We start from the raw sequence: 65,349 nt of genomic DNA, 5'->3' as shown, positions 1-65,349 counted from the left end.
CAGCGCTATAAGGCTCAGGCCGCCGCCGAGCGCGCTGGAGCTTTGCTGCCGCCGCCACCTTTACCGACTTCCCCGACTCCAGGAGTGAGTTCCCCGTTGCCTGGGGCTCCCAGGGATTCCGAGGGGGGCGCCCAGGGTGTTTGGGGGGGCAGGTGGGGCTCTCGAGGGGGCGGGCTAGAGCGCCCAGAGCCGGGGATGGAACCCCCGGGGAGGACGGGCCGGTGTCGTCTTCCCCGGAACAGGCCTCTCCCGCCGCTAACTGGCTTCTTTGTGCATCCTGCAGTGCCTCCCTACACCATCGTCTACTTCCCGGTTCAAGGTAGGGACCTGGGACGGTGGGGGTGGGGCGGGAGGGGAGCCAGAAGTTGAGGGCTGCAGCCCACACCCCCGTTTTTTTCCCTGGCATCACGTGGCTACTAACTCGAGCCTCCTTCCTGGGCCCCGGAGCTGCCCGGGCTAGCGTACTTCTAGCCTCCCGGCCTTGGCCCGCCCCTCCGCCGTGTGCTGTGAGGTCTTCCGAGCAGTCCCCAGCCCCCTTGGCCCCTGCCCAGGGCACTGCCCACCCTCATTGCCCCGTCCTCCCCTCCCTCAGGGCGCTGCGAGGCCATGCGCATGCTGCTGGCCGACCAGGGCCAGAGCTGGAAGGAGGAGGTCGTAGCCATGCAGAGCTGGCTGCAGGGCCCACTCAAGGCCTCCTGCGTGAGTACTTTTGTCCCGTCCCCGGCTCAGGGGATGGACCTTGTGGGGGCGGGTGGGGGGCGCAACACTGGGGTGAGGGGCAGCCGAGCTCAGTGTCTCTGACAGAGCTGTGCGTCCCCCCAGCTGTACGGGCAGCTCCCCAAGTTCCAGGACGGAGACCTCACGCTGTACCAGTCCAATGCCATCCTGCGGCACCTGGGCCGCACCCTCGGTGAGTCCTGGCACTGCAAGTGGCTCAGCCCAGGCTGGGGCGGCAGGCATCAGCCAGCCTTCCTGAGCACTTGCTGAGCCTCCTCCATGTCAATCAAATCGCCCAGCCACCCTGTGGAATGGAGGCGTGTGGAGATTATCTAGGGCTTCCCGGGTAGCTCAGTTGGTAAAGAATCTACCTGCAATGCAGGAGACCCCGGTTCCATTCCTGGGTCAGGAAGATACCCTGGCGAAGGGATAGGCTACCCACTCTAGTATTCTTGGGCTTCCCTTGTGGCTCAGCTGGTAAAGAATCCACCTGCAGTGCTGGAGACCTGGGTTCGATCCCTGGGTTGGGAAGATCCCTGCCTTAGAGTGGGGCCACCTGCCCTGAATTCCGGGCGCGGACTCAGCCCCTTTCTTCCTGCGCATCCTCCTCCCTCCTGCCTGGCCCAGGGGCACGGGCAGCCACATGGCCTGGCTGCAGGGCGCTGGGGGGTCATGTTGCCGTGGCTTTCAGGCTCCCACTCATGCCCTCTGCTCTCCCGCCACCCCAGGGCTGTATGGGAAGGACCAGCAGGAGGCGGCCCTGGTGGACATGGTGAATGACGGTGTAGAGGACCTTCGCTGCAAATACGTCTCCCTCATTTACACCAACTACGTAAGCGCAGGTGTCGGGGTGGACACGGAGGACAAAGAAAGAAAGGGGCTTTTTCCTTCTCACCCTATACTGCCCCCCTCTTGTGGCTCTGGCTGATCCCCGCCTGGGGCTGCTTCTGGTTCTGGGTGGGGGGGTGGGAATCAAGAGCCACTGTAGACCAGACACACCTTTCTGCCTCCCTGCCTGGGGGAGGGACTGGTCAGGTAGCAGTGCACTGCAGAGCGGTGCTAGGACAGGAGACGACCAGCCAGAGGCGGTTCCCTGATCCTCAGCCCGGGGAGGTCAGGAGGGCTTCCTGGAGCAGGTGCAGAAGGAGGAGCTTCTGGAAGGGATGCTGGTACTTTCGGATGCACGAAGTGTGCAGGCGCAGGGCACATCTGGGCACTTGGGAGCAGTTTCGCAGAGGCAGGGTGTGCCTCTGTGTGCGAGCAAATGAGAGTGTCAGGAGATGAATGGAGCTGGAGGGACAGCAGGCCCGCTCCTGAAGGCCTCGGCCAGCTGGCTTGGAGATGCGCTTTGGGGGGTCTAAGCAGGGCGGTGTCTGTGCGATCTGGAAAGATCCTGTGAGGCTTTTGCAAGGCTGGGGAGCGATCATGACAAGACTGGACAAGAGGAGACTCAGCCTCTGAAATGGACAGGATGTGGCAATAGCCTGGGGGGGAGGTGAGGAGAGCAGGGCAGGGCTGGGCGAGTGGCCATCCTCTCATCCCCAGGGGCGGGGACGGGACGCGACGGGATGGCAGCATGCCAGGGCCAGGAGGATGATACCCAGCGGCCTCTCTCTGGCAGGAGGCGGGCAAGGAGGACTATGTGAAGGCGCTGCCCCAGCACCTGAAGCCTTTCGAGACCCTGCTGTCCCAGAACAAGGGTGGCCAGGCCTTCATCGTGGGCGACCAGGTGAGCTGGCCCCACCCCGCCCCTTCTGCACCCCGCTCTGTCCAGATGGCACAGCCGTGCAGAGACAGCACGGGAGTCATGGGTTCAGCAAAGCTGGGGACTGCCTTGGGCGCCCTGCCCCCCAACTTCCACGCCCCCTGAGTCCCATCCTGCTCTGCCCTGCAGATCTCCTTTGCGGACTACAACCTGCTGGACCTGCTTCGGATTCACCAGGTCCTGGCCCCCAGCTGTCTGGACTCCTTCCCCCTGCTCTCAGCCTACGTGGCCCGTCTCAACTCCCGGCCCAAGCTCAAGGCCTTCCTGGCCTCCCTGGAGCACATGAACCGGCCCATCAACGGCAATGGGAAACAGTGAGGGCTTGTGGCACTCTCTGCGTGAGGCAGGGGGCTGCCTGCTCTTCCTTTCCCCAGGACCAATAAAACTTCCAAGAGAGAAGCAGTGAGCCTTGAGTTTTCTTGGCAGGGACCTCCCTGATCCTCTCGGGCTCTCAGGTTTGGGGAGGGCCGGGGCAACTGGCTGGGATGCTGCTGCTACGTTGCTTCAGTCGTGTCCAACTCTGTGCGACCCCACAGCCCATCAGGCTCCCCCGTCCCTGGGATTCTCCAGGCAAGAACACTGGAGTGGGTTGCCATTTCCTTCTTCAATGCATGAAAGTGAAAAGTGAAAGTGAAGTCGCTCAGTCGTGTCCAACTCTTAGCGACCCCATGGACTGCGGCCTACCAGGCTCCTCCGTCCATGGGATTTTCCAGGCAAGAGTACTGGAGTGGGGTGCCATTGCCTTCTCCGGGATACTTGGATCCTAAAACACAATCAGGCTTCCCTGGTGGCTCAAACAGGAAAGAATCTGCCTCATATGTGGGAGACCCAGGTTTGATCCCTGGGTAGGGATGATCCCCTGAAAGAGGGAATGGCAACCCACTCCACTATTCTTGCCTGGAGAATTCTATGGACAGAGGAGGCTGGTGAGCTACAGTCCCTGGGATTGAAAAGAGTCCGTGCAACTGAGCAGCTAACACTTTCGCTTTCAAAACATAATCGGTGTCTTCCTGAAGCCCTTGGGTTGGTCTGCGTTTACTGAACTCCAAAAACAAAGAGGGGAAAGAAAAAAAAAAAAAACAGGAAGAGAAATTAACTATGGTCCCTGCCCTGGATGTCCACACAGTCTAGAGAGACAGGCTCACTTAAATAAACATGTTTTCTGATCTCAGCCAGCCACCTGCCAGAGGGCCCCTGTGCAGGACAGCAGGAGCTCAGGGGCCCTTGGCCGAGAGGAGGGATGTGGAGAGGAGCTGAGTGGCTCAGAGCAGCCCTGGCTGGGGCGGTGGGAGGGTCAGCCGTGTGCTCAGGTGGGGCTCTCCTTGCTTCCCTGTGCATCCCAGGCATGGGAGCAGCACAGTGATCCAGGTGGCTTGCCTGCTGCCTTCTCTTCCCATCCTTGTTAGCTGGGCAGAGAGAACAGCCCAGCCTGGGTGAGCTGGCTGTGGGGTGTCCACAGTGGGGAGGCATTGGGGTGCAAATAGCTTGGGGCTCTCGGGGCTCCCAGGAATGGCTGGAGGGAAGGGGCCATGGGCAGCCCTCTGTAGTTCAGCCTGGAGGAGAAGACCCTTCTCCGGGAAGCCTTGCCCAGCATCAGAGCTTCCTGCTCAAAGTAGGAAATCTGACCTCTCAGGAAGTCTACCTCTCATTTCTTTTTTAAATTAATTTTTTTTTAAACCTTGGCTGTGCTGGATCTTCCGTGTGGCGCACGTTTTCTCAAGTTGCGGGCTCAGTTGCCCTGCAGCATGTGGGTTCTTATTCCCAGGCCGGGGATGGAACCCTCATCTCCTGTTTTGGAAGGTAGATTTTTAACCACTGGACCACCAGGAAGTCCCAGCTTCTCGTTTCTTATGAGAGGACTCATAACAGGTTGAGACATCCAGGAAATGTCACCTGAGGGCCCAGGGGGAGGCCTCTGTGTGGTGACTAAGGTGACCTGCCTGCATGCTGCAGGGATGGTGGTTTGACAGAGAAATACCTGCATGCACCCATCCCACACCCAGAGGCCCTACTTAGGGGCCATTAGTGGTGTCAGAGCAGGTGTGGCTCCAGCATCAGGACGGAATGCCTTGGGGAGGCCTGGGAGCACAGAATGGCTGAGAGCAGTGCCATTGGGTGGGTGGCTGGGGAAACTGACTAGAGGCCTGAATGGGCACTGCCAGCTGGGGACTTTGGGTTCAGGGAGTGTGGATCAAAACTGAAGAGGCATTCGTCCCCCAGCCCTCTATAGCTGCCCTTGCAAATAATGATAATAATTGTTAAAGCTTATCGAGTCCCTTGGATGCCAGGCATCATACTAAATGCTTCAGTATATATGACCTTTAATTCTTACCACCCTTGATTAGGTACGCTTATCCCTATTTATGGATGAGAAACTGAATCACAGAAAGTTTAAGTAACTTGTTGATGTGTGAACAAAGGCGCAAGCAAGATTATCCATTTTATTGCTTGTGATCACACGCAGGTTGAAAACACCAGGTGTCCATCAACAGGAGACTGGCTGAGCACACTCAGCGCACACACAATGGCTCTTGCTGGTGTGCCGTGGATTTTACTGCTATGAAAAAGAGAAAGGAGGTCAGGATTAGACTCTTACGGAGTACAGGAGGCTGGGCCAACAATGAAGCCCTCTTTGTGAGACTTTTTCTATTGCACATCCATAACATGGGAAAATCAAACTTCCCTGTCCCCTCTGCAGTGGGGAGGGGCCAGATAACAGGTTCTGATGCTGGACTGTGGGTAGAGTGGGTAATTCACTTCCAAGGACAGCATAGAGCAAGGCATGTGGAGTGGCTGAGCAGAGGCCTTGTGGTTTTACACTGCTGGCATTTTAATTTTTTATATTTATGACTGCATCAGGTTTTAGTTGGAGTGTGCAGGCTTCTCTCTGGTTGAAGAGCATGGGCTCAGTTGCTCTGAGACTTGTGGGATCCTAGTTCTCTGACCAGGCATCGAACCCACGTCCCCTGCATCGTAGGGTGGATTCTTAACCACAGGACCACCAGGCAAGTCCCACTACTGGCATTTTCGAGTTGCCTGTTACTGCAGCATAATTGACCCAACCTGTCTGATCTACCCTTTACTCTCAGCTCAGGCAAAGGGAATCCAGTCACCTCCCACCTTTGTCCTGCCTCTGAAAGTGATCAGGGGAGGAGAGAGGGCTGTGACCCTGAGGTATTCTCCCTAGCCCAGGACTAGGTCTCTCAGGCTCTCTCAGATCAGGCCCTGAGAGCTGTCAGTGATGGGGAAATGTCTGAGAAAATGTCTATCTGGAGGGCGGTTGGGAGGAAGACACCAAGCTGATCAGAGCGACTAAAGGGCACAGCCCTCTCCTTGGCATGGACATTCGGCTACAGGGCCAAAGTGGGATAGAGTTTGGCCTCTGGGGAGAGCAGAGGATGGTTTCAGAGCTGGGCTGGGCTGCTCCCTCTGCCCGGGAGCTCACTGCACTTGCACACCTAGTCCACTCCCGGTGGATGGACAGAGACTGTAGGTGCTCCAGCAACCCCTGACCGCAGCACCTCCGTCATCTCTCTTTCGGAAACCCCACTTTCCTCCTAGCTGGTTCTAGCAGCCCTCTGGGAAAGTGAAGACCAGCAACTGAGAACAAGTGGTGGGTGTCCTCAGGGCAGGGAGTGCTCCAGCAAGGGAGTCAGCCACAGCCACTTGATTGGCAGAGCTCAAAGGCAGGCAGAGGAGTGGGAAAGCCTATGGGGTTGAAAAGGGGAGACTCAGGTGTACCCTGAATGGAGGCTGTCGGCCTGGGGTGCTCTGGGAGGGCTGACCGGAAGTGGAACATCCTATGTCACTGCTTAGGGGAGCAGATTTGGCTTCCTCTGGTTGGTCCTAAGTTGGAAGGTGATGGTTAAGTTGCTCCATCATGTCCCCGACTCTTGTGATCCCATGGACTGTAGCCCACCAGGCTCCTCTGTCCATGGGATTCTCCAGGCAAGAATGCTGGAGTTGGTTGCCACTTCCTTTTCCAGGGGATATTCTTGACCCGGGGATCGAACCCAGGTCTCCTACACTGCAGGCAGGTTCTTTACCCACTGAGCTACAAGGGAAGCCCCCTAAGTTGGAAGAGGGGATGAAAATTAAGGAAGCAGTCACTTATTGGGGCAATTATTACAAGGGTTATCCTAAATCATCCTAGAGATAGTCATCAGGCTTCCTACAAGTCTGACCTATTGTGGGGTGGCTTCCTGTCTGGTTATTGTAAATAAGAGGTTGGTTTTCAGGCAGGTTGCTGCAGGCGTGGGTCAGATTCTACTTCCATATATAGTCTGGCCATTGTCTGTTGTGTTTTCAATCTCCTCTGCAGAGAGGTGACCCAGCCATAGCAACTGGAAGCCTTTTCCTCTGTCATCTTCCTCCTCGAGTGGAGAAAACCTGTTGGGAGAAAGCAGGAGCCCACACAATCTCTTTCCAGGAACAGTTCTTGGCTCATTTCTGGGCCCTGGAGGAGACTGAATACTCGGGGCACCAGAGGATCAGTCTGACTTGCCCCTGCGAACACCAAGACAGAGATGGTGTGCTAAAGGGCACTGCTTCCATTGCACGTGGTTACTGAGGGACCCGGGAAGCTGCAAGAGTTGGTGATTCACGTTGCCAACATGCCTATACCTGCCCCACTCTGCCTGGAGGGCCCTGGGGGCTAAGAAAGAGCTGGGCTTCTGGCTGGGGTGGGCTGCCCTGAAGGACCCTGGAGAAGGATGCTCTCCAAGGAAGAACTTTGAGTGGCACCTCTCACTGCCCACTTCGCCAGGAAAAGAGAGAAGGCCAAGGTCAGTGTCCAGAGTCCAGGGCAGAGGCCAGTGATCAGGAACTTGGAGTGAGCAAGATTGGGGGGTGGGGGTGAGCAAGACTGAGGGTTGAGGGGTGGGTAAGATTGAGGGGGTGGGGGGATGGTGGCGTTGAGGCTGTTGGCATAAAGGGTTAAGGGAGGACCTTAGGGTGGCTGGTGGGATCACCCTGCTGCAGGAAAAGAGCTCCGAACTATCGGAGGCGCTGACCTCTAGAAGGTTCTTGGCTTCCTCCCTCCCCAGCTGACTCAGTCCCAGTGGGTTTCGAGGCACCTACTGCAGCAGTGCAAACTTGGCGGCATCACCCTCTATCAGGAATCCAGGCCTGGTGGAGATCTGGGTTGGCCTCCTGCGCTTGGCGATAGGCAGTGGGCGAGGCTGGCAGCCTGCGAGCCCTAGCACCGGCCCCCAAGCTCCACCTGCATCACCAGGCTGGCTCCAGCCGGAGCATGTGCAGAGGGGGCATCCGTGAGAAATGGAAATTGAGCCGATGGCTGCAGTCCTGCCACGCAGATCACAGTCCCCTCGATCACCTGGTTGCTGTTGCTAAGTCGTGACTCTGCGACCCCTTGGACTGTAGGAGGCAGATCTGCTTCCCTGCCCTTCACTATCTCCCGGAGTTTACTCAAACTCCTGAACTTCTGAACTTCCGTCGAACTTCCTGCTCAATCCTAATACCGCAAATCAACAGACAACAATGGCCAGATATTTGAGAGAAATCTCTAGCATAAAAAAGATAACAATGAATAGGAGGGAGGAAGGAACTCTGAGAAGGCAGAGACTGTGCATGAGAAAACTTGAGTTAAAAATAAACTTTAATGATTATCTTCAGGGAGATAAGAAAAGTTATTAACTCAGAAGATTGATGATGGTGGTGGTGTTCAGTTGCTCAGTCTTGTATGCCTCTTTCTGATCCCGTGAACTGCAGCACTCCAGGCTTCCCTGTTCTTCACTGTCTCCCAGTTTGCTCAAGCTCATATCCATTGAGTCCATGATGCCATCCAACCACCTTGTCATCTGTCACTTTTTCTCTTCCTGCCTTCAATCTTTCCCAGCATCAGGGTCTCTTCCAGTGAGTCAGCTCGTCACATCAAGTGGCCAAAGTATTGGAGTTTCAGCTTCCGCCTCAGTCCTTCTCATGAATATTCAGGGTTGGTTTCCTTTAGGATTGACTGGTTTTATCTCCTTGCAGTCCAAGGGACCCGGAAGATAAACTGAGGCTATTAAAAAAGAACATTCACTGGGACTTCTCTGGAGGTCCAGTGGTTAAAACTGGATCAGCTTTCATTGCGGGGAGTGTGGGTTCAATCCCTGGTCAGGAGATGCACAAGCCACATGGTGTGACCAAAACGAAACAAACAAAAGAGTTCTCAAAAAGGAAAGTACTTTTTAAAAAAACCTAAAATATGATAACAGAAATGAAAAATCTCAGAAAATAAAGTTGAAAAAAGAAGACTCTTAAGAGTCCTTTAGACTGCAAGGAAATCCAACCAGTCCATCCTAAAGGAAATTAGTCCTGAATATTCATTGGAAGGACTGAAGCTGAAACTCCAATACTTTGGCCACCTGATGCGAAGAAACGACCCATTGGAAAAGACCCCGATGCTGGGAAAGATTGAAGGCAGGAGAAGGAGATGACAGAGGATGAGATGGTTGGATGACATCACCTACTCAATGGACACGAGTTTGAGTAAACTCTGGGAGTTGGTGATGGACAGGGAGGCTGGAGTGCTACAGTCCATGGGGTTGCAAAGAGTCGGACACGACTGAGCAGCTGAACTGAACTGGTGCTTTATATCTAGTCAGTCATTTCCTCTTCCTTGGCACAGAGCCCCCTTGTATCTGGACGCAGCGGAAGTGACGAGTGTTGCTCCAGGGCTGGGCAGTGGGAGCAGGTGTTTCTTCATCCCTGCTCCCTCCTTCCCCTCCCTCTCTCTCCAGCTCTGCTCTCTCCACCTGCGCTTTCTCTGTGGCAGCCTCAGGACCTTTGACACAATGACTGGAGTGAGTGTCTCCAGAGACACCACAAAGCTGTGTGACCTTCTTGAACTTAGCCTGGGAAGCCCCACTGTGTGGCATCCTCTGTCTTCACTGAGGCAACAGCAAGGACCTGCCCAGCTTCATGGGAGGGCACGGAGATGCCTAAGTGTCAAAGCACTTGTTTCGTCATCACCACAAGATAAGGTGCAGTTTCAAGTTTTTTATGCCTTGTGTGTGGTGTTCCTCTCTCTTCGCAAGGTTGCATTTGCCTCCTGGGGGCCCTGGAATTTCACGGTTGCCTCGTGTATCAGTCTTGGGTCCATTTTCATTCAATGTGCGGGGTACTTATTATGCTTTTCAACGTGACAGCTCATCTTCTTCAGGCCTGAGAATATGTATTATTCATCTGATAAGTGAAAGTGGCTCAGTCGTGTCAAACTCTTTGCGACCCCATGGACTATACAGTCCATAGAATTCTCCAGGCCAGAATACTGGAGTGGGTAGCCCTTCCCTTCTCTGGGGATCTTCCCAACCAAGGGATCGAACCCAGGTCTCCCGCACTGCAGGCAGATTCCTTACCAGCTGAGCCACAAGAGAAGCGCATTCATCTGATAATCTGTCCCCTACTATTTTTTCCCTTGTCTCTCTCCCTCTCCAGATTTCCTCGACTAATACTCTGTTTTTCTCATTTTTCCATGCTTTTATCTTTTCTATTTTTATGCATATTTTTCAACTTTCAGTTCAGTTCAGTTCGGTCGCTCAGTCATGTCTGACTCTTTGCAACCCCATGGACTGCAGCACATCAGGCCTCCCTGTCCATTACCAACACCCAGCGCTGGCTCTTCCCATCAGGGGGCCAAAGCATTGCAGCTTCAGCTTTAGCATCAGTCTTTCCAATGAATATTCAGGACTGATTTCCTTTAGGATGGACTGGTTTGATCTTGCTTAAGATCTCTGCATATACAGGAACCTAGTGTGTAATAGTAGTAGCATCACAAATGTCTGAAGAGTTGCTTAGTAAAACTGATTGACTGTATTGAGAAAAATGAGTGGCTTCTTACCTCATGCCATTTACAACAATAAACTCCAGATAGATCAGTGGTTCTTAATTGGGGGTGATTTTGTCCCCCAGATTATGCTTGACCATGTCTAGAGATATTTTTGTATCCTGCCATTCAACTCTGATGTATTTAACCAAGAGAAATGGAATTATGTGTCCACAAAAGACCTGTGAATGTTCATAGAGGCTTTACTCATCACAGCCAAGAACTGGAAACAACCCAAACAGCCATCAACTGACGAGTGGGGCTTTTTAATTGTGTAGAGATATTTTTGGTGCCACAACTTATGGTGCGCTGCTGGCACTTAGGGATGCTGCCAAACATCTTATAATGCACAGGAAAGCCACCCACAACAAAAAATTGTACAGCCCCAGATGTCCATAGTATCAAGGTTCAAAAACACTGCCATAGGGCTCACTTATGTGTGAACAAGAAACATAAAATACCAACAAAAAATATATAAGATTTTTCATTGTGACCTTGGAATGGGGATGAATTCCTTAAATGAGGCCCTCAAATGAATGAACTTGACTAGATCAAGACTCAGGATTTCTCAGGGACTTCCCTGGTCGTCCAGTGGTTAAGACCCCAGGCTTCCACTGCAGGGAGCATGGGCTCAGTCCCCGGGCAGATAACGAAGATCCTGCATGCTATGTGGTGCAGCCAAAAAAAAACAAAACAACTCAGGATTTCTCTTGTATGAGGATAGCTACTATTATCAGTTATTAGAGACATGATAAGGGAGATATATTTGGACCATCTGACGGCCAGAGGGGGCCCAGTGGTTTATGATGTTGCAGATGGTGTTCCCACAAATCTTTCAGAATCCCCTCAAAGCCACAAAAAGCATAAAAAGCAAATACACACTCCATCTCTCATGTTGGCAGGAAACATCTGAAGTGTTTATAGTTATGAGCTTCTATGCACCAAATCACATACCCTGACTTTCATAAAGAGAAAGCTGATGGGAAGATAGAGACTGAGACATCTGGAAACAACAAATGTCAAACTCTGAAATAAGGAAACAGAGAAGGCACCGTCCTTTCAACTGTTCTTGGGATATTTGCTTCAATAACTATATATCATGGCTCAGAGAAAGTTTTACAACATTCCATAGGGAGAGAAAGAAACAGTAAGACAACAGTCTCTCCTTATAAGTGATAAAATGAAAAAAAAACACAAAAACTCAGGAAACACAAAGACCCTAATGTTTATAGATATAATATTTATATTTATAAGTATATTTATAAATCTCTCTTAAAATGACATGTCAAGAAAGAAACCGAGGGCTCGCCTGGTGGCTCAGTGGTAAAGAATCCTCCTATCAATGCAGGAGACATGGGTTTGATCCTTGGTCTGGAAAGATCCTACATGGCACAGGAGCTGAGAGAAAATCCCGCAGCCTGGGAGCCACAGCTATGGAGCCCACGTGCTGCCAGCACTGAAGCGCCCACGCCCTAGAGCCCGAGCTCCACAGTAAGAGAAGCCACCACAATGGGAAGCCTGCATGCTGCAATGAAGACCAAGCACAGCCGAAAATAAATACAAATAACTTTATTCTATAAGTAAAATTTCAAAAAAAAAAAAGGAATAGAAATCAAAGTGGCAGAACTTCTAGAAAATGCTGATGAAGAAGCACAATACTTCGGAAGCCTGGTCTCCTTGTCTTGATCACTCTAGCTTTATAATTAATCTTACTCTCTGGCAGATCTCCCCTCAATTCTTTTGTTCATCTTCAAGATGAGGCTGGCCATCCTAGGCCCTTTGTTCTTCTATATCCATTTTATTTATTAAAAAAAAAAATTTATTTATTTGGCTGCGCTGGATCTTTAGTTACAGCCTGCAAACCCGGGCCCCCTGCATTGGGAACATGGAGTCTTAGTCCCTGGACCACCAGGGAAGACCCTGTATCCATTTTGGAACCAGTTTTCCCAGCTCCATGAAAAGCCTTGATGGGATTTTGATCAGAATTGCAATGAGTTTGTAGATTAACTTGGAAAGATGTGACATCTTTATGATATTAAGTCAACCCACCTGGTAAAGTCTCCTGAGCAGCTGCAGTACTGGCTGGAGGCAGAGGGAACGTGGGATTCAGGAAGGAGGAAGGAAGCCATAAATACTGGCTATGGCGTCATGACCGTTGCAACAGCGGCGCCCCCGACCATGTGTCCTTCATGGCTCTGAGTTCTGTATATTGCGAGGAAATTGTCTTTGGAAGGTGCAAAGTGGTCATGGGAGGAAGAACATGTAACAGAAGATGAACGGCTCAATCTGTTTCTAATAAACACTCAACAGGTTTTGCTTTTTGCTGATTTATAAGGTAGGTCCTGGCATTTCTAAAAACTGAAACTTGAGTCTCGTATTTCTAAAGGCTTGGGATTAGTCGAGGGGTGTGTAAGCTCTTCCTGGTGTCTGTCATCCCAAATAGCAGTCAAGGGCTACATGGGGCAAAAAAGAGACTAGAGCTCTTGTGTTAAGGGCCAAAGGGGGTGTAGGCAGAATGCCAAGGGGCAACATGAAGACAGGAAAGGGGCTGACACCCTGCAGATACCTCGACCTGATCCACCAGGTGTCTGAGTATGCATCTGCCACCAAGGAGGTGCCAGGGTGGGTGGGCTGAGGGGACTGTATTGATCCCTGGGACTGAGACTTCACGGAGCTCCCTGATGGAGGCTGCAGACGGTGCCCAGGGCTTCAGGACCAGTATAAGCCAAAGAGGGACCCTGGGACCCTGGCAGGCCAACAGGTTCTCACGCCAGGACCAGACGGTCTGCAGGGCATGTGTGGGCGCTCTGCCCTGGAGAGCAGGGAGGGAGGCTGGGCCACGTGAGCCGTTAATTCCGCTGCTCGCGCTCACCTTGTCCCGTGTGTGCCTCACCAGCGAAGGCTGACTGACTTTCTCAAGTTCAAATTAGTGGGGGAAAAATAGGGAGCTATCCAGTTGAAGGTATTAGAGTAGAACCGAACATGCACCGTTTCCCTCTCAAAGAAACAGAGAAGGGGAAAAAAGCGTTAGTAATGACATGCCAATCACATAGAAATGAACAAGGGAATTCTGTGTAGACTTGAAATAAGGCTCTCTTTGAAGGAAAGAAATAGGAAGAAACCCCCAGCCTGGGGTGGGAGCTGAAGCCTTGTGACTTAGCCAGGAAGTGGGAACACGGCCAAGCTGAACGCACAGGGCCTGGGGCCAAGTCTTCAGTCTGTAACCCGTGCTGGTGAACAAGGCTGAGAGGCTTCAGTGATGGAGGCCAGGTCTCCACCAAGAGCATGAAGCATGGTGCCAGAAATGCCCTCCCTGCCAGGTCATAAACAGGGCCAACCCAGAAAACAGGGATGCAGAACTTGTGATAGAGGTAAGTACAGAGAGATGCAGGACCACCTGTTTTTGTTTCAATTCAGCAGGAGGATAGACGTATGGATTAGCTTTTGCTGGAAAAGGAAATTTCCATCAGTGTTAAAAATGTAAGGGAAACCACTAAAAATGTAAATAAAATGTATAACTTTGAAACCAGTACTGGGGAAGAAGGGAATAGCACAAAGAAAACTCAATTAATTCAATAGAAATTCAGAAAACAGAAGAAAAAGTAATCAAGAGAAAGAATGCTAAGTAGAAAACATAATATAATATGGCAGATATATGTTCCAGTGGAAATACCAATAAATGTAAATAGGTCAGACTCTTTTTAAAAGACAGTGACATTGGGTTAAAGTAAAACAAAATGAAAATTTAAATAAAAATTTAAAAATTTTTAAAGTCATCCCTAAAACAAGAGAAAGATGGAAAATAAAAAGAAAAGATCCCTGGGGTTTGCCTAGTGTTCCAGTGGCTAAGACTGTATTCCCAATGCAGGGCTAACAGGTTCTATCGCTGGTCAGGGAACTAGGATCCCTTATGCCACATAGCACAGCCAAAAACAGAAAGAAAGAAAGAAAAGAAAAACCCAAATACTAATAAAAAGAAAGCTTAGGTAGCAATAGTAATATCAGAGACCCTAGACCTCAAGGCAAAATCGTTAAAAGCAGAGAAATATTTTATATTAGAAAAAGGGACAATCCATGAAGAAAACATTCTTTAAAATATAGGTGTTCAAAAATGACTCAAGGAAATAAACAAATGGCCATAAAAGAAATGGAAACAGTGGTCAGCTCACCCATAAGCAGAGGCCCCAGCTCCAGATGGCCTTACGGTGAGTCCTAGTGATGCTTCAGGAAACGATGACTTTTACCCTCAGAAAACTCGTGCAAATGGGAAAAGGGGGAAAGGGGCATGCCACAGCTGTCAATCCAGTGAGAAAATATGACAGCATGACCAAAAGCCTTGTCCCTGGAATAATAAAAAACGAGGACAGCAAACACAGAGCACTTACAACGTTCGGGGCCCCGTTGTAAGGACCTCACGGAGATTAAAGCAGGTCACCACTGAAACTAGTCATGAAGCACAGAGAGGTCAAGAAACTTGTCGGATGCCAGGCAGCTGGTAGGTGACAGAACCCAAGATCCAACTGTTCCCTTAGTGACCTCACTCTGCCACCCCTTTAGGTCAAAAATAACTCAGTAGATTAGGAAAAAGACTGATGTAATTAAGAAGAAAGAAGAAACACAATAGGATCATCTCAGACACAGAAGAAGCATTCGGTGAAACTGAGCCTTAATACAATCAAGATCTCTATCAAAAGCCTCAGCAAACTGCATACTAATAGGCTGTCTTGACAGTTGTCACACTTAGCTTTTTTTGCCTTTTGACCACACCACATGCTTGTTTTTAAAATGGGCCAAAGTCTTCAGGACATTTACAATCCTGCCTGGTGCCCTGGGGCAACTAATAAAACCACGCCCAGATCTGGTGAAAGTGAAAGTGAAGTTGCTCAGTCATGTCCGACTCTTTGCAATCTCATGGGCAGTAGCCTGCACCAGGCTCCTCCATCCATGGGATTTTCTAGGCGAAAGTACTGGAGTGGGTTCCATTTCCTTCTCCAGGGAATCTTCTCGTCCCAAGGATCGAACCCAGGTCTCCCACATTGTAGACAGATGCTTTACCATCTGAGTCACCAGGGAAGTCCTGGTAGGGTAATCCAAATATTATTGCTCAGATCCACCCTCCTCCCACCCACTGCATGGTTTGGAAGCAAGCCATTGGGAGGTTCAAGGTCACACCTCTGATTGACTAGGGAAGAAGCCGATCTGATTATCGCTATTGATTGTTTAGTCACTAAATCGAATCCGACTCCTTAGTGACCCCATGGACTGTAGCACGACGGGTTCCTCTGTCTTTGGGATTTCCCAGGCAAGAATCCTGGAGTGGGTTGCCATTTCCTCCTCCAGGGGATCTTCCTGACTCGCATTTCCTGCATCGCAGGTGGGGTCTTTACCACTGAGCCACCAGGGAAGCATCCAGGTCTGTGACAGAACAAGGCAATAAAGGATGTTGGAGAAAAGACTAGGACTGATGCTCTTGTGGGTATTTCCAGACTCCAACTTTATCTAGAAAGGTTTTTAGGTGTTGTTGCTTAGAATTCCATCTCCTTTTGCACCTGCATTGGTGGCTCTTTTCTGCAGTCACTCTGCTTTCATTTTCACGAGTAGCTATTACTAATTAGGAGGGAAATAGACACTTACGGCAGGAATTCTGTTTCTGAGCTGCCAGTTAAAATGTGCTGGTCTAAGGAAATCTAAAGGCACATGAAGTGAAAAGGAGAAACAAAAATCCTAACAAATGGAATTGGAGATTTCAATATTAAGTTTTTACCACTCCCATTAAAGTTACACCCCATATAAGGAAGCTCTGTTGTTCAGTCGATAAGTTGTGTCTGACTCTTTGCAACCCCAGTGGACTGCAGCACATCAGGCTTCCCTGTCCTTCATATCTCCCTGAGCTTGCTCAAACTCATGTCCGTTGAGTCAGTGATGCCATCCAACCATCTCATCCTCGGTCGTCCCCTTCTCCTCCTGCCCTTAGTCTTTCCCAGCATCAGGGTCTTTTCCAGCGAGTTGACTCTTCGCATCAGGTAGCCTACTACACTATTCAATCTTATTCTGAAGCTCTTAGTTGATGAAATAAGAAAATAAACTAGAACCTGGCATTAGAAAGAAACATGCTAGGCTCATCATTTCTCAACAATACAGTCATCAGCACAGAAAATAGAAAAGCTTCAACGGACAAACTTTCTCACGGGGAATTCCATTAAGGGTTCCAGATGTAAAATCAACTAAGACAAAATAACAGTGTACTAAACACAAACATCCATGGCTCAATGGTAAGGAATCTGCCTGTGATGCAGGAGACACCAGTTCAATCCCTGGGTCAGGAAGATCCCCTGGAGGAAGGCATGGCTACCCATTCCAGGATTCTTGCTTGAAAAATCCCATGGACAGAGGAGCCTGGCAGGCTACAGTCCATGGGGTCACAAAGAGTTGGACACGACTGAAGTGACTGAGCATGACATTCACAAACAACAGTCAATTAGAAAACGTTATCAGAACAGAGATCACAAAAACATCCCATAAAATTCCTATATTTTAAAATGTGTACAATTTTTTAAAATTTTAAATGCTTAGTGAAGGACCTAGTAGATCTGAAAAAAATAAAATCATATCACATGGCTGGATGGGAAGACTCAATAATGTAAAGATGCAGATTTTCTGAATTAATCTATTTAATCTAATCCAGTGCATTTAGCTGAACATTCTTAGGGCATTGTGTCAGACACTGCTCATTTACTTTCCTCAACCCTAACAGTGCTCTTTTGGGATGTATGTGATCCTAATTTCCTAATAGAGGCATGGGTCATAAAATTACACAGGAAGTAAGTGGTGGAAAGCAGGATTTTGAATCCAGGTCTTTAACCTTGATGCTCTGGTGTAACCTGTAGATAACTAGGTTTCTAAATCTATTTGTAAAATGGACTACTCTCAGACACAGTTTTGATTGAAAAAGCAGGGTGAAAGATCGTGTTATAGTTAGACACTGTTTCTACAAATTAAAAGCACTAAACACTCATTTTTCTGCAGGTAAGTGATGTACAAACAAAGTTGCTTTTTTTTTTTTTTTAAAGGATTTAATATAAAATTGGATTACACAGTATTTGGCTCTGGAGTGGAGGCACTTTAGTTTTTTCTATTAAAGTCTAAATTTTTAAGGGTTAGTATATTCATATGCTGGGAAGATTCCCTGGAGGAAGGCATGGAAATCCACTCCAGTGTTCTTGCCTGGAGAATCCCACAGACAGAGGAGCCTCGTGGGCTATAGTCTGTGGGGTCACAGAGTCGGACACGACTGAAGTGACTTAGCACATATTCATATGCTACTGTGAAATGTTTTTTAACCATCTAGAAAACAGTGGAAAGAAGCAAAAATAATACTGGGGGGATTTCCCTGGTGGTCCGGAGGTAAAGACCCCACACTCCCACTGCAGTGGGTACAGGTTCCATCTCTGGAATTACGATTCTGCATGCTCCGCAGCACAGCCAGAATAACAACAGTACTAACAGGGACTAAGTCAGGGCAGTGAAAACATGTGGCATGCATGCCAAGTCACTTCAATCGTGTCTGACTGTTGGCGACTCTACAGACCATAGCCCACCAGGCTCCTGTGTCCATGGGATTCTCCAGGCATGAATACTAGAGTGGGTTGCCATGCCCTTTTCCAGGGGATCTTCCCGACCAGGAAGGCAGGTTCTTTACCACTAGCGCCACCTGGGAAGCCCCTGAAAACATGTTACAACTTTCTCTTGTTACTACTCTCTTTTTGCTAGTTTGTATTTCTTAAATTTCCAACAAGGGAAAAGCATCTAGTTTTTTCATTTTCCAAATATAAAATTAGATTACAATATTGAGTAAGCCCCTCCCGGGAGAAGCTCTGTCCTGGGGGTTGGAGAAGACGGAAGATCAGATCAAGCTGAAGTCACGCTGGTCCCATGGCAGTAGTTATGCAAAAGTTGTATGAAGTGGAGGAAAAAAGCTTCCTGGGAGGTGACAGCCAAAGGGATCCTCTGGGGAGGAGGAGGCGGAGGAGGAAGGGGAGGAAGATGGGTTCCCCGGTGCAAAGCCAGCTGGCGTGGGCAGAGCCAGCTGAGCTAAGTTGGTCTCTGAGTGCCACGCCAGGAAGCCTGGGTTTCTTCCTGAGGACATGGGGAACCACGAGGGATCTCAGGCAGGGGAGGAGCAAGGCAGATCCCAGGTTTACAACAGTCCTGCTCGTTCCATGGTGCGAAGATGCGATTACAGGGCAAAGATTTGAGGCTGGGAGACCTCAAGGAGGCTTTGCAAAATTGCAGATGAAAGCTGATGGGTCATGGCCGCGGGGTGGGGCCTGAAGGCACGGGAACAGGAGCGCGCAGAAGGCAGGGCTGGCAGGATGCAATGGATCTGGGGACAACGAGGCATCCCGGATGCCTCCCAGTTTCTGGCCTGGGGGCTGGCAGGGGAGACAGTGGCGCAGGATGAGACAGCCGAGAGCCAGGGTCTGGGATGCCTTAGAAGAGGGCTTCCTGGAAGAGGTGATACCCAGTGGAGCCTGGCAAGCGTGGGTGGGGACTGCAGGTCAGGAGACCTCAGGCCGAGTTCTGGCTGCTATGCTGTCCTAGGCAGGCCACTCCGCATGGCTAATACTCTCTGTCCTCTTCCGAAAACAGGGGCCCATCATTCCTATGCTCTGGGTTGAGGGAGGATTAAGGAGATAACACATAGCAAGTGCTTGGCACTGAGCCTGGCACGGGATGATCTGGGGGCCCTGCCCCTTGTTCTTACTTTCCCATCACCCCATGCCCAGCATCTCCCATCCGCAGCATCCCCGGGCTGCCTTCTCCCCATGGCTTTGTGTTCCCCTGACCCAGTTAGGCAGGGATGAGGAGAGAATCCACCCTCCGGCTCCATCCTGCCTCGCTTCTGCCACCCCAGAGGGAGGGATCCACGTACTCAGGTCTGAGCCCCGGATTAGCAGTGTAATCCCCAGCTCTGACTGGACAATCTCTTTTCCTGCCCGGGAGAGGGGGCCTGGGGGTGGGAGTCAGGACTGCTGGGCCCTGGGCCTGGGGCTGCCCCACCCCTCTGGGAGCCCTCAGACAAGGTGCCCCGGCTCTTGCCTCTTCTTTTGGAAACGCCACTGACTCCCTGAAAGGATTGTCACGTGTGCACCAGTTGCTCTGTGCGTCTGCTGTGTCTGGGGCGCTCTGAAAAGCAAGAAAGGCCTGGGTCGCTTTCCAGATCTACACGCAGCAGCTTCACGCCCCTGGACAAGAGATGAAACCATCGTGGCCCTCCCTTTTCTTCGTGGGGAAAAAGAATTAACAGTACCCGGGGCTACTATGGGAAATATATGAGAAATTAAGGGCCTATTACTTTATAAATGGCACATTTCTTGAGAGATAAGAAAGGATGGGTCTTCCTTAGCGGTCCAGTGGTTCCGAATCCGCCTTCCAATGCAGGGGACCCTGGTCCAGGAAGATCCCACGTGCATGGGGCAACTAAGCCACCCATGAGCCGCAGCTACTGAAGCCCGAGTGCCCTAGAGCCCCTGCTCCAAAACAAGAGAAGCCACCACAAGGGGAAGTCTGAGCACTCAACTAGAGAACAGCCCTGCCCCCTGCAACTACAGGAAGCCTGTGCACAGCAAGGAAGACCCAGTGCAGCCAAAATAAATTAATTAATTAATTTAATTTTTTAAAAAGGATGACCACAGGATAAGAGAATAGAGGAGCTGGGGAGAGAAGACCCAAACAGACATCTTGGGACTCAGAGCCACAGCGATCCAGAGAACTGACAAACTGATTAAAAAGTTAATCAAGCTTCGGAGACTTCAGGGGCAGGCGAAGATCAGAAGACCTTCTCAGGTCACTGGAGCCTGGTGGTGGTGGGGGTGGGGGTGTTGGGGACAGAAAGGCCCTAAAGTCCCAAGCGGAAGAGGTCCTGGAGAGAACGGGGCGTGACGTGGCCTGGGCCAGAAGACCCTGCGCGGGAGAGGCAGAGTCCGTCCATTCAGGCCAGGGCCAGGTTGCCAAGGCAGCGGGGACCACGCCAGGATCTTGAGCAGCAGCGCCAAATGCCAAACTCTCCTGACCCGCACCGCGGGAGGGATGGTGCGGAGAGTGCAGCAGCACCGGGGAGAGGCTGGGCCGCCCGATGACCAGCTCCACCCTCTTGGCCTCACCCCAACCTAGAACACTAGACGTCCCTCCTCTGGGAAACTCTGTCCCAGAGCCCCCGCCTGCCCCGCCTCCCGGCTTCCCTGAGCCCAGGGGTGCCCGAGGTGGGTGGGGGTAAAGTCACAGTCTGGCAGGGCTGGGACAGGGCCAGAGCAGTACAAGGCAGGCAGGAGGGTCCAGCTGCATAGTGGGCTCAAAGGCTGAGAGTCCGGAGGCAAATGCGAAAGAACAGAGCCGGCGAGCAAGACAGTAAATAAATGCCAGCCTCGCGACAGGAGAAAGGCGGTCCGGAGGCCCACGGGACTACATCTCCCAGCAGCCTCAGCGCCAGACAGGGCACTTCCGGCCTCTCCGCGCTCCCTCGAGGAGGCAGGGCCAAGGGCGGGGCGGGAGCGGCGCGGGGAAGTTGGGGCGCGCCCTGTGAGGGCGCGTGTGACGTTCTTCCTGTGCGCCGCCTAGCGTCTCGGTCGTGCCGGGTCCTGAGCCTCAGAGCTGTGAAGGTGACAGCGGGCGGTCACCGGCTTGCCTTTCCCCGCCCCTCCCCGCGATGCTGGCGGCACGGCGGCTGCTCGGCGGGTCGCTCCCCGCGCGGGTGTCTGTGCGATTCAGCGGCGACACGGTGAGGCCCGACCTGGCTCGTTCCAGGGGCGCTCGCGGGCCGGGTCTCGCTGTCGCGTCTGCGCGCGCCATACCTGGGTCCGTAGTGCCTTCTGGAGAAGCCTCTCATCTCCCCCGTCTGACAGGAAGGTTGCAGATGTAGGAGGGGACGGGTTCCAAACGGGAGGCTGATTCTCCCCGGCCCCCTAGCCCTCCGGCTCCTTGGCTTCCCCTTATTTAACAACTGCGCGACCTAACGGAGAATTTTGCAGGTGGCAAAGCGTCCTTGTCTCATTCCTTCCTCGCTACAACCTTGTAGCGCGTGAAGGGTTGACTGCCCCATTTTACAGATGCAGAAACAGCTTTGGAGAGGGCCGTTCATTCCTCGTCCAAAGTTCTGCTCCCTGTATTGGCCCTTAAGGGGTTGGGTGTCTGGAAGCGAGGTCCCCTTAGCCCTCAGCTGGGGTTCTCTCTATGTCTCATGGGATTCCAGAGCCATCTCTCCTCAACAGCTTTATCCCGAGCGGGTCTCCCGCCATCATCTTGTGTCCCAGCCTCAGTGAAGCATTCCTCTTCCTTCAGAAAACACGTTTTGTCTCCAGCAGAGTTTAGTCATATAAACAAGACTTTGGCCAAATTAAGTTTTGGTCCAGCAGAGCCATATAAGTAAATAAATGGACGTGACATCACGCTGGGTTCAGGGCTGTAGTCTGTTCTGTGGATCCTGTGTGGGCTTTGGCCACAGACAGACCTGTGCTTAGATTCCATCTGCTCCTTCAGGCTGTGTGCCTTTTGTAAGCTCATTTTGTTCTGAGTCTTGTTTCCTCTTCTGTGAAATGGAGGAAATCATTCCTATCTCAGGGTTAGGAGAATGAAATGAGATCTTGGATATAAAAAGCTTAGCCTAGTGCCTGCTAACAGAAAGTGCTTACTAAGTGGTAATGGTAGTTGTGACCGTACGAAGGGTTCTGAAGCTTTGGCCCCTGCCCTCCTCCCAGTCCAACCCTCCTTAACTAGGGGACCCAAAAATCTGTAGCTCCTGGCCTGGCCCCTCATAATCCCAGAGCTCTCCTGGGCATACTGACTCTCTGTGTCCCCAGACAGCGCCCAAGAAAACCTCATTTGGCTCGCTGAAGGACGAAGACCGGATCTTCACCAACCTGTATGGCCGCCATGACTGGAGGTGAGATGGTGCCCTTAGGCTGGTGGGTCCCCAGGTAGGGCCTCCTCCTCACTGCCTTCCCCACCCTGCTGCTGCTGCTGCTGCTAAGTTGCTTCAGTCCTGTCCGACTGTGCGACCCCATAGACGGCAGCCCACCAGGCTCCCCCATCCCTGGGATTCTCCAGGCAAGAACACTGGAGTGGGGTGCCATTTCCTTCTCCAATGCATGAAAGTGAAAAGTGAAAGTGAAGTCGCTCAGTCGTGTCCGACTCTTAGTGACCCCATGGAATGCAGCCTACCAGACTCCTCCATCCATGGGATTTTCCAGGCAAGAGTACTGGAGTGGGGTGCCATCGCCTTCTCCTTCTATCCAGGCTTAAAGGTGCCCAGAGTCGAGGTGACTGGTACAAGACGAAGGAGATTCTGCTGAAGGGGCCTGACTGGATCCTGGGTGAGGTCAAGACGTCGGGCTTGCGGGGCCGTGGAGGTGCTGGCTTCCCCACTGGCCTTAAATGGAGCTTCATGAATAAGCCCTCAGATGGCAGGTGTGTGTAGGCAGGCAGAAATGGGGTTGCACCTCTGGATGGCTGGGGCTTATCTGGGCCTTGGGGCTGTTTCCTTGGAAACCAAGAGTGAATGGAGTAGGAAAACCTTACCAGAGCTCCAGTAGCAGGGACTCGGTTCCATCGTCTTCCTCAGGAGTCTTGAGGGGCAGCAGAGTCTACCCAAGATTTTAACCCAGCAGACTTAATTGATCAGTTCCTGGCTCTGCCATTTAATCATATAGCTTTGGGCAGTATTTCTGAACCTCAGTATTCTGTTCTGTAAATGTGTATTGTATTGTGCAGGGATTAGAGAGATACTGTGCCTTCCAGCTTTTGGCCTGCCCTTTGGTCTGCGTGTAGAAAGTAAATGATGAATGTCAGCTCTGCCTCCTTTTGGCTCCAGAGATATGATGGAGGTTCACGGAATGCTCATCGTGACCAAAAGCAGATGTGGGCTCTTGAGAAAGCACTGGGAGAAGCATTTGGGCTGAGTAGAACCAAGACCTTGCCTGTGCTCGTAGCTGCCCCAGTGTGGACTAGGCAGTGAGCTCCCCGTCGTTGGTGGTGAGCAAGCAGAGCCCTGGGGACTTGTTGCGGGGACAGAGAAGGATTGGCTGTCAGATAAAACCTGTTTGAGGTTTCCTGGTAGACTGGGGTGGCATACGGTTGAAGGCCTGACCCTGGTGGCCCTGTGGCCCAACTGCCCTGCTGGCCCCTGCAGGCCCAAGTATCTGGTGGTGAACGCGGATGAGGGGGAGCCAGGCACGTGCAAGGACCGAGAGATCATCCGCCACGACCCCCACAAGCTGGTGGAAGGCTGCCTAGTAGGGGGCCGGGCCATGGGCGCTCGTGCCGCCTACATCTACATCCGCGGGGAGTTCTACAACGAGGCCTCCAATCTGCAGGTGGGCAGGGGGAGGGCCAGGTGCTGAGTGGGCACTCTCATACCCCAACCCAGGCAGAGTTCTTCTTAGGTTCTCACGTGGGATCTATCTGGAGTTGTGCTGGGAGGGTGGGGATCTCTCGAGCTGGCCTGTGTCCTGAGTGGGACGTGCACCCCAAAGCCTCTGTCTCGCTCTGTGTCCCAGAGCCTCAGCCTGGGAGGTCTTCCAGGGCTCCAGGGCTCCTGGGGTGGGGGTAGGCTGGAGAACTCACACGTGGGCATTTTTCTTGAAGGGTCAAGAGGTCACGTCAGTAATTCTCAGCCCAGTGACGCCTATAGTAATTGGTCTAGGGCCGAAGCCTCACTTTTCTATTAGGTTCATAACCTGGCACATGGTAGCATTATGTGTGTTTTTACATATTTAAAAATCAGCCTCCAGGGTCCTTTCCTCTACTCAGAAGCAGTACTCACTCATTGTAAAGACAGGAATCCACACACACCAAAGAAAAATCTCCCATAGACTACCTAGAGAAACTACTTGCTGAAATTTTCATTATTTCCGTAAAGTCTTTAAAAAATACATATAGTTAGAGATTTTGTTAAATGTTATCACACAAGCAGCACACACATTGTAAAAATCCCTACCCTTCTCCCAGCACGTCTTCTGCCTGTGTCCAGAGGGAGCTTTGGCCCTGGACTATGGTGATGAGCTCCCTGGGCCTGTACCCTGCCCTCCCACACGAAGTGTTCCTGGGCACGTGGGGACTGTGTCTGTACACCCTTGTCCCACAGGTAGCCATCCGAGAGGCCTACGAGGCTGGTCTGATTGGCAAGAATGCCTGCGGCTCCGGCTACGATTTCGACGTGTTTGTGGTGCGTGGGGCCGGGGCCTACATCTGCGGGGAGGAGACGGCGCTCATCGAGTCCATCGAGGGCAAACAGGGCAAGCCCCGCCTGAAGCCGCCTTTCCCTGCAGACGTGGGTACGACCTGGCGCCTGGCCTCGTCCCGGGCCTTGTCCTGTGGAACCTGGGATCTGGCTTCAGGTCGCCACTTATCATTCTTGGGGAATTTCTGAGTCCCTTCTGCACTGGGGGGCCTGACACCAAGTAGGTGGGAACAACATAGAGGCTGCACCAGTGCCCCCAGGAGTCTCATCCTGCCCCAGGCCACAGGCCACACACCCGGGTGCGCTCCTACCCCCCGGGAACTTGGGGCAGGGTGGCGGAGATGCAGCACAGCTGGAATCAGGCTCCCGGGGGACAAGAGTTAACATGGGTGGAAGCAGGGCTCTCTGCCGCAGAAGCAGATCCTGGACAGATGCCACCTCCAGGAGACCCACCCCAACTGTCCCCAACCTCCAGCAGCCACTGGTTTGTTTTCTTTTTTAAAAAAAAAAATGTGTTTTTGGCTGTGCCAGGTCTTCGTTGCTGGGCAGGTTTTTCTCTCCTTGTGGCAAACGGGGCCACTCTAGTTCTGGTACACGGGCTTCTCATCACGATGGCCTCTTGCTGCCGAGCAAAAGCTCCAGGGCGCGTGGGCTTCAGTGGTGGAGCTCCCGGGCCCTGGGGGCAGGCTCAGTAGCTGTGGCGCACAGGCCTAGTTGCCCCTCAGCACGTGGGATTGAACCCACGTCTCCTGCATTGGCAGGTGGATTCTTTGCCACCGAGCCACCAGGGATGTGACATCCACCAGGTTCTTACCCTCCCCCCCGCAGGAGTGTTTGGCTGCCCTACAACTGTGGCCAATGTGGAGACTGTGGCCGTGTCCCCTACCATCTGCCGCCGTGGGGGTGCCTGGTTTGCCAGCTTCGGCCGAGAGCGCAACTCAGGCACCAAACTGTTCAACATCTCTGGCCACGTCAACAACCCCTGCACCGTGGAGGAGGAGATGTCTGTGCCGCTGAAGGAGCTGATTGAGAAGCACGCCGGTGAGGCCTGGGGCCACCCAGCGGGGTGGGCGGGCCTCGGGGGCCTGGGCTGGGGTGGGGGCTGACAGGCATGCCGGCCCCCGCCCTGACCATCCATCCTCTCGGGGACTGGCTGGGGCCCCAGGGGGTGTCACGGGTGGCTGGGACAACCTCCTTGCTGTGATCCCTGGCGGCTCGTCCACCCCGCTGATCCCCAAGTCCGTGTGTGAGACGGTGCTGATGGACTTCGACGCGCTGATCCAGGCGCAGACGGGGCTGGGCACGGCTGCCGTGATCGTCATGGACCGCTCGGTAAGGAAGGGCTGCCCACGCTCCCACCCAGTGCCTGCCTTAGGCCAGCCTGGCTAGTAACCCAGCCCGAGCTTCTCAGAGACACCCGCCAGTTCTTGGGTCCCGATTCCTGTCACCCAAGATACAGGGAGGTGGGAGAGGCTGGGGGGCAAGGCTTCTCTATGGGGAACGGCCATGGAGCCTGGCAGCGCAGGATGCCTGGGGTGAGTGGAGGTGGCCAGAGCACTGCTGGAATCGGGCGGGTGTGCCGCCAGGGGCTGAGGCTCAGGCTCGGGCACCTCCTCACTGCCCCTTGTCTCCGCAGACGGACATTGTGAAAGCCATCGCCCGCCTCATCGAGTTCTACAAGCATGAGAGCTGTGGCCAGTGTACCCCGTGCCGCGAGGGTAGGCATGCTGGGCAGGCTGAGGGTTTCTCTGTGGCTCATGCCGGGCCTGGGTGGGGCACGCGGCACAGGTGGCGTGGGTGGGGCACGGGGCACAGGTGGCGTGGGCTCCGGACCCTGAATGCACTGCTGCAGGCGCCCAGCTTGCTGTGGCTTCTCTCAGACCCCCGACCCTTGAACTGCACCCCTTGGGTTCCATCCCCTGCACCCCGGCCCGGGGGGTCAGCAGGCCGTCTCTTGCTGCCCCGGCACAGGTGTGGACTGGATGAACAAGGTGATGGCCCGCTTTGTGAGGGGAGATGCCCGGCCGGCAGAGATCGACTCCCTGTGGGAGATCAGCAAGCAGATCGAGGGCCACACCATCTGCGCCCTGGGCGATGGGGCTGCGTGGCCCGTGCAGGTATGCTGCCCCACGAGGGGCACGGGGGGTGAGTGCCCAGGCATTGGGGGGGCAGCGGGGCTTTCACACCCTGCTTCACACAGCGCTCCCTGCATCCCCACCCCCACCCCAGGGCCTGATCCGACACTTCCGGCCGGAGCTCGAGGAGCGGATGCAGCAGTTTGCCCAGCAGCACCAGGCCAGGCAAGCAGCTTTCTGAGCCCACGGGGCTGGTGTCCGTCTGTCTGGACGGCTGGACAATAAAGCTAGCGATACCCACTCTCTCGTTGCATCTTCTCTGTGGCCTTGCTTGCCTGCATGCTGCTGCTGCAGCCCGTGACTCACAGAGGCTTGTTTCTCAGACGGTGGGGGATAGGTCAGGACAAGGTCATGTTGAGAGTTGACACCTTGACTCCTGTGTGTCAACCTGTCGCAGACTGGGCGTGCTCAGTCATGTCCGACTCTTTGGGACCCTTTGGGCTGAAGCCCGCCAGGCTCCTCTGTCCAGGGGATTCTTTCCAGGCAAGAATACTGGAGTGGGTTGCCATTTCTTTCTCCAGGGGATCTTCCTGGCCCAGGAATTGAATCCTTGTCTCCTGCATTGCAGGCGGATTCTTTATGCGCTGAGCCACTAGGGAAGCCCCTGTCATAGACCTCCCTGAGCGTTTATCCCTCAGTGCAGCAATCAAGAGTGGGGAGGGGAAAACTGGCCTGGGGTCCAGACCTGGTCCTGGCCCTGTGCAGGCCTCTGGAGGGTGGGAGCAAGGAGAGCAGCGCCCATTCTGCCCTGTGAGGCGATGGCAGGGAAAAAACGGACTGTCTGGTCTGGTTGGGAGGAGAGGTTTATTCTTGCTTCGTGATTTGACGGTGGGGTGAATTTGGAAGTGGGGAAGGAAGGAAACAACGGACCAGGGGCTGGATAGCGGGAGTGAAGCAGCCCAGCGCCTTCCAGCTCTGCAGAGAGGCTGTGGGTCAGCCTGGGGAAGGGGCACTGAGCCGGCCAGGCTGGGGGCCCCACTAGTCGCTGAGCTGGAGGGGCGCGCCGTCCAGCGGGTGCCACAGCTCCAGCCTGCGGTCACTGTGGCCCAGGCATTCGCGCCAGTGTTGCTGGCGCTCCCCGCCAGCCCGGCTGCTCAGCTGCACTCCACCTGGGTTTGGGGACAGGTCAGGAGCCAGGTGGGAGTCCCAACCCCCGACTTAGCTCCCCCTCATTCCCGCTCACCAATGAAGTCGTCAGCCGTGCCCAGGTCGTAATCCCATACAGACACCAGCAGCGTCTTCTGGGCCAGCTCCTCCCGTGGGCCTGCGTAGAAGAACTCCTGCAGGGGACGCGGTGAAAAGGAGGCGGCCTTAGTCCTTCACAGCTTCAGGGACAGACTCAGGCGAGTGGCCCAGGGTGGCTGGGGCCTGTACTGTGAGACAGGATGCCGACCCCTCCCCCAGCAGCCGGGACTGCCTTCTCTCGGGCCGGCCTACCTCATTGAACTCGGGGTTCAGGGTCTTCTTCCGAACGCTGGTCTTGTATTTCGATTTCCTCCCTGTGTTGGGATGCAGGAAACTGGGAGAGATGAGGTTGGTTTCGGTGTGGCCCCAGAGAGGTGAGCCACGGGGGCACTCTGAGGAACCCCCACTGCCCACCCGGCCACCTGCTTCACACTCACAGGCGGACGAAGGGGTCCGAGTAGCCGTTGGCGTCCATGGGGGCGAGGTGGGCGCAGCGCAGCACGCCCACCAGCAGGCCCCCCTGCTGAGAGCTGTAGCACAGCGACAGCAGGACACGCCCGCGCTCCTCCGAGGCCAGCTCTGCCTCCACCTCCTGCTGCAGGGGTAGGCCGGGTCAGCCCCGCGGGAGAACTCAGACTGGCCTCAAAGAAATCAGGGGCCAGTGTCCGATGTCGTGGTCCAGTTTCCCGATACTGTCACTGACTTAGTGCCCTGGAATGAGACTTCCAGGTCCACTCTACCCTCTGGGGCCTGAGAAGGGGAGGGGGCTTGTCCGGGTCTCGTGATCGGCCACTTGCGGCTCTGTTTGTCGTGGAAGGGGAGGGAACTGATGTCTCTGAGGGTCACAACGCGTAGGAGCTTCCTAGGTGGCCTTCCATTAGGGGCCTGTCTCTTCCCTCTTGGGGAAGCCTCTCGGGGAAGCCTGGAAGCAGCTCCCAGAGGGTTGTCCCTCCTCAAAGTGCACACAGGCCTCGTCAGCTGCAAGACCCTCCCCCCTCACACCCCACACCCCGGGAGTCAGATGCTGAATGCCCTTTGCCCCCCCCCCCACCCACCCCCCCACCCCAGCCCCTGGTGCTTCCAGAAGGACTCAGAGGATACCATGGAAAGAATGTGGTTCTCCCACCCTAATGTGATTTGCAGAAAGCCCATCTGCCTTGCGTTCAGTTCTCAGTATGGGGTGGGGGGGTTGTGAGTGCCAGCCAGGCGCCAGGGGGCTGCTGTCAGGTGGGGGTGGGGGGTCTGGGACGGGAAGGGCTTGTAGTAGGGCTGCTTCCCCGGGAGGGCTCCCCAGCCTGGACTTGACTAACCGACAGTCGCAGGCTCCACTAGGGGGCAGGGCAGTAGCGCTTGGCCCTTAGGTCCTGGGGAAGCTGGGGCGGGGAGGGCCCTGCCCCAGCTCTGCGGGTCCCTGGGGCCCGTGGGCTATAGTGGCTCTGGCCAGGTCTCTGGTTTCATTCTGCCAATCCCTTGTGGTCACCTTCACCCCTCCTGACAAGGGCCAGTCCAGAGCGCCCAGCCCAGGAGCGTTGCCTGCACTGCCCCAGGGGCAGGCCTAGCAGCTGTGGGCCCAGCAGCCCACGCAGCCCAGAGGGAGCCTGCGACTGTCGGTTAGTCAAGTCCAGGCTAGGGAGCCCTCCCAGGAGAGCAGCCCTACTACAAGCCCTTCCCGTCCCAGGACGCCCCCCCAACCCCCGACAGCAGCCCCCTGGCCCCTGGCTGGCACTCACAACCCCCCCACCCCATACTGAGAACTGAACCGCCCATGAAGGCCACTGACCAACTGCCCAGCTCCAGCCTCTGTCTCAAGCTGGCCTATGCCCCTGAGACTATGAGTATTCATGGGCCCTGAGAGAGAAAAGGCCTCAGTTTCTCTGAGCTCCCCTGGGCCCAGAGCCCTGCCCAGCACCCACCTCCGGGTCCCACGTCTCACTGACCTCATACAGAGACATGCCGCGTGCTGTGTCCAGGCTCTTGGGCCTCTTGGTCTGAAACAGCAGAGAGCCCGGTCACCTGGGCCAGACGACGCCTGGGTCTCCCTCCCTGTCACCCCCACCCAGCCCCACTCACCAGCCTCCGCCTCTCCAGACACACGTCGAAGCTCCGGGCCCGGTTGGGCACCAGCTTCCTCAGGGGCACCCGCAGCTCTCCCAGGGGAGGCGCCCGCCTCCGTCGCCGCAGCCACGGGTCTTCACACACACACAGCCTGGGGGCCACCTGGGTCAGCCTGGCCAGGCCAGCCCCCCATCCCCACCCCCACCCCAGCCCCCCCTCGTGGCCCAGGCCCCGTCCTCACCGCAGGGTCTTGCGCCGGGCGTCCTGGAGAGTGAACCCATGATAGGTGAGCGTCTCCTCCCAGACAGGACCCCTCATGCCCCGAACCGTGCGTGTCCGCAGCTGGCTGGCCTGAGGGCCAAGCAGGGAGTGTCAGAGCCCTCCTCGGGCCCCGGTGCCCCACCTGGGTCCCCCCCGTCCCAGCGATGGGGGGCCCCTGCCTGAGGGGGAGGCCTTGGGGAGGAGGGGCATGGCAGACCAGGTGGGCGCTCCAGGCTGGATACCTGGCCGAGGGGAAGCTGTGGGGGCCTGCATCTCGCCCTCACCTTGCTGGCTCCGGGCAGCAGGTTGGCTTTGACGAAGGTATCCATGGAGCCAGAGGCTGGTGGCTTGAGGCCCTGGGAAGGGAGAGTGGCTGTGGGAGAGGCCCGGGGCGCAGGCCCGAGCCCCGGGGACGCCGCCCGCCCCCTCCTCACCTTGGCACGGTGAGCTGTGCAGTGCAGGGTGCTGTTGTCCGTGTCAAAAAGGAGCGTGAACTCGAGGGTGCCGAGGGCGGCTAGGGGCAGGTGGCAGGCAGGTCAGCGTCTGCGTCAACCCCCGCCGGGCACCACGCCTCATGGTCCTCCCTGGTCTGAAGCCTGGCCGGCCTGCCTGCCCTAGACCCCCTTCCTGGATGGGCGGAGCCCAGAGTGTCCCTCCCCCAACCCGCCCCCACTCACTGCTGTCGTCTGAGTCTCCCTCTGGCTCTGGGTCCAGCTGGGGCTGGGGTGCAGAGTGGACCGGGGTCACTGGAGGGCGTGGGTCTGGGGGATGCAAGGCGGGCTCAGCGGTGGGGTAGAAGTGCGGGAAGTAGTGGGAGATGAGGCGGATGGGCCGGATGGGGCCCGGGCTCACGTCGATAGCCATGTGCTCCTGCATGCTCACCCGCCCCCGGCCCGCCATGGGGGCGCAGGCATGGGCAGGGACTCAGAGGAGCCCCCGAGGACCGCAGATGAGGGGGCGGCACTGACCCACCCAGACAGGGCCAACGGGCATCACTGAGGGCGTCGTGGAGGGTCCTAGGAGGCAGTCGGGACCTGAGGACAGAGCACAGTGTCAAGGCTGGTGGGGTGGGGGCCTCCAGCCTAGGGGGGGGGCACCCCGTGTGCCAGCGGCTAGGCCGGCGGGGCCACTTACTGCTCTGAGAGCCCCTGCACCTGCCTGGGTGGCTGCTGGGCGCTGACTGAGGTGACCCGTGAGAGCCAGCGGGTGGCCGTGGGGGAGGCAGAAGGGGCGGGACTCGGGGCCCCCCCAGAGCCCAGGAGCCCGCAGCTCCCTGCCCTCCACCCCAAGGGTCCCTTCCCCCGACAGTTCGCACTCTGTTGGAGAGTTATTTTCACCACCATCATGTGGCTCTGCTCCCAGGGGAGGAGGCTGGAGGGCCAGAGGTGACACAAGAGGTGTGAGGGCAACAGGAGGCAGGGTGGGGGGAAAGGGGGGGTGAGAGAGGGGGCTGAGGGGGGGGAAGGAGGGGTGAGAGAGGGGGCTGGGGGAGGCGGGGGGAAGGAGGGGTGAGAGAGGGGGCTGGGGGAGCGAGGGTGGGGGGAAAGGAGGGGTGAGAGGGGGCTGGGGGAGCGAGGGTGGGGGGAAAGGGGGGGTGAGAGAGGGGGCTGGGGGGAGGCAGGGTGGGGGGAAAGGGGTGAGAGAGAGGGCTGGGGGAGGCAGGGTGGGGGGAAAGGGGTGAGAGAGAGGGCTGGGGGGGGAGTCATGCGGGGAGGAGGAGGGGCGGGGAGTGGGGAGGCGAGATGGGAGTGCTCCATGGAGACAGGAGGGGTAAGGCAACCTGGTCCCCTTGCCACTCAAGCCTTTAAAACATCAACCCATCACTTCGGCTCCTCTCCCCCTTCTCCCAGCTTGGAATAAAATCCTAACCCACCACTGAGGCTTCGCCCCTCGCTACGGCCCCCTGAACGGTGGGCCCCTTTGCCCCCACGTTTCCTTGAACACGCCAAGCTTTGCACAGTGTTGCTTCTTCTGATTGTTGTTCTGTAGCTCAGTCGTGTTTGACTCTTTGCGACCCCATGGACTGCAGCATACCAGGCTTCCCTGTCCTTCACTATCTCTGGAGATTGTTCCAATTCAGGTCCGTTGAGTCAATGACCCTCCTTCTAAGAGGGATAGACTAAGGATAGTTACACAAGCAGTTGCAGAGGTCCCAGTAGGGGACTAGAGACAGAGGGAACCCAGGGAACTCTGGGGGACTGCTGCAAGTTAGTGAGCACGCAAGAAAGCTATCAGAACATCATGGGACGAAGCAGGCTTGCTTAACTATAAAGCCATAAATGGAAGCATGAGATATGCCTCAGGTCATTAAGTGAAAGAAAAAAATTATTCTGCTGGTTTAAGTAAGCACTGAGACAGTCCTAGTTTGACCTTCTAGGGTCAGATACTCTCCTGTCCGATGTGAAGGAGGAGCTAGTGATGAAAAGTGAAAGTTGCTCAGTCGTATCCAACTTTTTGGGACCCCATGGACTATACAGTCCATGGAATTTTCCATGACAGAATACTGGAGTGGGTAGCATATCCCCCCTCCAGTGGATCTTCCCAACCCAAGAATCGAACTGGGGTCTCCTGCATTGCAGGTGGATTCTTTACCAACTGAGCTATCAGGGAAGACCACCTAGTGAGGAAAGCCTGAGGTCTACTCGAAGAATGAGAAGGCAGTCTTTCCCCTCTCCCCAACTTTCCTTCGATTATAAAAATGTAACCCACTTAATCCTTGGGGCAGTCTCCTCTCTCACAAGCGTTCTATATTAATAAATCTACTTCTTGCCTAGCACTTTGTCTCTCACTGAATTCCTTCTGTGCTGAAACACGAGACCCTGAGCCTCAGTACGTTGAGACACCAGGTAAGTGACTCCAATTATAAGACTGTGGGCTCAAGTCCTAATCTGGGTTGCACTTTTGCCCCAACTTCCCTCCCTTGCCCTTTGACCTGCCCTGCTCCTGTTTATCTATGGTCTCAAGGTCACTCTCTGCAGGGGAATGTGGCTGCCTTTTGCCTGCTCACCTTCCCTTTCTCTTTCCAGGGGTCCTTTGGGGGGCCACCCCTTCCCTACTCTCATTCTAGGAGGTTCACCCTGTTCCCCAGGCCTGTGCCCCAGACCCGGCTGATCAATGAATTCCAAGTCCAGCAGCCAAGTGACAGGCTCAGGGAAGGTCTTGTGGACCAAAGTCAGCCAAGAAAGTGTAACTCTGGGATAGACTGGCCCAGAAAGAGAAGCTGTTTTCTGTTGATGGGATGCTGACGCTGGTACTGTTCTGTCCTACAGCTGTCGTCTTCTCCTCGCCTCTCAGCTCTGGGGAGTGGAGAATACTCCCGAGGGTGAGGCTGATACAGTGGAAAGCAAGGAAAGAAGAGCACCTGGAGCTCCTGGATCCAGCTATACCTGAAGCTAGTCTGTCTGTGGAGTTTGCAATCACTATTCCTCCAGATGGTGACTGCAGCCATGAAATTAAAAGACGTTTACTCCTTGGGAGATAAGTTATGACCAACTTAGCATACTGAAAAGCAGAAACATTACTTTGCCAACAAAGGTCTGTCTAGTCAAAGCTATGGTTTTTCCAGTAGTCATGTATGAATGTGAGAGTTGAACTATAAAGAAAGCTGAGCGCCAAAGAATTGATGGTTTTGAACTGTGGTGTTGGAGAAGACTCTTGAGAGTCCCTTGGACTGCAAGGAGATCCAACCAGTCCATCCTAAAGGAAATCAGTCCTGAATATTCGTTGGAAGGACTGATGCTGAAGCTGAAACTCCAATACTTTGGCCACCTGATGGGAACAGCCAACTCATTGGAATAGGCCCTGATGTGGGAAAGACTGAAGGCGGGAGGAGAAGGGGACAACAGAGGATGAGATGGTTGGAGGACATCACTGATTCAACGAACATGAGTTTAAGTAAACTCCGGGAGTTGGTGATGGCCAGGGAGGTCTGGCGTGCTGCAGTCCCTGGGGTCGCAAAGAGTCCAACACGACTGACTGAATTGAACTGAAGTCCTCCTTTGGCAAACTCAGCCACTGAGTGGCGTTTTCTATCTCTTGTTCTACCTGATACTGCCCAGTCCACCATCTCCAGGTCAGACTGCCCACCTCTTCAACTCACAGAGATTTACAAGATGGATATGTAATTCCATTACACATCTGTGAGTAATTAATGTGTAATCACATGATTATCTATGTGGCCTGGTCTAAGGTTGCCCCGAGACTGAGCACCCCTAGAGGGCAGGATAGCATCTGGCTGCTGCACAGATGTGGCCCCAGCACAGCTCCTGGCACAGGGAGAGCCTGGCACGTCACAGGTTTGCAGTAACATGCAGGGCTCCTCTCTGGATGGCTGCTGCCCGGCACAGCATCAGCCAGGCTCGGAAGACAGTTCTGCGGTGGCTGTAGTGGCTAGGAGTTTGGGCTCTGGTGCCAGACAGGGCCTGGTTCAAATCCCAAACTGGGGTGACCTTGGGCAAGGTGTCTGCCCTCCCTGATCCCGTCTCACTACCCAGGGACAGCGTGGTCTCACCTCACAGGGCCATGGCGAGGGTGAAATGAGAGAAAAGATGCCAGACACACAGTATGTGCGATAGCAGGTGACAGCGTGATTATCCCAAAGTGCCCCAGCCAGCAGGCCAGCTGTCCCATGGACTCTGCCCAAGGTCAGGGCTCCAGTGCAGAAGATGCAGTTGCCACGGTGTTGGGAAAGGCTTTATTCAGTCCTGGAGAGGAGCCGGCCTGGCCGGGCAGAGGCAGGGCCCGCTCGGGGCCAGGCCTTCAGCCCCGGGGCAGCTCCGGGCCAGCCAGGCGGGGCTGGTAGACGCCAGGGGCCAGCAGCTTCAGGGTGAACTCAGTGATGACGGCTGTGAGCCCCCAGACCCGGTGTGGCCCGTGCAGGAATACGGGCAGCGTGTACTGGAAGTGGCCACCACGGCAGAAGTGGGTGTAACCTTGGTTCTGCTCCTGCAGCAGATGGGCCAGGGGCAGGGCAAACACTTCATCCACCTGTGGGCAGGGGGCAGTGAGAGGGCAGACAGAGCGCTGGCCACTGCAGCCTCCCCCATCAGGACAACCCACCCTCCCCCTTCCTCCAGATGCCCCCACTCACCTCCTCGGGGTTGGGCCTAAGGCTCTGGGGATCCACCGGGCCCACGCCAGCCAGCACTGGCACCACTGTGGCCTTTTCCTGTGGTGGGAGGGGAGCAGGCTGTCAGGGCAGGGCTGGGCTGGGCTTGGCGGGGCTTTGGGCCAGGGGAGCCTGAGGGGAGGCCTCTGGGGCCTATAGCTGTGCAGGCTGGGTCCACCCGGCCCTGCTCATGGACTTGCTCCAGCCATGCTGACTGGCTCAGGCCTCCTCAACACACTAGACCCACTCGGGCCTCTGGGCCGTTGCTCTCCCTTACTTTTACCACCCTCAGATCTCCCCTGCCTAGCCTTCAACACCCTCCCCAACCTCTGTCCACCAAGCTGAGTGGAGCTGGTTCACCTGGAGCCACCTCCATCCCAGGACTGAGCCTCAGGATCCCCTGTGAAAGGGGAATCAAATACCCCTGGCCCCGTCCCGATGGGTGTGGGAGGTTGGAACACAACGGCTGGGCAGGTTGTCTGGGACCCCACCGCCCTCGGTGACTACCACAGTCCCCACAGCCACCCTCCTGGTCCCTGAGCGCCCTGCTCCTAGCCCGGGGCAAGCAGAGAGGCCGAGCCGGGTGAGGGCCTGAAGGGCTTACCCGGTCGTGCACTGGCCGCAGGACTCCCCACACCTGCTCCTCGGGCACAGCCATGCCCAGCTCCTCCTGCGTCTCCCTCAGGGCCGTGTGCACCACGTCCCGGTCAGCGGGGTCACACTTGCCGCCTGGGAAACTGAACAGGTAGAGGGAGCCTGCTTCTTGGGCCACTGGGGCCATGAAGGGCTGGGGGTGGCCGCTGCGGCAGGGACTCGCTTTAAAAAAAAACGTCCCTGCCCCTAGTTTGCAGAGAGGGCTGGGTAAGCCCCACGGCCTCTGCAGGCTCGGTTTACCTCCCTGAACAACAGGAGTAAGGGGGAGAAGCCCCGGGGCTTAGACACGCTAACTGGGCTTATCGTGGGTCGCCCCAGAGGTGCTGACAGCGACCCTAGGGTGTTCCCCGTTTCCGCCGGGGGAGGGGGGTCGCGGCCTGTGCGGGAAGCCAGATAGCCCCGCCCCGCGCTCCCCCTTGGCTCCCGGAGGGGAATCCTCCTGCAGTCGCAGGCAAGAGGCGAAGTTCTGCCTTTTCAGTGTGTGTGCTTGGTCGCTCAGTCGTGTCCGGCTCTTTGTGACCCCGTGGACTGCAGCCCGTCAGGCTCCTCTGTGCATGGGGATTCTCTAGGCAAGAAGACTGGAGTGGGTTGCCATGCCCTCCTCCAGAAGGATCTTCCCCACCCTGGAATCGAACCCCAGGTCTCCTGCATTGCAGGCGGATTCTTTACCGTCTGAGCCACCAGGGAAGCCCAAGAATACTGGAGTGGGTAGCCTGTCCCTTCTTCAGGGGATCTTCCCGACCCAGGAATCGAACCGAGGTCTCCTGCATTGCAGGCGGAGTCTTTATCAGCTGAGCTACCGTATGTCCCGCGCCCGCGCTTCGAGCGATCCGCGCGGCGGCGCCGGGGCAGGAGTACCTGCGGCGCCAGGTTCCGGGCGGAGGGATGTGAATAGTTGACTGCCTCCACAGCCGGCTGGCTGACGGGCTCTACTTAGACCCATTCTGCAGAGGCGGAAACCAAGGCTCGGGGAGGCTAAGTGCCTTGCCCACGACCCGGCGGTCTCCGGGGTTTAGCGGCGCCCTCCTAGAAGGGAGAGGAGGTCCCGGCAGGTGTACCTGACGTCACCCTTGTGCCTCCCGGCCAGGCGGCTGGACCGCAGCGTGTAGAGTAGCGCCGGGACCCCGCGCACCGAGCACAGCGGCACAAGGACCGCGGCCGCCGCAGGCCGCGCGCGCAGCCGAGCCGTGGCTCCCGCCAGCAACCGCCGGCAGCGCTGTTCGCCCTCCGCCGACAGGCAGTCGGGCAGCATGTCCGGTCCAGCGCGGCGGGGACACCGAGGGCACCGGGCGGCGCGAGGGAAGAAGTTCGGGCGAGCACACTCAGGGCGGTCTCTCGGGAACTTGGCCGGCGGGCCGTGGGAGGAGTCTGACCGCCTTGGTGGGGAGAGGTAACGGCACAGGCCACGCCTACGAGGGCGGGGCCCGACCAAGGGGCGGACTCAGGCAGGGGAGGGGCCCCTCTGAGAATTGTGGGGCGGGGCGGGAAGGGGCGGGGCTCGATAGCCTGGGCTTCCGGCAGGGGCAGGCTTGGGCTTCCGGTAGGAGAGGGCCTGGGGCGGGGCGGGCCTGGCCTGGGGCGGGGCGGGAAGGGGCGTGACTCGATAGTCTGGGCTTCCGGTAGGGGCGAGCCTGGGCTTCCGGTAGGGGCGGGTCTGGGGCAGGTAGGGGCGGGGCTGGGGCGGGGCTGGCCCGACGGGTCTGGAGAGTGTCCCCTGCCTAGTGCAACTAGACTCGTGTCTGGCCGGCGCCCGGGGTAGGCCTTACTGACCGCGGGGTTTGGGAGTTGGGGTGTCTGATTGTTGAGGCCCCGCATTTCTCTGCGCCCGCAAGTGCTGCAGGATGTTTGGAGTCGGCGTTTAGCGGGTAGAGATGCCTCCCCACCCTCCGGGCCCTATCTCCTGGCTCCGCTGGGTGGCATGAGCTGAGCCCTCTCGCTCCAGGGGACCCACTCCAGCCCCAGACCTTTCCCCTGCTTTTCCCACCTCCAGGAGCTGGCCTCTTCTCCTCTCCCGTCTCCTCCACAACTTCTACTCTTACAGGTGCTGGTCATTTTCTCTAGAAGCTCTCCTGCCTGGAATTTTGATTGAATTCTCAAACTCATCGCGCCACCCCCACCTTGACCCCTGTGGTCACTGCCAGTGGCGTGCTGCACCCCTCTGCCAGACTGTGGCAACCCCCCCTCCCCCCGCCAAGGACCAGACACCCTGGTTTTGCACACAGCACTTAAACGTGAAATGGCAGGTGTCCCATGCTTTGCTTCGACTTTGAGCAGTGCCTCCCTGAGCTGCAGATTTGGTCCTCATCTGGGCGGCGAGGCAGAGGACAGGATTACAACCTCCCTCACAGCCCTGCCACTCAGGTTGTGTTGCCAGCTTTACCATGACTCTGCTCCCTGGGATGCCAACAGCACGGAGCAGAGCTTTGTGATGTCTGCAGCCCAGACTCTGAGGTGTGGGCTTTCCTGAGGCCCTCCACCCTGACCTCCGAGGACAGAAGTGCTCTGACCACCCATTCCGTATGGTTTAATGTTGGAGGGAAGAGAAAGGTAAAGCAGGGTTTGGAGGAGTCGCCCCCAGGGCAGAGGGGGCAGCTTGGAGATAGGGGGTCCAGTTCCAAGCCTGGCACCACCTCAGCCTGGTAACTCTGGGCAGGTCGCTTTCCTCTCTGGGCTTCCACCTGCCCTGCTCTCCTGGTCAAGGGAGGTGTGGGGGGGGGGGTCTCTGCAGAAGTAAGGCTGAAGAGAGTGGGCCCCAGGGTGAGAGGACTCTGTCCACAGGGCCCCCACCGTCACTGTGGGTCCTGGCCGGGCCCCAGGCACATTGCAGTGGGGGCGAGGAGCCCCAGCCCCGCTGGGAGGGGCAGGCCTCCCTGATCCCTGTCGGCCTGGATATTGGGGAGGGGGTATGGTGTTGGTCGGGCCCTTGGTTGGACAGGGCTTGAGGCTCCAGGGTACAGGCCCTGGTAGGTGAGGGGTGGGTAGGTGGCTGGGGCCAGCAGTGCCTCAGGGCGGGCCAGCAGCTGATGGTGGAGCCTGGCGGGGATCCTGGAGGTGAAGGCTTTGTTGGGGTCTAAGGGGGGAGGGCGTGGTCTGAGTGGACCCCAGGCCTCCCCTCACGCCTTCAGCCCACTGGTCTAAGAGCCTGCTGCTCTCCTTTCTCAAGTTGCCCAGCGCTTAGCCTCTGTGCTTGCTCTTGCCTCTGCCTGGAATTTCTTCCCCTCCTCCTCCCTCCTTCTCGGTCCTCCAAGGCCCAGCTCAGGAACCGCCTCCTCCAGGAAGTCTACCAGACCTCCACCCTCACCCCCTACCACCCCTGCTCTCCACAACTAGTCCCTACTCAACTGTTCTCCCTGCCCTGGGTCCAAAATTGTCTCAGACATTTCTGCTTCCCCTCTCTGTCCACACAGATGCCTGGTGAGCTTGCTGAGCAGTCTACAGCTCCTTCCTCAGGGCCCTGTGGCCCTGTCCCCTCCCTTCCTTACCACTCAGCGGGCTCCAGTCCCACAGTGTCTGTGGGCCTGGGGGCTGACCTTTCTCCCGCTCAGTGGAGCCTTTCAGCAGGCGGGGGCTGAGGCTGCTGCGACTCCGGGTCGGGACGCTGAGCAGGGGCCGTGGAGATATAGGCCTGGAGGTGGGGCAAGCAGGAATGGGGGCAGGGGTCATGGTGGGGAGCCCGTGGAGATGTAGGCCTGGAGGTGGGGCAAGCAGGAATGGGGGCAGAGGTCATGGTGGGGAGCCCAGGGCAAGGCTCATGGTCTGAGTCAGGCAGTGGGACCCCAGGACAAGCCAGTGGCTGTGAGCCTGAAGGAAGGGTCAGGAGCTGAGACCTTAATAGATGCCTAGGGATAGAAATGGGGTGAGAGGATGGGGCCAGACGGTACCAGGAGTCTGGGTCACTCTCCCGAAAGCCCTTGGCAAAAGGATTGCTGGCAATTTTCAGCTGGGTGATCTGCAGAGGAGAGAGTGTAGTTAGAGGTCAGCCTTGAGTTGGGGAGAGGCTGTGGGGCCCCAGGCTAGCCACCCTCTCCTCCCTGGATCCCCGCAATCTGGAGGCCCTGGGCCTCTCAGTCCAGGAACCACAGAGACAGTGGGCGTGAAGGCAGGGGAATGACTGTGGGCTGATGCCCATGGAGTCCCAGAAGGAGAGATGAGCAGGGCTCTGTGCGCCTGTCGGGCCTAAGAACCTGGTACTTCAGTTTCTCCCATGTGATGGACTAGGGGAGTCAGGTCGGGAACTGTGGCCTGACGCACCCGGTGGTTCTGATACGCCGTCACGGCCGTGAACTGGGTCTCCGTGAAGATGAAGGACTTGAAGTTCTCCTGGGCGTAGCGCTCGCTGTCTTTGCGCGGGTCCACGAAGACCACGTGGAAACGCGGCTGGTAGCGGTGCATGGAGTTGAGGATGATCTGTGGGGCGGGCAGGCGGCGGCAGCCAGCCTTCACTGAGGCTGACGCCCTTCCTCCAGGGCCCCCCACCCCCGCCCCGTCTCATAACTGCTGGTGCCGCGTGTGAGGTTGCGAGTCTGCGGTTCTGAGTCAAAGGCCCCTTTGTGTCTGAGCTTTCAGGAGGCTTGGCCTCTCTCACTCCCACATCCCAGCCATCACAGGATGGTTTGGGATCTGATCACCTCTCCTACCCCGTGGCCTCCACGCCGCCCAGCCACCACTATCTTCCTCCTGGATTTCTGCAGCCACCTCCCAGCTGCGCTCCCTGCCTCTACTTGGTTCCTCTGCCTATTTTCCACATAGCGGCCCTCACGAGCTGCAGCTCAGAACCACGCCCCCCCATCCGTGTCTCCCACCCCACACAGAGTAAAGATCTGAATCCTCTCCACAGCCAACTGGTCCTGCAGATCAGTGCAGGCCGCCCCTAGTATCTCTTCCCCTCCCGCTGCCGCTTCTCGCTCCACTCCAGCCACACGGAGCCTCCTTGCAGGTCCTCTGACTCCCCAGTATCCTCCTGCCTCAGGGCCTTTGCACTCGCTGGCTCCTCTGCCTGCCATAGCTCCCTCTTCTATATACACAGGCTCCCTCCTCCACTCCATCAGACTTCTCTTCAAATAGCCTCAGTTGCCACCTCTGTCTGAGACCCCTTCCCTGTTTCCTTTTTCTCCTGACATCAGCCTGATCTTTGCCTTGGACAAAGTGTCAACGATGCTATGTTCGTGCGTTTGTGGTGGGCCTGGGCAGTTCCCTCTGCTGTCCGACCCCCTGGCCAGGTGGAATTGGGCATCAAAGCCCCAGCCGGTTCTGGCCCCAGGCTTCATCACACTCAGGCCCCAGTGTCCCCTGTCCTGGCCCAACCCCTCCCCACGGTGGCCCGGGCCTCACGTGGCCGTTTTCATCCAGCAGGTTGTTGGTCAGCTTGAGCTTGTCAAAGGACACAATCTGACGCATCCACTGCGCGCCCTTGGCCGGTGAGTCGGGGTGGAAGTGCACGCGGCCGGGCGTGGCCGGGTCCGCCTTTCCCGCCACCAGCCAGGCAGAGCTGTGGAAGGCATACCTGGGGACGGAGCGAGGTGGCGAGGGCGCCCTGATTGCACCCCAGGGCGCCTACCTCGTCTCTCTGCTGCCCCCACCTGGAGCCAAGACTGACGGGGGTCAACATGTCCCCTACTGCCCACGTGCTGGCCCATATGCACAAGAAGAACCAGAGGCTCCAGAAGGGTGTCCGGTCTGGGGTCCCCGCAGTCACGCCTGCTGCCCCGGGCTAGCCCCCTCCATCCCTGCCTGGCAGGGATAGACCCCTGACATGGCTCCGACTGGCCCCTATTCACCCAGGGAGCGGGTGGGCTTCTGCTTCCCCGTCTCAGTGCCTGAAGTCTAAGCTGCAAGCCCCAGACCTGTATCTCTTGTCGTCCAAAGGCACGAAATCCATGAGCAGGGCGTAGTCAGCCAGCGAGTCCATGCCCAGTATCTTCACCTGGAAGGTGGGGAACATCCTCCTGCGGGAGGGGGTGCTCAGCAGCCCCGGCATGGTTCCAGCCTGTCCCCCCTCCCACCACCCCCTCACGCCCCCGTGCTCATACCTGCCCGCCTTGGTGACGATCATCTCTGTGCCCAGCTGGTTGAACTCTTCCCACAGAGCCTTCATCTCCAGCTGAACCGTCACACTGGACACACGTGGGTTCTTGGGGCCCTGCTCAGTGGGCTCAGCCACCGCTGGGGCCCCTGTGGAACCGGTGGAAGGGCCTGATGGTAACATGGAGTCTGGCTGGGGCTCCCAGCTGGAGCTGGTCGTGGGCAGTGTGTAGGTCTCTGAGGGGGCAAATACCCCAAGGCTAGCAGAGAGGAAGGCTGGGGAGAGAGGACAGGATGTGGGCCTTTGGCCTCTGTTCTCCTCACCCCCCGCCACTCCACCTGGCCAGCCTTCATCTTTCAGGCTGCACTAAGATGCCTCTTCTTCCAGGAAGCCCTCCCTGATTGCCAGGCCTGTGTTCCCATAGTATCCCTAACTCAGCATCACTTCATGAGGTAAATGTTCACTTAAAGCTCCTGGAGGCCAGAGACAGGACCTGTCTGGCTTCCCAGGGAATCTTTGTGCCATCAGGAGGCCGTGTGGCCTTGAGCAAATTATTTCACCTCCTGGAACCTCAGTTTCCACATCTGTCCCAAGGAGTTCTTAAATCTGTCTTATTGAGCTGACGTGAGGATTCATGAAGACACACACAGGGCCTGACACGCAGTAGGCCCTTCAGAAAGGACCTTGTTATGGATGATGGTACAGGTGGGGTTGTGGGGGGGTGGGGGTGGGGGAGTCTTTCTCAGTTCTGTGCAGACCTGGCTTCCTCGTGCTGCTTAGGGAATACTGAGCTGAAGGAGATCCCCAAATTACTGTGAATGACTCTTACCTATCTCTGACCCTGAAGTTGTGTTAATCACTCAGTCATGTCTGACTCTTTGTGACCCCATGAACTGTTGCCCACCAGGCTCTTCTGTCCATGGGATTCTCCAAGCCAGTTTTAACATCTTTCCTCTCTGGCCTCCTCACTTTTTTCTTAAGAGCCCCTCTTTTGGGCTTCCCTGGTGGCCTAGTAGTTAAGAATCCAACTGCCAATGCAGGGGATACGGGTTTGATCCCTGGTCCGGGAAAATCTCACGTGGCACAGAACAACTAAGCCTGTGTGTCGTAACTACTGAAGCCCACGGACCCTAGAGGCCGTGTTCTGCCTCAAGAGAAGCCACCATGATGAGAAGCCCAAGCACCACCACAAAGAATGACCCCTGCATGCAGCAATGAAGACCCAGAGCAGCCAAAAATAAATCTTAAAAAGATAAAAGAGCCCATTTTTGGTCTGCAGTCCTGGCACATGGCTTGTGCAAAAGTTTGCCATGGCTCCATCCTTCTTATTAAAAAAAATTTCTTTTAACTACAATGAGATACTTTATACCTACGAGGATGGCTATTACCAAAAACCAAAGCAAGTAACAAAAACAATAACCAAAAGAGTGTTACACGTGTTGGTGAAGATGTAGAGAAATTGGAACCTTTGTGCATTGCTGGTGGAATGTTAGACGGTGTAGCCCCTGTGGAAGACCACTGATGGTTCCTCAAAATATGAAAGATAGAATTACTACGAAAAGTGGAAGTGTTAGTCAGTCACGTCTGACTCCTTGAGTCTCCTGCATTGGCGGGCAGATTCCTTACCACTGTGCCACTTGGGAAGCCCATGTCTGACTCTTTGTGACCCTGTGGACTACAGCCTGCCAGCTTCCTCTATCCATGGAATTCTCCAGGCAAGAATACTGGAATGCCCAAAAGAACCAAGAGCAAGTAGCTGAACAGATACGGGTTCATTGGTATTCAGAGCAGCATTGTTCGCAACAGCTAAAATGTGGATGCAAACCTAGTGTCTGTCCACTGATGGATGAATGGATAAGAACGTGTGTATCCAGACAAGGAAATATTATTCAGTCTTTGAAAGGAAGGGTATTATGATGCAGACCATGACATGGATGACCCTTGAGGATGTTATGCTAAGTAAAACAAGCCAGTCACAAAAGGACAAAGACTGTATGATTCCATTCATAAGAGGTGCCTCGTAGCGAAATTCATAAACAGAAAGTGGATGGCGGTTGCCAGGGGCAGGGAGAGGGAATGAATTAATGTTCAATGGGGACAGTGTTTCAGCTTTGCAAGATGCAGAAAGTTCTGGAGATAGATGGTGGTGATGGTTGCACCCCAATATGAATGTGCTTAATGCCACTGAACACTTAAAAATACTTAAAATGATAGTTTTGATGTTATGTTTGAAAAAGTGAAAAAGAAACTGTTAGTCGCTAGTCATGTCTGACTCTTTGAGACCCCATGGACTGTTGTCTGCCACGTTCCTCTGTCCATGAAATCTCCAGGCAAGAATACTGGATTGGGTTGCCATGCCCTTCTCCAGGGGATCTTCCCGACTCAAGGATCAGACCTGGGTGTCCTGCATTACAGGCGGATTCTTTACTGTCTGAGCCATCAGGGAAGACCCATGTTATGTATATTTTAACACAAAATTTTAAAACTAGAAAAGACATCCTGAAAAGCAGACTGTTCATTTCTAGCAGCCCCACATGGGTTGAGAACCTAGTAAAACTGTGTGATCCCCTGGGCAGAGGTAGAATTATGGTGCTGGATGGATGGATGGATGGACAGATCCATGGATGGAGGGAGTTTCCTGGGATGATCACAGTTTCCTGTGATGAGTTGACAGGCGGGCAGCACCTGGCCAGAGCCAGTGCATAGCAGGTACCAGGTGAGAGTGTGGGGTCCAAGGTCAGTGGCCCCATCCTCAGCAGCCCTGAGAGCCACGTGTGAGAAGTGGCACCTCACTAAAGTCCCTGGAAGCTCTGCAGTCTGGGGATGGGTGGGTCTTACTGAAAGGGGACGGGCCATATCAGGTCTAAATCCCCCAGAGATGAAGGGTGGATGGGCCGATGTCCCCCATCACCTGGACCAGGCCATCAGGTGGGCAGTTGCCCATCACTTAGCTGTCCTGCTGGGGCAGGTACATTATCCAGATAACCAACGCCAGCCCCAGCGTCTTTGGTGATGTGTCCCAGGGGAAAGAGGCTCATGGTTTTGCTGGGCCTGGGGGCTTCGCAGGCTGGTTACTGGCTCCCCAGTCTTCTGAGCCTATACCCTGCCCCTCCTGGTTCACATGCTGCCCTGTGCTGCCCTCAGTAACTCTGGGGAGGGGCCTGTCCTCTGCCCACTTCCTCTGAAAGCCAACACCTCTTGATTGCCAATTTCCACCGACATGGAGTCAGATTTGGAGGGGAAGTTGCGGCTCCTTGTCCACCTTGATACACAAGGGGTGAGGCCCATAGAAAGGAGGGGCCAGGCCCAAGGTCCCCCATGCCTGATAAGGCTTTCACCTCCCAGAAATGGCTCTATCCTGCTGCCTATCAGCACTCCCACATTGGCACTTGGATGGCTGCATGGGGCCCGCCTTGGTGGGGCCTGAGGCCTCAGCCTGGGCTGCCTCTGCCCCATCCTCTTGCCCAGGCCCTGGGTACAGTAGGGTTTCCCTGGTCCCCTAAGCTTAGACCCAGCCCCACCCCACCCACCCCGGAGCTTGAACCCACTTGTGGGACTGCCTTGGCCGCCTGCCCCTTACCTGCCATGGGACAGCCCGGACTTCCGGTTCCTGGAGACAGTGGTTCAGCTGGGGTCCCTGCCTGCCGCCCCGGTGGTCAGCCTCTCCTGGTCTCCCGGTCCATTGGCAGCACGGCTCAGTGCTCAGGCCCTCCCTCGGTCCCCAGCGTCCTGGCAGGTCTGTCCTTCCTTCCTGGATCGTCTACGTCTTGGTTCTCTCCTCAAGCCAGGCACCTGGTCTCTGCAGGTGGGACCTCGGCTCTGGGGTGTGCAGAGCCCCTTCTGCAAGCCACCCTCAGACTGGACTGCTCGAGGCCCCGGGCTGGGCTCCTCCAGCTGCAGGCGCGATGCTGTGCGGGAGGAGGGCAGGTGGGGAAGCGCTGACGTGGCGAGGCCGCCTCTCCCCCTCCCGGTCCCTGCTCCTGGCTTCCTCCCCTCCCATTGGAGCCCCCCAGCCATTCCTGATCAATGGGCCCAGATGCACGCAGGGCCGGGGCCCACCTCCAGGACAGGCTGGGAGATCCGCAGGGGTCTGGGCCCGGCTGAATGGAGGGACCAGGGCTGACAGGGCCTCGGGGAGGTCGAGGAGCTGCGGTAGAAGCATGGAAGGCTGAATGGCAGAGGCGCTGCCCTCTTCCCGGGACCCAGACCCCTGACCGGGAGCTGCTGTCATGCAATCACCAGGGACCTTGGGCCGGAAAGGCAAGGGGGCAGCAGCCACGTGTATGAGCAGAAGCAGAGTCCCACCCTGGACTGGGGGGTGGGAGGCCAGGTCCTCCTGACCGCTCAGCCTATGAGCTGGGACACCGGCAGGACCTGACAGCCCTGAGCCTCGGTTTCCCCAACTGAACTAAGTGCATAATCGCTTCTGCCTGGGATGGGCTGGCCCCGCCTGGGGGGTGCAGTAAGCTGTCCCCATCTTGGCTGATGGTGCCTACACGGTCCCCACAGGGTCGGGGAAGGTTGGCCCAGGTCAGAGGCCTTGGGGGCAAGTCCTGACCGGGCACCTTCCCCAGCAGCCCCTGGCTATCTGGAGTGGGGCATTCAGGGAACACGCAGATGGCCAGTCAGAAAGGGAGGGGGGTCCCCCCACGCTGCTTCCTGCGGTGTGGCCCAGCGCAGGTCATCGGACTAACCCTGGGTTGGCCCACTCTAGGGCCCTGGCTGGGGCACCAGGCTCGAGAGCGCACTGGGCTGGGCCTAGCGTGCCCGATCACGGTTCCCAAAGTCGACTGGACCCCACAGCTCCTCCACAGTCGAGCTCTGGGGACAGCGTGACACCCCGGCCCCTCCCGGACCCACACACTGGGGGCAAACTCTCCTCCCTCAGCTCAGGGGGGCTGCTGCCTCACCACCACCCCCCCACCCGCCCCATGCCCCAGGTCCCTGGGGCCAGGCTGGGAGGAATCCCACCGGGAGAGTGAGGGCCAACCCTGGCACAGACCCAGCCCTGGGGTCTGCTGCTGGGCAGGATGCGGCAAGTCCTCTGCCCTTGTGAGGGAGAGTCCCAGAGGCTCCCAGGGGCTGCCTAGTGAGGTGGAGCCATGCTACCCTGTCCCAGGAGCCACGGTGGGGCAGGGGGGAGATGGGAGAAGTGATGGGGTTGGCGCCCCCTCAGCCTGGACTCCCAGGGGCCTGGGGGCCTACTGGCTTCTGGGGTGTGTGTGTGTGTGTGCGTGTTTGCACTTGCCTTTGGTCTGTGAGATGGGAAGCCTGCCACATGTATGTGAGCTCACTGGCATGCCAACCCATGGGCACACACAGACTCAAGACTCAGTGACCTGCCACCACACGTGTGCACAAGTGCACATTCTCCTCTGCACAGAAACACACGCTGTCTCTTACACGCATGCGCGCGCACACACACGCAGGCACGCCTCCCTTCTGCACAGCCTCTTCCCCAGCCGGTCCGCTCTTCCTGCCCGAGGCACCTCCTGGCCCCCTGCCCCCTCATCCATCTTGCCTGCCAGCCTGTCCCGGGTGCCCCCATATCCTTCACACCTTCTCATCTCGCTGCTCAATAGCAGGAGGCAGCGCGGCAGTGGCCGCAGGGAGATGGATGGGCCGGGTGAGGGTGTAGAGGGCCCAGGCAGGGAGAGCTGGGGAGGACGGAGCTCCGGGCTCCTCCAGCCCCCATGTCAGGCAGGAGCGAAGCTCTCAGGCACAGGGGTAGGGGAGGCCTGGACGGTGAGGCCATGCCCAGGCTCCATCCCGCCCCGGCCAGCATGGCCCTGTGGTGGACAGTGCAGAGAGTGCCTGGTCAGGACAGAGGGGACCCCAGGGGCAGGACTGGGCCTGCTTCCTCCCGGACGCTGACCGTCTCAACCTCCCTGCTGGGACTTCCCCCACCCTACCTGCCCTACCTGTACCTCCTCCCTGCACCCCTGCACCTGGGCAGGTGGTCCCAGATGGGGAGAGCCTTGTCGAGCTGCACCCCTTCCCCAGCCTTGACGCCCCCTGAGTCCCATGAGCACTGGGCTCATTACACACCTAGAAACACACATCTGGGCTGTGCCACCAGCCACATATGGATCCTTCTGGAAGAAGGGCCAAAGTGCTGAGGCTCTCAGAAAAATGTGTGCTCACCTATACAGCGCCTGGGCAGACATGCCTGGACACTTGCACACATGGGCACATACACAGCCACACACTTCTGCCCTCCCAGATCGACTCTGTGGGCCTGTGAACATAGGGGGTTTGGAGCCCTCCTCTGGACCATGGCCTCCTCTGAAAGCCCCCCTGCTGGCCCCAGGGCAATCTTTCTTCAAGTCCCACCCCCACCCCCACGCACTATGGGATCTTCCCCCTGGGCTGTGATGAAACAGTGTGGGCACAGAGACAGTCAGCCCTGGCCACAGAACACACAGCAGGTCTAAGACCACCCTGAGGCAGACCTGCCCCAGATCCCGAGGTCACAGAGACGGGTCCTCTCCCGCACAGGAGAGAGGACAGGAGCTGTGGACCCCTGGACACCTTCCATTTTATAGAATGGGAAACTGAGGCATGGAGGTGCGGGTTCGGCAAGAAACGTGGCACACAGTGGGGGGCAAAGAGGGGCCCTGGGCTGCAGATTGTGTCTCAGGACCCACTGCTCAGAAGGGAGGTCTGAGGCCAGGCAGGTGTGGCCTGGGTTGTGGGCCCAGGCTGGGGCGGGGGGCCAGTGTGGGCAGGGCAGGCCTGGAGAACGTGAGCTTCTCTGTTTGGATGAAGACAATGCCCCTCTCATGGTTGGCACCGTGTTGATGAAATGGGGTACGCGGTGGGCTCCCCCTCACAGAGCACGTCCTCACCACTGAACATCTGGAAGACGAGTCACAGTGGCCGGAAGGCTTGGTCCTGGGAGAGGACCCAGGGGCCAAGGCTGCTGGGGCCAACCTCTGCCCTGGCCCCAAGGGGGGCAACCCAGCAGGGACTGCCAAGAGATGCCCCTCACTGATGGCCCTGCCCACCTGCCCCTTCACCTCCTCAGTCAACGCAACGGGGTGTCTGCTGAGACGCCAGCTGGCTGTGTGTAGAAATGGAGACCCCAGTTACCTCAGAAAGATGCTTGCCCTTGTGTGCCCTGGTGGTCACAGGTGCGGATGGCGAAGTCTGGCTTCAAAGCCTTGGTATCTGTGTGATCTTGAGCAAGTCATTTAACTTCTCTGGGTCTCAGCTTTCCCATCTGTAAAACTGGGATTATACGATCTCCTCCTATCATCCTGAGGTTTAAATTAAACAGCTAATAGTGCTTAAAACAGGGTTTGGGGGGAATTCCCTGGCAGTCCAGTGACTAAGACTCAGTGCTCTCACTATGGTGGGCTCAGGTTCGATCCCTGGGGAGTTGAGATCCTATAAGCTGAATAATCCGGACACATAAAACAAAACAAAACAGAACAAAAACCAGTGTCTGACACGTAGTAACTACAATATAAAAGTGTATTAAATAAAATCTTAAATTGTGGGAGAAATCACTCAAAATCACTATTTAGCATCTGCAGAGAAGATGGGTCTGTAGCCCCAAACACTGAAAGGATAGCGTTTCCTCCACCGTAATGTTACAAGTAACGTAACACCTCAAAATAAAACCTGAAGCTGTAATAAGAGCAGAGAAGTCCAGCCAAGTTCTGACTTTTTCTTGTCATTGTTATTTGGTCCTTTAAAAAGGATCATATTTTTGACATGTCAGCCTCTTCCTAATATTTCTCTTTGCACCCCCATTTTGCTGTGCCCTCGGCTGGAGGCTCGGCTTGCTGTGGGAGCCAGATCTCTGCTTCCCCAGGAGGGATGAGCAGGGCCGACGAAGGAAAGAGGTGGAGGCCCCTGAGATGGAAACCCACGGAGGAAGCTGCTCCGGCTGGTCCCTGGGCTCAGGAGCACAGGGCGGGAGGGCCAGTGCCAACAGCTGGTCCTCGCTGAAGCTCCTCCCACCTCTGAAGGCCAGTTGAGGGGCTTTGTTGCTGTTGTTGCTCAGTCGCTCAGTCGTATCCAACTCTTTGCCACCCCATGGACTGCAGCACACCAGGTTCCCGTCCTTCACTCTCTCCCACAGTTTGCTCAAGCTCACGTCCATTGAGTTGGTGATTCCATCCAACCTTTTCATCCTCTGTTGCCCTCTTCTCCTCCCGCCTTCAATCTTTCCCAGCATCAGGATCTTTTTCCATTGAGTCGGCTCTTTGCATCAGGTGGCCAAAGTATTGGAGTTTCAGCATCAGCCCTTCCAGTGAATATTCAGTGTTGATTTCCTTTAGGATTGACTGGTTTGATCTCCTTGCAGTCCAAGGGACTCTCAAGAGTCTTCTCCAGCACCACAATTCAAAGCATCAGTTCTTCGGCGTTTAGCCTTATATAAGGTCCAGCTCTCCCTGGGGAACAGTTATTAAGCAGGCTAGGGCCCTGCCTCTGGGACTGCAGGACCCGAGGGCCCATGGCGGGCAGGGGTGTTGCTCAACAGCGACCCCATGTGGCGGACCCTATAGAGCTGCAGCTGGTGGGCTGCCTCTTCTTGCCAACCTCCTCCTCTCCAGTTGTAGAGCAGGATGACCCAGTTCCTGTAACAGCGAGGAAGGGGAGACGGGGAGAGGGAGACGCTGGACTTCCTGCTAATGCGCATAGGGATGCTCACAGAATCCACGAGAGGGTTTAATGAAAGACAGAGTTCCGTATTTGCCCCTCCCAGCAGGTGCACTGGGTGGTGCCTGCTCCACACCCTCTCCCTTCCACGGTGAGGGAGGAGTGTCCAGGTTGTCAAGGCGCCCCCTCCTGCCTTCCATGGCACTGGGCCCAGCGTCAGTGCCAGGGTTGCCTGAGCAGCTCCACCCTCTAGGTGAGCCGCCCCCACACTGGCCACGTGCTCGCTGCTGGTGCCTGAGAGGTCCTGCCCCCCACCCCCGGCAGTGACAGGGCCACCGCGGCAATGAGATGGCTGGCATCTACCTGGCCGGGCACTGGCCGCGGGCCCTGGGGGAGCTGCAGAGACCCAGCTTCTCCACCCTGCCTGTGCTGGTGGCCTGCTGCCACCTCGACATAGACCCGGACCTCAGTCGTGTCTTCACCAGCTCCTGAGTGTCCTGGTCTGCTGCTCTAGGGCCCGAACTGGCAGGTGTCCAATCTGAGCCCACCATCGTCCTGCTGGTCTCAAGGCACAGGGAGGGCAAGATGAAGACTAAGCCCCCAGCGCCTACTGGGTTCCCATGCCAGGACCCTGAGGCTGGGTCTCCCCCGGGCAGCTGGTCCCAGGCCTTCTTTACGACCAGCCCTTGTCCTCCCAGGAGGTCTCGGTCTGGCTCCAGAGCCAGCCCAGCAGCCGGGGCTCCCTCCAGGCCAGCCCTCTCTACAGCGCCCAGCTCACATGCTTTCTTCTGTCCCCCCCTCCACCTGGACGGCGGGGCCTGTGGGGCCTGTCGGGGTGCTGGCACCTCCATAAGGTAGCTGGCGGGGGTGGACGGGGTTGAAGTCTGAGGCTGGGTCATCCAGGGGGGTGGGGGTCCGTCCTAGCGCCCTCCGGGGATCTGGAGCAAAGGGAGGGCAGAGACCTTCTTTAGGTGCTGAGTCCTGCCCCAAGGCCACAGGTGGGAGGCCTTGTACCAAGGCCACTGACACGGAGCCCAGAAGCAAGGTCAGCTCCGGGCCCGACAGATCCCCTTTGTTGCCCAAAGCCCCCTACCCCCGCCCATCATCACTGTAGGCTTCCTGACCCCAAATTAGGCTAGAATGTGCACCCCAGCAGTCTCTCTCCATGCCCTAACCAATCACCTAACCTCCTAGCAGGAATTTTGTCTTGAGGCTATAAAACTGGCGATTAACAGGAGAAAACTTTAGGCTCTCCCTGGTCTGTCAGGGGGGCGGTGGGCTGCATTTGCAGCGCCCTCATCATCTCTGTCCCCTGCTGTCCACTCAGTCCCTTCTGCAGTGCTCTGTCCCTGCAAACTCCTTTCCAACCCACGCTCGGGCTGCCTCAGCATTAGGGTCCCAGGCCAGGACCCTGGAGACCCGCAGAGGGAGCACAGCTCTCATTCCTGCTGCACTGCGGCTCGAGACCTGGGCTCCAGAAGCTCAGCGACTTGGCCGATCCCCGGGCAGTGGTGGTGGAGCGAGCCGGTGGGTGAGTATGTCTGCCCGCCTGAGGGTCCCTGCTCCCTGCTTCCTGCTTCTCCCAGGGCAGGGACCTCGGAGACCCACTTTATGAGTCAGAAGCCACAGCCTTTGTTCAAGGGGCCCGCCCAGGCCGCTGGGCCTCCTGGGAAGGAAGGGGGGCCTGATCAGCAGCCCCCAGCTATGGGGGGCAGTTTCTGGAGACCCGGATGCTTCCTGCCAGGAGGTGTGGGGCCTCCTGCTCTGGGAAGGACAGCATTAGGGGGTCCTGGAAAGTTAAGCTCCCTTGGCTGAGGTCCAGCTTCTGTGTCTCAGAAGGTGTTTTTATATATACATGTATTTTTTATTATTAATTTATTTTTTAGATTGAAGGAGAGTTGAGAGGCCCTTAGACAGCAAGGAGATCAAACCAGTCAATCCTGAAGGAAATTAACCCTGACTATTCATTGGAAGGACCGATGCTGAAGCTGAAGCTCCAATACTTTGGCCACCTGATGCAGAGTCGACTCACTGGAAAAGACTCTGATGCTGGGAAAGATTGAGGGCAGGAGGAGAAGGGGATGACAGAGGATGAGATGGCTGGATGCCATCACCAACTCGATGGACATGAGATTAAGCAAGCTCCGGGAAATGGTGAAGGGCCCACAAGCCTGGTGTGCTGCAGTCCATGGGGCCGCAGAGTTGGACACGATTTAGTGACCAAACAACATAGTCGAGTCACAATGTTGTGTTTTATGTATATATTTTTCAAATAATTTCCATTACAGTTTAGCATAAGATATTGAATATAGTTCCCTCTGCTGTATAGTAGGACCTTGTGGCTTATTTTATATATAGTAGTGTGTGTATGTTAATCCCATACACCGAATGGATCCCTCTCCCACTTCCCCTTTGGTAACCATAAATTTGTTTACTACGTCTGTGAATCTGCTTCTGTTTTGTAAATAAGTTCATTTGTACTATTTTTGTGGCTCCACATGTAAGTGATAGTCTGTAGTATTTGTCTTGGTCTGACTGACTTCACCTAGTGTGATAATCTCTAGGTTCATCCACATTGCTGCAAATGACATTATTTCATACTTTTTATGGCTGAGTGGTATTTCATTGTGTATATATGTACCACATCTTGTTTATCCATTCATCTGTTGTTGGACATCTAGGTTGCTTCCATCTTTTGGCTATTGTAAATAGTGCTGCGATGAGTATTGGGCTGTATGTATCTTTCTGAATTAGTCTTCTCCAGATATACGCCCACTAGTGGGATCGCTGGGTCATCAGTTTCTCTATTTCTAGTTTTTCTAAGGAACCTCCATACTGTTCTCCATAGTAACTGCACGGATTTATATTCCCACAGAAAAGTGTAGGGGAGTTCCCTTTTCTCCACACCCTCAGAAGGTATTCATAGAATGGAAGGGCATCAGGGAACTGGCACAAGAGCCCCCAGAAACAGCAGCCTCCAGCCCCAACCGAGTGTGCGAGTAAGTGCGTGTGAGCACCGGTGTCTTGCCTGTCTGAGGATCTGTGTGTTCACACCTGTGCTAGGTGTACCAACATGTGTGCAAGCCACAGCGGTGAGACCAGTCCGGAGGTGGGCCAGCTATTGCCCCTCTGAGCCCCAGGAAGTAGAAGGACCCCCAGCCCCCACTGGCTCCAACACCCCCCTCCCCGAAAGGCTGTGTGACCTGGGGAGTCGGTGCCTTCTCCGGGCCTTGGCTCCTGCCTGTGAGATGGGAGTGAGGCTCCCTCCTGGGTTGGGACAGCTGAGAGGAGTGAGGGGTGAGGGGGCAGGTGCAACCCTGGAGGACAGACACGGGCACAGCAGATGCTGGCCTGGAGGGCACAGACGTCTCTAAGGACCCATGTTCTTCACTGCAGGTGGGGAGGCTGAGACCCAGACAAACCCAGCTTCCCAAACCAGGTGTGGCTGGAGCCGTTAGAAATTACCCTGTACTTCGGGAGCCTAATTATAGTTCTGACATGAGAGAGGCCTTCCTAACCACCAGGGCTGCTCAGCCTAGGGGGTGAGTTCTCTGTCACCAGACACGTTCAAGCAGAGGGTCAACAAATCTGTCAGAAAGCTGCAGAGGGGACTCTGGTCCTGAAAGGGGCTGGACTGGTGGCCCAGAGGTCTGTCCAGCCGGGCGTCTATTCAGACAAAGCCCCAAGGGCAGGACCTTTCTGCTCCTGGACAGGACCCCTGCCTTTTGGGAGCCACTGAGCACCCGGGGTCGTGGACAGAGACCTGGAGGCCGGCAGGGTGCTCACAGAAGGGTGCAGCTGTGGCTGCCCAAGGCCCAGGTGATCAGCTTCTGTTCGAAGTCAGAATAGGGTGGGTAGCGGATGTTGTTCAGCATCTCCAGGCCCGGGTGGGAGAGCAGGCAGGCACGGTGGTGGGAGAAGGTGTCGAAGGAGAACTTGCCGTGGTATCTTCCCATCCCACTTTGGCCTGCACGGGCACGGAAGTGAGGGTCTAAGGCGAGGCCGAGGAGCCCGCCACCACCACCAGCAGCCCACCACCCAGCAGGGAGCCCAGGGAAAGCCAGGCCACGTGAAGAGCCATTTTGCAGAGAGGGAAACTGAGGTCCTGAGAGGCCAGGGGGCTGGATCAAGGTTGAACCGTGAGTGAAGGCCAAACTGAGCCTTCCTGGGTCTGGCGCGCCCACCTGGGCTTCCCTGGGAGTTGGGGCTGGAGGGTGAAGAGGGCGGGGCTCACCGACTCCCCCGAATGGCAGGGAGGTGAGAGTCAGGAGGGCGGGGCTCACCGACTCCCCCGAATGGCAGGGAGGTAAGAGTCAGGAAGGTGAAGCCCTGATTCCCTGCGAAGCTGCCGCTGCTGGTCCTGTCCAGCATCTGCTTCACTGCCTGGTGGGAGGCGGAGGCCAGGGTGAGGGGTGGAGCGGAGGCTCCGCATTCCACAGCGAGCAGAGGCGCCTCCCCGGTCTCCATCCTCTGCTGAGTAAGTGTCGCCCCTCTGAGTTCATAAAGAGGAGCCCGCGGCCCCGAGAAGTGCCTGTGAGGGTTAGCAGCCGCAGCAGACAGGCAGCCCACCCGGCTCCGCCTGCAGGGTCTCACCTCTGCTCTACCCCATCCGCCTTCAGGGGCTCTGCACACCCATACAGAACTTTTGCACGGTTTAGGAAAAGAAGGATGTTTGGGGCAGGGCAGATAGAAAGGGCACCTCCTTGTCTGGGTGGAGGCTGCCCCGGCCAGGGCAGGCAGCTGGCCACCCACCCGTTGGTAGGTTCTTGGTGCTGCCCTCACCAAACCCACCCCTGTCTCAGTGGGACACCTGTATTCAGGGAGCCGTCGTCCAATGGCCTGGATTATAGTCACCCTGGAGTTGTCTGCTCCCTGACCCTTGTAAGTGGGCTGGGAAAAGGGAGGTGGCTAGTCTCACCCCTTTGGGCCCCTCTGTTGCCCCCACCTTCGTCCAGCCCCACCTGGCTGCTGTTGGAGAAGGCGTAGAGGGCCAGGGGCTTCTCCCGACGGTTGATGAAGTCGATGGCCTGGTCCAGGCTCCTCACGTTCACGATGGGCAAGATGGGCCCGAAGATCTCCTCCTGCATCACCGGCTCGGTCTCCTTCACGTCCACCAGCACTGTGGGGGCTGTCCGAGACAGGGGCCGGCTCAGCCCAGGTGCAGGGCCCTGTGGTAGGCGGGGCCTCTGGCGGGCGGGGCCTATGGTGGGCGGGCCCGCGGGCTGTCAGGGGCCAGGGACCTGGATGTCCCAGGGACGGTACTCTCCCCGCAGCCCCCGGGAAGTGACCACGAGGGGCTCCCCAGCCTGACCGGGGCCCGTGGGGCCCAGAGAACCAGCCTTGGTCTCACAGTCAGAGGGTGACCCTATCTTAGACCCCAGAGTCTGAGGCCCCAGGTCCCAGCCTGTTAGACCCTCGAGTGGTTCGGCTCAGGAGACCAGGGTTCTTTGTTCACAGCAGAGCGGACGCTCAGGACGGGCAGTGGGAGCTGAGAACCGGAATCGTGGGCACATAGCACCTGGCATTGTGTGGCCCCTGGAGCAACAGATCGTGGGGCTGAAGTTGGGAAGCTGAGCCTAGAACTCTGGGGTCTGAGCTTGGAGACCCAAATAATCCTAAAGGAAATCAGTCCTGAATATTCATTGGAAGGACTGATGCTGAAGATGAAACTCCAATTTATGGCCACCTGATGGGAAGAACTGACTCATTGGAAAACACCCTGATGTTGGGAAAGATTGAAGGTAGAAGGGGATGACAGAGGATGAAATGGTTGGATAACGTCACCGACTCGATGGACATGAGTTTGAGCAAGCTCCGGGAGTTGGTGATGGACAGGGAGGCTTGGCATGCTGCAGTCCATGGGGTCGCAAAGAGTTGGTCACGACTGAGTGACTGAACTGAACTGAGCTTGGAGAACTTGGGCCAGAGTGTGGAGTCGTGGGGTCGTGGGCTTAGACCCCAGCAACAGGAAACACCAGTGTCACAAAGTCGTGGTACCAGGCTGGGCTGTAGCGGTGGGGTCGTGGGAGCCTCAGAGCCCAGACTCAGGGCCCAGCTGTGGCCCCCAGTGTGGAGGTGCCTTCCCTGGGGTGGGGGTGGGGGTGCGGCACAGTGGCAGGGAGGGCGGGGCTCACCAATATAGAGATCGCTTTCATCACTCTGGCCGCCGATGACCACGCGGCCGCAGCTCAGCAGGCCCCGGAGCCGCTGGAAATGCTTCTGGCTGATGATGCGGCCCAGGTCCGGGGACCTCTGGGGGTCGTTGCCATAGAAACGGGTGATGGCGCTCTGCAAGGCGGGCACCAGCTGCGCCTGCATCTCGGGACTGCACAGGACATAGTCGGGGGCCACGCAGGTCTGGCCGGCGTTGAAACAGCGAAAGAAGGCCACCCGGTTGGCCACGGTCTGGGGGTCGCAGTTGTCGTCCACGTAGCAGGGGTTCTTGCCTCCCAGCTCCAGCGTGACGGGCGTCAGGTGCTTGGCGGCAGCAGCCATGACAATCTTGCCAACTCGAGGGCTCCCTGGGGACATGGGATTTGACTCACCTGCTCTTGGCCGGATGGTTCAGGCACCACCTTCCTGGCTCCATCCTGGCTCACCCACTGGGGTCTGTCCCCGCCCTGCAGCCCCAGGACCGCACCCTGCCAGGCCCACCTGCCCCAGATGATTGCCATCAGGGATGCTCCACACCGCTGGCCATCGCCTCCTCCCTGCCCCGCCTTCTCCAGCCTCTTCTCCAACATCCCTCTTTCCCCAGGACACCAGCCGGGGCCCCCCTCACCCGTGAAGAAGATGTAGTCGAACTTGTGCTCCAGCAGCCGCCCCGTCTCCTCGGGCCCGCCCAGCACCACGGCAAAGCAGCTCTGCAAGGGGGCGGGAGGGATGCACGGCTCAGGGGACCCTGCAGGATCTCCCACTGGTGGGAGCGGGGATGTGGGACACAGGCTCACCCTCACCTGGTCCAGGTATCGGGGCAGCACCTTGGCCAGGACCTTCATCGTGCTCTTGCTGATCTCCGAAGGTTTCAGCACCACGCAGTTACCTGTGGGGCGGGGCGGGGCAGGGAGAGGGCGGGGCCATGTGTAGCCACGCCCATCTCCATTGGGTCCTCCGGCCTAGTGCAGCTGAGAGAGGTGCCCTATTGGCCCCGAGGCCACACAGCCCCAAGGATGGTGGCCAGACAGGAAGCAGGCCTTCTCAGCCACCTGGTGCCAGCTCCCTGCTCCTTCCTGGCTCTGGGGGAGGCTGGGAAGACAGGCAGGGGGCGTGAGGGTGGAGGTGTCCTCTCACCTGCAGCGAGGGCGCCCACCAGGGGCCCCAGGCTCAGGTTCAGGGGGTAGTTCCAGGGAGACAGGATGAGCACCAGGCCAAAGGGCTCCTTCCGGATGAAGACCGAGTCCAGCTGCGTCATCTGGGGTGTGGGACGGACAGTGAGGCCTCGCTAAGGATCACCCCAAAGCCCACCTCTCATAGCCCTCGACCTGCCTGTGCAGTGGAGTCCCCTCAAGGAGACCGCGGTCCCGAGAAAGTCAGTGACTCCCCCAGGGCCTGGGCCGGGCCGCCCTGGAGTTGTCCCACCTGGCCAGAGGTCTCACCAGGTTCTTGGCCCCTGGCTCGTCCTTCATCCAGGTGTGCAGGTTCCTGAGAGAGAAGTCGACCTGGTTCTGGCAGAGGATGAGCTCCGAAACTTCCGAATGAAAGGCCGTCTGTGGTGGAGGTGAGATTCAGGGGTTAGGCCTGGGCGGGGTCGGGAGGGGAGCGCATCTAGTGCTGGAGGTCCCCAAGAGTCCTCAGGGTAGACACGGAGACAGTCTCCAGGGTGAGCACAGCCAGCCCCTGGGAACTGCAGTGAGGAGCATGAGTCCTGGGCTCTGCCGCTTTCTGGCTGTGGGACCTTGGGCAAGTGACTTAACTCTCACGTGCCTCACTTTCCCCATCTGTGACATGGGACAGCAGTCAGACCTGCCTCACAGGTTTACTGTTGACGTAGAGCAGCTAGCAGCCCAGGGAAGACTCTGCTGAACCACAGGACTGAGCTGGGGATGCAGCTGGCTCTAGCCCCCACCCCTGCCCTCCTCACCCACCCCTGCCCTCCTCCCCTCACCCCTGCCTGTCCTCACTCACCCCTGCCTGCTCTCACCCACCCCTGCCCTCCTCCCCTCACCCCTGCCCCACCCACCTTGTACAGGTCCTGAGCCAGCGCCTCCTGCAGAAGCTGCTTGTTCTCTTGCAGGAAGAGGCTCAGGCCCTTCAGCTGGGCGGCCCGGAACTTGGCCGGCCGCGTGCGCCCTGAGACGAAGGCCTCCCGCAGCCGCTGCAGGGTGTCTGCGAAGGGGTCCATCCTGCCGGGTGGGGGGCAACGTCGGTTGGGGTGCCCCCACCTCCACCACCCCTCCAAGGCCCCTACTCGCACCCACGTGGGCCCACGGACACCCTCACGGGGCCTCGAGGGGTTCTTTGCCTCAGAGACCACAGAACTTTGCAGTGGCAGAGGGGGAAACTGAGGTTGGGGTGTGCCGCAGGGCCCCGGAGCATGGGACTGTTCCCTGTGCCCTGGGGAGGTGGTCCTGGAACAAGGAGCAATGGGGTGGGCGGGGCATCCGTGGGAAGGCGCAGCTGACAGCCTGGAGCCTTGAGCCCATCTGGCCTTGATCTGACACCCAAGGGAACCCTGGCAGGGCTGGGAGGGGAGGGAGATGGGGCATGGGGGTGGGAAGAAGGAGCCCAGGAGGGCCTCTGAGGGGAAGTACCTGGACTTGGAGCAAGAAAGAGCTCTGAGCACCCCAACCAGGGCCCCAAAACCATACCATCGCCTGTGCCTCCAGGTCTCTCTATCTGAGTGTCTCTCTGTCTAAGTGTCTCTCTGCCCATGTCTGTGTGTGTTTCTCTGTGTCTGTCTGTGTCTCTCTTTTCTTCTGTGTGCCGATGTGAGCCATCTACCCTCAGGGTCCAGCAGCATCTCACAGGCCTGAGCCCAGGACCTCTGCCTCAGCACTGACCATGGAGTGAGGCAGGTTTCAGCGTCCCCACTGGGCACCCTGCACCTCCCCCTCCTCCTCTCCCAGCCTCAGTCTCCTCATCTGGGGAGTGGGGACAGACTTCTTCGTGGGCGTGCACAGCACAGGCCTGGCCTGGGAACACCAGGGACATGGAAGTCCTGCTGGGTGGGAGGGGGAAGGCTGGCCATGTGGGTGAGGCCCCTCAGCAGGTGGGCAGCGGGAGTTCAGCTCTTAGGGGGAACCCAGGACCTGCCTGCTCCCACCTGTGGTTGGCAGGGCAGGTATCCTGGCCCTTTCTTGGGCTGGAAGGGGACCCGAGTTGTGCCCTCCCACAGCCAGGCCCGGGGTGGTCCTACCTAGACCCCTGTCCGTGCTCCAGATGGCAGAGGAACAGAGGGAGATCAGGAAGTCCCACTCAGGCTCAGGCTCGGAGCCAAGACGACCAGGGCCATTTCCTCCTGAGCGTGTCCCGGAGCAGCTGGGACTGCGGGGCCACCTCTGGCTACCCGCCCTGCCCACCCTCGGTCCAGGGTGGCCAGGAGCACTCTTAGGCCTTCAAGTTCCAGAGCTGCCCCAGAGGCGCCAGCATCACCCGCCCCACCCAGCTTTCCCTGATGGAGTTCCGGTGGCGCCTGGTCCCATCGGCCCAGCTCTGGCTTTGTCCGTGGCTCTCTAGAGCCTCTCTAGGGCTAAATACCTCCAGAATGAATCAGCCCAGGGACCACATCCTCAGGCCCACCCCACCATTGCCCAATCAAATGAGGAGGCAGATGGCTTGGTGGGGCTGAGGTCAGCCCTTGTTTAGGGTTAGGGTTTAGGGTTAGGGATAGCCCTAGGTTTAGCCCTCCTCATGGGGGCTACATAGCAGCTTCAGTCGTGGGTCCTGTGACTCCACAGTCCCTCCCCCACCGGCACCGAAGTGTGCTAGTTTTAACCACTGGATTCCCAGGGAAGTCCTGCCCTGTACTTTTTATTGACTTCTAACAACATCTTTCAGTAGCTTCCAAATTTTCTACCATGAGAATGCAACACTCCCAAAATCAGAAATGAACAGTGAGTGTTGTTTTTACAAGGCACTGCCCCCTTTCCCTGTCCCAACCCCTCCAGCACTTCCTGAGCACAGCCCAGGTCACACCTGGCTGGCCCCTGTCTATCCACATTTTCCCTCTGCCTGGGGAGCCTCCACCCCCCAGGCGTCACTGGGGTCTGAGGTGGGGGCATGGAGCGGGGGTCAGGGCAGCACGACCTCCCTGCGTTGAGCCAGGCCCCAGGCGCACGGACCCCCAGCCCTGGGGGCCCCACGGGGTCGGGATCCCATTTGTCTTCCCCACTCCCCCACCCTGTGCTGCTGGCCCGACCCCACATACCCTGGTGTGGACTCCGACCCTGGATCCTTTGCCGAACCTGGGCGCTTTGTGCCTGACATTCTGCCTCCAGATGTGCGCTCTCACCCTGCCTCTGCCCGCTGCCTGTGCAGCCCCCCGGATGCCCTGTGCCCACGTCTGGCGGTGGAGAGGCACCTGAGTGACAAATCACCAAACTGAAGCTCCAGCTGGTCTGGCCTCCTGCTGATTCACACACAGCTGGCCCCCGGAACAGGTTTGGCAACTCCAGGTGACTCCAGATGATGCTGTGATTTCTGGGAAGGACAGGCAGAAAGTCACCTGATTAAAAAAAAAAAAAGAAAGTTACCTGATTAAGGAGCAAAAGATAAGGTTGCTAAGTCACTAAGAGTCCAACTCTTTGCGACCCTGTGGACTGCAACCCCTCAGGCTCTTTTGTCCTCCACTATCTCCTGGAGTTTGCTCAAACTCATGTCCATTGAGTTGGTGATGCCATCCAGCCATCTCATCCTCTGTCGTCCCCTTCTCCTCCTGCCCTCAATCTCTCCCAGCATCAGGGTCTTTTCCAATGAGTCAGCTCTTTGCATCAGGTGGCCAAAGTATTGGAGCTTCAGCATCAGTCCTTCCAGTGAATATTCAGGGTTGACTTCCTTTAGGATTGACTGGTTGAATCTCCTTGCAGTCCAAGGGACTCTCAAGAGTCTTCTCCAGCACCACAGTTTGAAAGCATTTCAAACTTTGTCAGTGGGACCCTGGCAGCCTCCTCCAGGACGCCCTCAGCCAGCAGAGCTCTTCGAGTCACCCAGGTCCCCGCACCAGACCCTCATGTCTGTGCCTTCATTCCCACCCCGAAGGGCTCCTTCATTTGCGCTCTCCTCATGTGCCCGACTGGTATCCTCGGGGCAGAGGAAAGGGCCCTGGCAGCTGCAGAGAGAGCGTGGATGGGCCAGGGGCCCCTGTGGCCACAGGGTGTCACATCTTGTTCCTTGTTCCTCTCATTCTCCTATTTACTGTGTGATCCTAGGCAAGTTACTTGGGCTTCCCTGCTGGCTCAGATGGTAAAGATTCCCCCTACAATGCGGGAGACCTGTGTTTGATCCTTGGGTGGGAAAGATCCCCTGGAGAAGGGCATGGCAACCCACTCCAGTATTCTTGCCTGGAGAATTCCATGGACAGAGGAGCCTGGTGGGCTACAGTCATGGGGTTAGAAAGACAAAGTGAGTGAGTATACACATAGCACAGGCAAGTTGCTTAACCTCCCTGAGCCTCCCTGGGGCAACAACTGCAATTAGAGGATCTCATGATAAGATGAAAGAATAGATATAGATACCACGGCTCCTGACGCGAAATCAGTGCTCGTAAGTATTGGTTATTAACGTTTCCCCCAGTCTTTCCAGAGCACCTGCTAGGTCCTAGGAAGCAGGAGAATGCACTCAGGCCCCACTGCTAATCCGTCTTGTGTGATTTGCCCCTGTCTGCCCTTCACTCCCAAGCCTGTCCCAAGAGATCAAGATCACTCCATGGCCGAGGGCTATGGAGAGCAGGTCCAGGCACAGCGTGAGAACCAGCTTGCACCCCAGGCAGGCGTGTGAGGTGCTCCTTGGCTGTGATGGGAACCAGGCCAGTGGGAGCCACGCAAGACACCAGAAGGGAAGTCAGGACTGGCAAGAAGAATCGAAGAGCCGGGGGGTGGGGTATGGTGGGGTGGGGGTACGGCCCGCCTCCTGGGAACCACCGGATTGTGCAATTCACCTCAAAGCTGTTAAAGCGAGACAAACCAAGGAATTCCCTGACGATTGGTGGCTAGGACTCCACGCTATCATGGCCAAGGGTGCGGGTTCAATCCCTGGCTGGGCAACTAAGTTCCCACAAGCCACACAGCCAAAAACAAGCAACAAAAAACTAAATGAACTAAACCACATTGAACTGAACCAACAAGAAGCCTGCATAGCCCACAAGCAAATGAAAGCATGTTCGGCCTCCACAGCAACTGAGAAATGCAAAGTGCAACAATGGCGAGATGCTCTGCAAATGCCTCGGATCAGTTTCCTGGGGCTGCACTGACCAACCACCACAGCAACGGCGGTGGGTGGAGACAGCAGGGTTACAATCTCCCAGTGCTGGAGGACGGAAGTTCGAAACCCATGTGTTGGTGGGGCTCCAGGGAAGGGGTGTCCTCCACTCCCGGGTCTAGCTTTTGCAACTGCTGGCCTTCCCCGGCTCTACACCTCCGTAGTTACGACAAACCAGAATGTCGCCAGACTCTGCCAAGTGTCCCTAGGGGAATGACATTGTCCCTAGTTCAGAGCCACCCCACTAAATGATTCTTGAAAACAGTTCTGTGACTTCCCTGGTGGTCCCGGGGTTAAGATCCGTGCTTCCAGTGCAAGCAGGGGGCAGGTTCGATCCCTGGTCAGGGAACTAAGATTCCTGCATGCTGTGCGGCATGGCACAGAAAATATTAATTTTTTAAAAATGGTCAAAGAATGTAAAAAAATAGTTCTCAGGGGGAAGAAAGGCTTAAAAGAAATTCTGCTGCTCCAGGGAAGCAAAGAATCGGTGATGGTTGAGGGGTGGGGTGGAGTAGAGAGGAGGAAGTCTGGGGTTACACTGGGTGCTTACAGGAATGATCCCCCTGATGAGAATGTCACAGGGGGTGACCCATGTGGATGGGGGGTGGGGTCTTGCAGAGTTTGGGTGGGGGGCAGTGTAGTTCCTGTGTTTTCCAGGAAGTGACTACCAGCTAGGGGAGGGGAAGGAGGGACTGGATGTGACAAACCTCAGGACAGAGCAGCAGACTCCAGACAACGATCTTCCAGTGAGACCTCCCAGACTTCTGTCTGAGTGGTGTCTCCCCAAACTCATATCTGTGTGCATGCGTGCTCAGTCGCGTCCAAGTCTATGTGACCCCCATGGACTGTAGCTCGCCAGGCTCCTCTGTCCATGGAATTCTCCAGGCAAGAATATTGGAGTGGGTTGCCATGCCCTCCTCCAGGGGATCTTCCTGACCCTGAGACTGAACTCACATCTGCTGCATTGGCAGGTGGGTTTCTTTGCCACTGAGTCACCTGGGAAGCCCTTAGGCAGGAAGGGGAGAGGGCCGAGTGGCTGGGTGCCCTGTGCAAAGGGTCCTCCTTGGGGAGGAAAGAAATAGCAGTGCCCAGGACTCCAGGACTCCAGTCTCAGTGGGACTCAACAGGTTAATTTGGGGACCCTCAAACTTGCCCTGGGGACCTGAAGATGCCAGGGTCCTGCTCTGGGCTTCTGCCCCTGCAGGTGTGGGATGGGCCCTGGCATCAGCACCTTGACTAGTTTCCAAATGATTGCGAATTTCAGATGGATTTCGAAAGTGGCACTGGGTTCCCTGGAGGAAACAAATGGTACCTCCCTGGTCATTCCTGGGAAAAGCTACCCGGTAAGTTTTGTGACAGATCCTGGGCCCCTGGCAGCCTCCCTTCTGGCTTTTCTGCAGGGAAGCTCCCCAGCTGGGAACCAACCCTGTCCAGAATGCCCAGAGTCTCAGTCTCCCCATCCACAGAATGGGGAGAGAGCAGCCAACGGTGACACCCATCTCACGAGGTCACTGGAAGGTCATTATGGGAGCGGGTTGGATGCTTCCAGAAACTTCAAAGCACTGCGGGCAGTGAGAGGCCTGAGGGGTGGGGGCAGGCGAGGTGTGGCAGGGAGCAGAGGCGGGGCCAGAGGCGCCTGCCTGCCCTTCACGTCATGGTGGAAGGGACAGCTGGGGGCTATGGTCCCAGGGCGGGCTTGAATCATAGTTTGCGAAAACTGTTCGAGAACCTTGACCCAGAGAAATGCGTGGTCTTGAGAGCTCAAGCTCTTAACCACGCTAAACTTCAGGATATGGAGAACTCTAGCATCTGGGGTGCAAACGGTCTTCTTTTTTTCTTTATACCTTATGTAATATGTCTAGCATACAGAAAATACACAGGATAACACACGACCATTCACACACACACACCACCCAGCCTCATCAGATCGTAATGTTTGCTGTGTGTTTATAACTTTGTGAGCAGCGGCGTCCTCTACTGTCATTGAACGTTTCATAGAGTTGGTGGCTCAGATGGTAAAGAATCTGCCTGCAATGCGGGGGACACTGGTTCAATCCCCGGTCTGGGAAGATCCCACACGCTGTGGAGCAGCTAAACCCACGAGCCACAACTACTGAAGCCTAGAGTGTGCCTAGAATGTGCCTAGAGCCATGCGCTGCAGCACGAGAGGCCACCGCAAAAAGAAGCCCGAGCACCACAAAAAACAGTAGCCCCTGCTTGCCACAGCTTAGGAAAGCCTTCTCACAGCAATGAAGACCTAGTGCAGCCTAAATAAATTTTTTTTAAAAAGTAATGCAATTTGTATTTGCTGATGATATGATTGTATATATAAACAAATTCCAAAGAAGGTGAATTCCCTGGTG

The 65,349-nt window shown here is 56.7% G+C and overlaps 6 protein-coding genes and 2 long non-coding RNA genes across 35 annotated transcripts; 4 read left to right on the top strand and 4 right to left on the bottom strand.

The window, feature by feature from the left end:
* Positions 1-36: 36 nt before the first annotated feature.
* Positions 37-2,881, top strand: LOC147341775 (glutathione S-transferase P). The gene is made up of 7 exons (XM_086385381.1): positions 37-84; positions 284-319; positions 593-699; positions 823-910; positions 1,446-1,549; positions 2,339-2,446; positions 2,612-2,881. Coding segments are annotated over exons 1-7 (633 nt in total). The 5' UTR covers positions 37-83; the 3' UTR covers positions 2,801-2,881.
* A 3,901-nt stretch (positions 2,882-6,782) lies between these two features.
* Positions 6,783-10,310, top strand: LOC147341774 (uncharacterized). The gene is made up of 2 exons (XR_015158001.1): positions 6,783-7,266; positions 7,528-10,310. It is a non-coding gene; the product is annotated as an uncharacterized LOC147341774 (long non-coding RNA).
* A 9,657-nt stretch (positions 10,311-19,967) lies between these two features.
* Positions 19,968-26,921, top strand: NDUFV1 (NADH:ubiquinone oxidoreductase core subunit V1). 2 transcript variants are annotated; one of them, XM_086385370.1, is made up of 10 exons: positions 19,968-20,968; positions 22,166-22,248; positions 22,602-22,772; positions 23,494-23,677; positions 24,448-24,637; positions 25,372-25,584; positions 25,709-25,875; positions 26,180-26,261; positions 26,515-26,660; positions 26,773-26,921. In XM_086385370.1, the coding sequence occupies exons 1-10, from the start codon at positions 20,726-20,728 to the stop codon at positions 26,857-26,859; spliced, it is 1,566 nt and encodes a 521-aa protein (XP_086241496.1). In that variant the 5' UTR covers positions 19,968-20,725; the 3' UTR covers positions 26,860-26,921. The 2 variants fall into 2 exon arrangements, with proteins under 2 accessions (XP_086241496.1, XP_086241495.1); XM_086385369.1 differs by having other exon boundaries at positions 20,934-21,087.
* A 542-nt stretch (positions 26,922-27,463) lies between these two features.
* LOC147341771 (double C2-like domain-containing protein gamma) lies at positions 27,464-34,822 on the bottom strand. Of its 8 annotated transcripts, none has more exons than XR_015158021.1 (12): positions 31,314-31,644; positions 31,152-31,213; positions 30,857-30,940; positions 30,614-30,693; positions 30,464-30,535; positions 30,160-30,269; positions 29,934-30,069; positions 29,801-29,851; positions 28,301-28,455; positions 28,116-28,177; positions 27,862-27,958; positions 27,464-27,787 (listed from the first exon to the last, which is right to left on the bottom strand). XR_015158021.1 is itself a non-coding variant. In XM_086385366.1 (12 exons), the coding sequence occupies exons 1-12, from the start codon at positions 34,806-34,808 to the stop codon at positions 27,657-27,659; spliced, it is 1,182 nt and encodes a 393-aa protein (XP_086241492.1). In that variant the 5' UTR covers positions 34,809-34,822; the 3' UTR covers positions 27,464-27,656. The 8 variants fall into 8 exon arrangements, 7 of the variants coding, with proteins under 7 accessions (XP_086241492.1, XP_086241487.1, XP_086241488.1 ...); XM_086385366.1 differs by lacking the exon at positions 31,314-31,644 and adding an exon at positions 34,690-34,822 and having other exon boundaries at positions 28,116-28,197; positions 28,301-28,458; XM_086385361.1 differs by having other exon boundaries at positions 28,116-28,197; positions 28,301-28,458; positions 30,422-30,535; positions 31,314-31,643.
* Positions 32,889-34,330, top strand: LOC147341772 (uncharacterized). Its single transcript, XR_015158022.1, has 2 exons — positions 32,889-33,025; positions 33,449-34,330. It is a non-coding gene; the product is annotated as an uncharacterized LOC147341772 (long non-coding RNA).
* A 31-nt stretch (positions 34,823-34,853) lies between the features above and the next one.
* Positions 34,854-37,485, bottom strand: NUDT8 (nudix hydrolase 8). 9 transcript variants are annotated; one of them, XM_086385375.1, is made up of 5 exons: positions 36,799-37,260; positions 36,610-36,704; positions 35,891-36,505; positions 35,269-35,346; positions 34,854-35,165 (listed from the first exon to the last, which is right to left on the bottom strand). In XM_086385375.1, the coding sequence occupies exons 3-5, from the start codon at positions 36,065-36,067 to the stop codon at positions 34,938-34,940; spliced, it is 483 nt and encodes a 160-aa protein (XP_086241501.1). In that variant the 5' UTR covers positions 36,068-36,505; positions 36,610-36,704; positions 36,799-37,260; the 3' UTR covers positions 34,854-34,937. The 9 variants fall into 9 exon arrangements, with proteins under 9 accessions (XP_086241501.1, XP_086241506.1, XP_086241497.1 ...); XM_086385380.1 differs by lacking the exon at positions 36,610-36,704 and having other exon boundaries at positions 35,891-36,023; positions 36,799-36,884; positions 36,999-37,124; XM_086385371.1 differs by lacking the exon at positions 36,610-36,704 and having other exon boundaries at positions 35,891-36,023; positions 36,999-37,485.
* A 1,173-nt stretch (positions 37,486-38,658) lies between these two features.
* Positions 38,659-47,371, bottom strand: TBX10 (T-box transcription factor 10). The gene is made up of 10 exons (XM_086382942.1): positions 47,366-47,371; positions 46,022-46,109; positions 45,755-45,870; positions 41,970-42,328; positions 41,784-41,885; positions 41,272-41,443; positions 40,192-40,347; positions 39,822-39,889; positions 39,471-39,565; positions 38,659-39,010 (listed from the first exon to the last, which is right to left on the bottom strand). Exons 1-10 carry the CDS (start codon positions 47,369-47,371, stop codon positions 38,730-38,732), a joined length of 1,443 nt encoding a protein of 480 aa, XP_086239068.1. The 3' UTR covers positions 38,659-38,729.
* Positions 47,372-52,818: 5,447 nt separating this feature from the next.
* Positions 52,819-61,198, bottom strand: LOC147341768 (aldehyde dehydrogenase family 3 member B1-like). 12 transcript variants are annotated; one of them, XM_086385349.1, is made up of 10 exons: positions 60,939-61,170; positions 58,752-58,914; positions 58,168-58,278; positions 57,863-57,983; positions 57,529-57,614; positions 57,354-57,435; positions 56,707-57,093; positions 55,534-55,700; positions 54,856-55,064; positions 52,819-54,539 (listed from the first exon to the last, which is right to left on the bottom strand). In XM_086385349.1, the coding sequence occupies exons 1-10, from the start codon at positions 60,995-60,997 to the stop codon at positions 54,413-54,415; spliced, it is 1,512 nt and encodes a 503-aa protein (XP_086241475.1). In that variant the 5' UTR covers positions 60,998-61,170; the 3' UTR covers positions 52,819-54,412. The 12 variants fall into 12 exon arrangements, with proteins under 12 accessions (XP_086241475.1, XP_086241476.1, XP_086241477.1 ...); XM_086385350.1 differs by having other exon boundaries at positions 54,856-54,955; positions 60,939-61,147; XM_086385351.1 differs by having other exon boundaries at positions 54,807-54,955; positions 60,939-61,141.
* Positions 61,199-65,349: the final 4,151 nt, after the last annotated feature.

Source organism: Bos grunniens, chromosome 29 (genome assembly GCF_055505025.1).
Source record: "Bos grunniens cultivar Pamir isolate PY7600 chromosome 29, Bosgru_T2T1.0, whole genome shotgun sequence".
In the NCBI taxonomy this organism is placed as follows: domain Eukaryota; kingdom Metazoa; phylum Chordata; class Mammalia; order Artiodactyla; family Bovidae; genus Bos; species Bos grunniens.
This window is presented reverse-complemented; position numbering and strand designations above follow the sequence as displayed.

What these genes read in the sequence shown, in the direction of transcription:
- LOC147341775 (XM_086385381.1), top strand. An exon ending in GCACCTGGGCCGCACCCTCG is followed by an intron (nt 911 to 1,445) that starts GTGAGTCCTGGC and finishes CCGCCACCCCAG; the next exon opens with GGCTGTATGGGAAGGACCAG. An exon ending in CCTTCATCGTGGGCGACCAG is followed by an intron (nt 2,447 to 2,611) that starts GTGAGCTGGCCC and finishes TCTGCCCTGCAG; the next exon opens with ATCTCCTTTGCGGACTACAA.
- NDUFV1 (XM_086385370.1), top strand. Translation starts at nt 20,726, where the DNA reads ATGCCAGCCTCGCGACAGGAGAAAGGCGGTCCGGAGGCCCACGGGACT. An exon ending in TGATCGTCATGGACCGCTCG is followed by an intron (nt 25,876 to 26,179) that starts GTAAGGAAGGGC and finishes TTGTCTCCGCAG; the next exon opens with ACGGACATTGTGAAAGCCAT. An exon ending in GTGTACCCCGTGCCGCGAGG is followed by an intron (nt 26,262 to 26,514) that starts GTAGGCATGCTG and finishes GCCCCGGCACAG; the next exon opens with GTGTGGACTGGATGAACAAG.
- LOC147341771 (XM_086385361.1), bottom strand. Translation starts at nt 31,525, where the DNA reads ATGATGGTGGTGAAAATAACTCTCCAACAGAGTGCGAACTGTCGGGGG. An exon ending in CACAGCTTCCCCTCGGCCAG is followed by an intron (nt 30,270 to 30,421) that starts GTATCCAGCCTG and finishes CTTGGCCCTCAG; the next exon opens with GCCAGCCAGCTGCGGACACG. An exon ending in GTCTGGAGAGGCGGAGGCTG is followed by an intron (nt 29,852 to 29,933) that starts GTGAGTGGGGCT and finishes CTGCTGTTTCAG; the next exon opens with ACCAAGAGGCCCAAGAGCCT.
- NUDT8 (XM_086385371.1), bottom strand. Translation starts at nt 37,192, where the DNA reads ATGCTGCCCGACTGCCTGTCGGCGGAGGGCGAACAGCGCTGCCGGCGG. An exon ending in AGGCACAAGGGTGACGTCAG is followed by an intron (nt 36,024 to 36,998) that starts GTACACCTGCCG and finishes CTACCTGTTCAG; the next exon opens with TTTCCCAGGCGGCAAGTGTG. An exon ending in TTAGGCCCAACCCCGAGGAG is followed by an intron (nt 35,166 to 35,268) that starts GTGAGTGGGGGC and finishes CCCTGCCCACAG; the next exon opens with GTGGATGAAGTGTTTGCCCT.
- TBX10 (XM_086382942.1), bottom strand. An exon ending in TCTCCCAGCCTGTCCTGGAG is followed by an intron (nt 45,871 to 46,021) that starts GTGGGCCCCGGC and finishes CCTCCCGCACAG; the next exon opens with CATCGCGCCTGCAGCTGGAG. An exon ending in GTCCCACCTGCAGAGACCAG is followed by an intron (nt 42,329 to 45,754) that starts GTGCCTGGCTTG and finishes GAGGCATCTTAG; the next exon opens with TGCAGCCTGAAAGATGAAGG.
- LOC147341768 (XM_086385349.1), bottom strand. Translation starts at nt 60,997, where the DNA reads ATGTCAGGCACAAAGCGCCCAGGTTCGGCAAAGGATCCAGGGTCGGAG. An exon ending in GGTGGGCGCCCTCGCTGCAG is followed by an intron (nt 57,615 to 57,862) that starts GTGAGAGGACAC and finishes CCCGCCCCACAG; the next exon opens with GTAACTGCGTGGTGCTGAAA. An exon ending in CGACTACATCTTCTTCACGG is followed by an intron (nt 57,094 to 57,353) that starts GTGAGGGGGGCC and finishes CCATGTCCCCAG; the next exon opens with GGAGCCCTCGAGTTGGCAAG.